Below are 72,089 nucleotides of genomic sequence, written 5' to 3'. Positions count from 1 at the left end.
CTTCTTCTGGTCTCAGCTGTAGGCTGGCATAAGGCTTGTCTCTCTGTCTGGGGCTTGTTTCTTTATGGGCTTGGCGGCTCTGGTGTTGCCACAAGGTCAACAGTAGTCCATCAGGTTCTCTCTCTTTCCAGGCCTCTGCCATGTCTATAGAGCCATCTCTGTTCCTCTGTGTTCTTCTCCTGTGTGTTTACTTCCCTGGGATCCAGCATCAAAACTCCAACTACTTCCTTTGCCATGTCTTTTTCTTAGTGAGTCCCTGCCCACCAAGTGGGTGAAGACTCAATGTCCTACTGACATGGGCCATTTCAACCCCTGACCATAATTTAACAAAGTAAAAGTGAAACCTCTGAAGTTAATACAATCTATTATGCCCATAGGAAGAGACCAGTTTACAAACATAATCCAATATCTATGTTTGGAATTCATAAACAGTATCAAATGGCTATAAAATATAAAAATTAAAGATATTTGAATTAAATAAAAAAAAATCCAACATTTTAAGAAATGTAATACACCGTGGAGAGATCACATTATCATTAACATACATAACATAGGATGTTGATTGGCCGAGAGTCACCTCTTGCTGGCAGTGTTATGTCCTCTTGAAGGAAACTTTGTAGGTAAACCCCCAGATCAGAAGGCCCTTCGGGAACCCAAGGAAGCCCAAGCACCCCACCCACTCTTCTGGGATGATACAAGGTCAATTCTCCAGAGGAGGAACTTGGTCTCCTGTCAGGGAAAGTTCTGGAATCCAGACCCTCCCCTCTGAGGTTCAGAGTTACTGCCCAGCCCACTTGAGGCCATCTGGAAAGAAAAAAAATAACATGGTCCCCATCACTCACATCACCTCCATATGCCTAGTAAATTAAGGACTTAGAAAGAAACTGGGCTCCTGGTCATTCTGTGGGTTAATTCCTTCCTGGCCAGCCCACCAGTGGAACACATGTGTGGCTGGAGAAGAGCCACAGGGTCCAACACATAGACCAGGTCTCCAGACACGTGGTGGAGAGGTGGGAGGCACCTTCCTCTCTCACACCTGAAACCCTGGTGCCAAAGGGGACAGGGCAGCAGGGCAGCCAGCAGGGGCAGCGCTAACAGCAGGGGAACAAGGAAACAGAAGATCCTCATGGAAAAGGCTGGGCTTGTGCTTCCTCTGACCCTTCTGAGCTGAGTTAACCCCTAGCGTTCTTATTCTGAGAGAAAGATCCTAAAGGGGAAGGATGGACTCAAGAACAGAACATGCAATTACCCTACACTGAATGTAAGAGCTAATGGCACTTTATTTTGTTCCCTAAACTGGAAAAAATCAGCATAATAGAGTATGATATGCAACATTATTGAAAAATGCCCATTTCTTTTCCTAATGAGTTCTAAAACTCTCTTTAAAGTAAGAATGATGAGTAAGCAGCAATGCCTGTCCCCAAAGCCCTGGATTAGTTACGAGGAGCCTATCATAGCTCAGAATAACTTCCTTAGCAATGCTGGTGGATGCTATCACAATCTTAGACAGCTCTTCTTTGTGGGGATTTCGCATATTCAGAACTTTTGCAGAACAAAATGAAATTTTCTATCACAGAAAAATAAAGAAAAAAATATTCATCACCAGCCAGCCTCAGTTAGTAACATGACTATCCATTTCCAAAAACTAATCAAACAAAAATCTGCTTTTCCTTGATTTGTTTCACCAAGTTTTCTTCTTTCCTCTTTTTTTCTTTCACTACTTTATGGATTGAAGCAGAATGTCATTAATAAAACCGACCCAGATTTACATGCTACCACAAAACGGAGCTTCTGGGTTTATTGGTATTTCATTATTACCATTTCTCAAGGGATTTCTTGTTTCACACAGGATGTTGCTTTTAAAACACAAAGCAAAAAGAACCCCACTTACTTTTCTCTCTTGATGTCCATTTGGCCCTTTGTGTTTTGAGTGTTATTGAAATTCAGTGTTTCCTGATACTGGTTTGGCCCTTGCTGTCTACCATCAGTTTTCCCTCAGAAAATAGCTGAGGTGTGAACAAAGTGCAGGGTGACACAGAAGGAGGGTTGCTGAGGTTGTTGGTGCTGGGGGTAGGAAACAGACGTGACAGTGGAGGAAACCTTGCTACTGCAGGTAGAGCTGCTGGCTGAGAAAGGGCACTTGGTAGGAGAAGCAAGGGCTTTCCAACAGTGGGAAGTGGAGCCAGAGACACAACCTCAGAGCGTTGTTCAGGATCAGCTGAGTGGTAGATGGCACCAATAGCCAATTCTCCTCCACTCCTGGTCACCCACAGGAGTAACCATCCCTGCTCCTCTGCTAGGTGCTTGCATGTGACCAAGAAGCCATGTGTGACTCTTCAGGCAGAAGCATGTAAGCACCCATGGCCAGGAGCTCCAAAGACTTCACACTGAAAGGACAACAGCCTGACTGCTGACCCGCCCTCCACCTGGGTTCCTGAGACTGGACTGGGCAGAGCCTCCCTGCCACATACACAAACACATACACACACACACACACACACACACACACACACCTTTTGGCATGGGAAGTCTATCTTTACTTTTAGCTGCTGTCTCAGTTTGCCAGGGCTAGTCTGACAATGCCCCAGAACTGCTTATTTAAGCCCCCAGGTTGAAGGTTCTATCATGTGCCTCTCTGACAGTGGTCAGATCAGGAAGGAAAGGCTTGGCCCAGTGGACCCAGTCCTTAGCAAAAGGGCACTGACCATCACTAGCCAAAGCCAATTAGTCTATGGGGTGCAGCAGTGCTCCAAAATGTATTCACCAAATACAATGAATGTGCCACACTAATGAAAGAGGTTGTTGATGTGGGAGGAGTGGAGTGAGGTGGTTGGGGGTATATGGGAACCTCTTATATTTTTTGAATGTAACATTTTTTGTGATCTATGTATCTTCAAAAAATACAACTAAAAAATTGATAGGGGTGAGGGTGGGGAGTGGGGTATATGGGAACCTCTTATGTTTTTTAATGTAACATTTTGTGTGATCTATTAACTTTGAAAAAAGATAATTAAAAAATAAAAAAATCACAACAAAACAGTAATTAGAGCTCCACCGACCCAGGGCTTACTGTGAACCACTGTATGCGCACTAAGCACATTCATTCTCTTAAGTGGTCCATGAGGTCAGTTCTGTTTGATCTGTCCTAGAATGGCAAAGTGAGACAGAGAGGCTTTGACTTGTGAAGGCTCCACAGCTAGTCACCATAGAGCTGATACTTCCACTCGGGACTCCTCAGCCTGGGCTGCTAACCAACACACTGACTACTGTTAACTGTGCTCCAAGGAAATTGATTTAGGAAGAATTTGATCAGCTTTAGTACAGAGTTTGATCAGCTGTAGTACAGAATTCGCCCTCTTTATGACCAATGATCCCAAGGTCAGAGAAACTGCTCCTGGAGCCCTGGAGCTGATCAGATACCAGTGCCCATAATCCCAATACCATGGTGTGAACATTGGTTCAAATAGACTTTGAAATGCCTTTTGCTGTTCTTGTTGCTTTTAAGGCTCTTTTCTTTAGATTTTAATTAATATTTATTTCAGTTGCATAATTTCCTTTTGGCATGCACAAAGCCCCAGGACTTGAATTTGCCTGTAACCTCAGCTAACCAAAACTGCCCTGAAATGCTTTAAACACATAAAATCCCATTTGAATGCATGCATTCTAAAGACAGTTACCAGACATTGTATGTCCTCCCATGGCCCACTGGATGGAACGTGGGAGAGTGTGGGCTATAATGGGGACCATTGACCATGAGGTGCAGCGGTGCTCAGAGATGTATTCACCAAATGCAATGAATGTCTCATGATGATGGAGGAGGTTGTTGCTATGGGGGGAGGAGAGGGGTGAGGGGAGTGGGGGGATATATGGGGACCTCATATTTTTTGAATGTAATATTAAAAAAGTAAAGACAAAAAAATAAATAAATAAAGACATTTCCCATTTTCCAGGAGGCAATAAGGCATTCGAGCAGCAGTCAGCGACTTTCTTTCTGGAGGGCCAGGGGGGAACTCTTCTGGCCCTGTGGGCTCTGTCGTTATCACTCAACCCCAACATCCTGCACAGGAACGTTAGAGAAATGAATGGGTGTGGGTCTGTTCTAATAAAACTTTATCAAAACAGGCAGGCAGCCAGATTTGGCCTGCAGGCCTTAGTTTGCCGACCCTGTCATATAGAAAAGTGTGCTTATGGCTCATTCCTGATGTCCCACCAAGAGATAGAGCCCTGGTCACTTCCTACCTTGGGGTCCCTCTTTGGCCCTTGTTCAGTTAGCCCTGGAAGGCGGGGCCATTTATCAGTCTGCCAAATTCTGGAAGGAGACACTGAGTCTTCAGGCTCACTCTGTCCTTCTCCCTCTTGGGCCTGGCCCACAGGGGGCAGGGGCTCTGCTCTGCATTTCTACCACATTCAAGCTTCAGAAGCCACAAGCCCCACTGTGCAGTCCTCAGCGGTATCTTCCATCAGTGACATCCCATCAAGGAGCAGCCTGCAGTCCATCTTATGGAAAGGGACTCCTCAAAGGTACAAACAAAACGGTGTAGTGTGAACTGTCTTTGTTATTCTGAAAATCCAGATGAAATTTATATTCTCTAGATAAAGAAGATTTGAACAACTTCATACACCAAGAGTCTTGGCCTTTTGACTATTATCTCATAATGGCCATCATAGGTACCGTAGACTCAAAATGTAAACCCCTCTTAGTAGTGAAACTATTTACAGTTGTTCAAAAGCTATTGCTCACAGGAAGAAAACAGATGAGGTGTGTGTTTACAGAAGGTCAGGAACCCTTCCTTTCCACCCCCCTCCTGTTTTAATGGCCAGCAGAGACAGGTACCTTGTCAGACGGCCCCAGAAGTCCCCTTCTTCCATCCAGTTCTTCCAAACGCTAGAAGCCAGGCAGAGGGGTACCTCAGATTCAAGAGACATCCCAGGGGCAGGCTGAGGGCCATGGTTGATTCAACTGGAAACCACGCTTCTGTGTGTGAAGTGAAGCTCATGAGACTCAAGAGGCCTCCTACCAGTACTCCAGCAAGAGTTGACCTGAACTGGGGACTCACCTGGGCACCACTGATTGTGGGTGGCTAGGAGAAGAGGAAGGAGGCATTTTGTGGGATTATTTTATATACCATTAACTTCCTTTCCAAGGCAATCTGTGTTCCACGTTATGGGTTCAGCTGTGTACCCCAAAAAGATACCTTGAAGTCCTAATCCTGGGTACCTGGGAACACGAACTTTTTGCAAAAGCATTATTGCAAGCAGAATCATTTAAATTGAATGAGGCCGACTGCAGGGGGTGGACCCTTATTCCAGGATGGCTGGTGTCTTTAGAAGGGGGGTGTGGGCACAGACAAAAGTGGGGGGTGGGGGCACCATGGGAAAAGAGAGCAGGCCATAGGGTGACTGAGGAGGCACTGAAAACCCAAGGCTTGCTGGCCAAGGGACAGGTGCCCCAGCGGCCAGGACTGACCCACCAGCAGGGCCCACACACTTGTGGCTTCAGCCTGCAGGGCTGAGAGAGCGGTTCCTGGTGTTTTTAGCCACCCAGTTCATGGCACTTGTGACAGCAGCCTGAGAAAAGTGAGGTGTCCCTCGTCTGGCAGTTCCATCCGTCCAGGAGGGCTGAGGGATAGCCCAGGTGCCCAGCTGTCTGCCAGGCTGAGGGTCCCCAACCAAGGCTTTTATCTAATCAGATGCCCTGAGGAACGCCCTGGGGACGGACAGAAACAATGTTGAAAAGAAAGGAATGGGTGACCTGGACAACTCTGAACACTCTTCTCTTCCTTCCTTCCACCCTCTCTTGGGTGCTTCGGCTGCTTAGACCCCCGAGGTCTTCCCACCACGCACACCTTCCCAGAGGGGCCGGGCCAGACGGTGCAGACCTATTCCTGGTTCTCCTTGTCGGGTGGGAAGGCGGCCCGAGTGTTCCCGTGGCCCAGGACCGTCCATCAGCCTGGCTGCTTAATCACGGCCCCGGGAACCACCGCACATACTGCTCAGGGGGCCGCACCCTGCACACTGGATAGCCTCGGGGCTCCCTTTCTAGACTGTCCGCGCACCCCCGGATTGCCACAAGGCCCCTCCAGCCCAGGGGAGGGGTGCTTCTGTGTCTCGCAGTACTAAAAGCTCTGCTCTTTCGGGTCCAGGCGCCCATCTCACCGACCCCGCCCAGCAGCCCCTGCCCCCTCAACCCCCGGGCGCCCCATCGAGTCTTCCTCCCTGGTGAGAACTCCCTCCTTGCCGCCCCCCCCCCACCCACACACACACACACTTGACCTTCCCGGTAGCCCTATCCCACTATGATGTCCTGCTCTCACCCCGACAGAAGCATCCCCCACCCTGCCCGGTCCCCGCCCCCAAGCCCTGCTTGGCCCCCAGACCCCTTCCACGCAGTGCCGCTGGGTGTCCAGTCCCCGCTCCGGGGTTGCACAGCCCCGCCCCAGCCCCTCCCTGGCAGGGGAGTCCTGCGCCCAGCCCCGCCTCACCCCCGCCGCGCAGTGCCGCCGGTCCCGCCTCACCCGGGCCTGGCGGGAGAAGTAGCTGCGCTCCTTGGGGTCCAGGCGCCACGGCGGGACGTAGCTGAAGGCGGACAGCGCCGCGATGGGCGGCGGCGGGGGCTTGCCCGCAGCGTGGGGGCGGTGATCTCCTCCTCGTCCCCCGGCCGCCCGCGTCCAGTTTCTCCGCCCAGGCCAGGTCGGTCCCACCCGGCCGTGGACCCCGCCCGAGTCCGCCTCCCTGGCTGCCCGGCGCCCGCGTTCTGCAGTTGCCGGGGAACCGCGGCCTCGCGTCACAAAGCTGGGCGGCGGGCGCAGGACTGGGGCTCAGGGCCAGGGGCGCAGGGCGGAGGGCGCAGCTGGGCTGGGGATGGGACCGTGCCCTCCCGTCTCCTTGCGGGTCCCTGGAGGGCCCACTTGGGACACAAGGAGCCGCGTCTGCTGGACTGGGGGCCTCCGCCTGCTTGCACTTGCCCTTGCCCTTGCGCTGCCGGAGCGATCCAAGCGGGCTGTCCGGGAGAAGTGCAGGCCACCCGTGCGCGGCATCTGAAACCCTCCAGGAGCCGCGGAACAGTAGTGGAAGACGCAGGTGGAATTCACTGCCATCATATATTAACTCAGTGTGTCCGCAGCAGCATCGTGTCAACGTTCAACGAGTCTGTTTTCAGCGCCTCGGTCACCACAAGCGGGCACCGCTCATGGTACTGGCAGGTGCGGGTGTGCAGCGGCACTACTCGAATCCAGTCAAGTGGTATCTGGCAAAACTGAGCTGTTCCGAAGCGCTCTGCTGTTTCTTGAGTCAAATGCTGGTTCAAGAGGTGTGTTCCTTTTGTCGAAAATTCACTTAACTCTAAAGCCTGGGATATGTGTGTGTATCAGTAAAAAGGAAAAGGAGAACTAAACAGGCCTTGGGAATACTTTAACCAGGGCGGCTCTAGGAAGACTGGCTTGAAACATAAATGATAATGAGGGGCAAGACTTGTGAAATCTGGGGAACATTCGGTCATTCCAGGCAGAGGCAAGAGCATCTGTGGTGGCCCTGAGGCCGAGCCCATTGATGTGATGGTGGCAGAAAGGGAGGACAAGGACAGTGCAGCTTTCAGAAGGGGAAGGCAGTAGGGAGTGCAGGTGGACAGGCAGGCAGGAGAGGGGGCGATCTAAGGCCCGGGCAAACGAGCACCCGTCTCAGGAGGCTTCTTGCCTGTATGTCCTTGATTCAGGCAGAGGTTTTAGAGATTTTTCAGTACCATGTCCTTGATGCTAATTAACAAAAGCAATAACCACACACTTACAGTGGCACCCCTAAAAGTAGAGCACCCTAGAAATATGGCACCCCTAGAAGTACAGCACACCTAGCCATAGGGAACCCTAAAATTATGGCACCCCTAGAAGTATGACCCAGCAAGCCAGTCTGTGCTCCTCCTACACCTCCTTACACATGGGCACAACCGTTCTAAGGTCCACAGGATGGAGGAATAGAGTATGGATTGGAGTGGACTTACTGATATTCTATTCATGAACTATTGTGATTAGTAATTGAAGAAAATGTGGCACTGGTGTGGAGAAAGTGGCCATGGTGGCTGCTGGGGGTGGGAGTGGGAGGAAGAAATGTAAATGTGGGGGCATTTTCGGGATTTAGAGTTGTCCTGGGTGTTGCTGCAGGAACAGTTACTGGATATTGTATGTCCTCCCATGGCGCACTGGGTGGACTGTGGGAGAGTGTGGGCTATGGTGTGGACCATTGACCATGAGGTGCAGCGGTACTCAGAGATGTATTCACCAAATGCAATGAATGTCTCATGATGATGGAGAAGATTGTTGTTATGGGGGTTGGAGTGGGGTGAGGGGGGTGGTGAGTATAGGGTGTGACAGGGAGGGACAAGAGAGCTCACAGAAGGCAGAAGTGACACTGGGCTTGGTCTCGGTAGCAAAGAGGGACTGTGGAAGGGTTTCTGAGGCATAGTATGATCCAGAATGGTGCTCAGGCCCAAAGCCATGAACTGCTCTAAGAACTGTAAGTGAGACCACTTCACAGTTTTCCCAGAGATGTGAGAATCCTTTTGGCCTGGCCCCCAGGTGAGCGGGAATTCACTTGGGTATATGAACACATCTGAATTGATTGCAGCTCTCTCCTGGTCAATCTTTCATTTGCTTCTATTTTTCTCATTCCTTCTCTGCAAAGAAGCATAAAATTTAAAAGTAAACTTGGAGCTCTAGAACTCATAGAGTTTCAATAACCTATGCTAGAGATTAAAAGCCTTAAAAAGTAAAGATAAAGAGATCTAAAATGTTAGAGCATGATGGGGTCATGCGATGGTTAATCACCATCCAGTTGGTGCCGAGTCATTGGATGATGCAAGCCCTGGCCTGCCAGTGGGAGGGCATTCTGTAGGTGGCTTTAGACCATTAGGCAGTTGGTTGAAGCTATGGCTGATGACATCCACAAACAAGGGTGACTGCCTTCAGCAAGGAGGGAAGTCCCATCACCCCGGCAGCTGGAGGTCTTAAAGCAACACCAAGGCCCTCAGCAGTGGCAAATCCTTTCTCTCCTTCTCCAGCTTCTCCCAAGAAAGTCATCCCCTGTGCTATCTCCAATGCATGGCCTGCCCTAGGAACTCTGAACTTGCCTATCCCCAGGGTCACTGAGCCAATTCTACTAACAAATCCCTTCCTATTTACATATGGCCCCATATGCTGTTGGCTGTTTCTTCAGAGAACTCTAATACTGGTAGAAATGCAGATGTTATTAGCTAATATGTCCTGTGATTACTTTGTGGTGGGCCCTTTTCTAAATGTTTTTAGGTGTATTAACTCATTTCATCCTTATTTTCTGATTAGCCATTTGAAAATGAGGCCCAAGGTTATACAATTTGCAAGAGAGGTTGAAATCAACCCCACGTGCCTGACTCCTGAACAGATTCTCAGTCCTCTGCTGCATCGCTGCTCAGACCAGGTTCAAGTCTCATCTTCACCCGTGGTTCTGTATCCAAGGCAGGCATTGACCATCTCTGAGCTTTGGAGAGGAAACACTGCCCAAGTCCAAGGCCCCTGGAAATCATACAAGCCTGTGTTCAAGTGCTTAGCATAGAGCTCAGCACAGAGCAGGTGAAAAGTAAATGGAAGCTCCTTTCCCTGTCCAAGGCTCCGGAACTAGCCAGAGGTAGAAACCCAGTCTCCAAACTCTGCGGCCCTTTCCACATCTGCCTGTCTTGTCTCACTCTCCCCTCAAGCTTTAACCTGACTGTAATTGGAGGGTGAAGCATCTGTACTTCACTAAATACAATGTAATTCACTCATGATTTACATTTTAGAAGATTTTCCCCCAATCAAACCTGCCCCCTTACAACCCGACCTAAATTTACTTTACTTCATTGTATATTTAAAAAGAGAATACTCCTGAATATATATATTCTTAAAGATTTTATTTTAATTTACCCCTCTCCCCGGTTGTTTGCACTTGCTGTCTGCTCATCTTCTTTTTAGGAGGCACTGGGAACTGAACCTGGGGCCTCCCATGTGGAAGGGAGGCACCTAATTACTCAAACCACCTCTGCTCCATTTGATATGTCTCATTGTGTTTCTTCACTGTGTCTCTTACTGCATCATCTTGTTGCATCAGCTCACTGAGTCATCTTGTTGCATCAGCTCACCAAGTCAGCTAGTCCTGTCAGCTTGCTATTTGGCTCATCATCTTTACGAGGCACTGGGAACTGAACCTGGGATCTACCGCAGTGTGGGTACGAGTCCATCTGCTTAAGACACATCCACTTCCCTATATTTTATTAAAGGATTATTTCTGTATAATTCTACAATTATAAATGTTATAGTAATCCAAAGTGCTGTCATCTGTTTTCCCATTGCTCCTCCTCACCATACATTATATCTGCTAACAAAGTACATCAGGAAATGGGAAAAAAAAACATTTCTTATATTTGTAGGAGGAGGAAATGAAGGTCTCTAAAAAGCATACTCTTTTCATTTAGCAGATAACTATTACAAGATGGCAGATTTAAAAATAATCATTCATTGTATTCATTTATTCTACTTGATCGATTCTGTTTGACATATAAAATCAGGTATCTATGATACTAATATTAAATTGAACTTTAATTTTAAATCAATCACTGACACTTGGTATTCACGGTATTGGGAAAATAAACGCTCCTTCCATGTCTCTGTAAGATCTAGACAGACCCTTTTCAGATCACCAAATTGTCCATAATTCTGCAAAATGGCTAATTCACAAATAAGGCTCTTTTTATGCTGAGTCCCATAAAAACACAACTTCTTTCATGATCTGAGTTCTGAAGTCACTATTTCTTCTTGTCAGCACTGAACCCCGGGGTTTTGAGAAAACAATTTTCTTGATAAAGATTTGACAAATTCAAGCCTTGATTTTAGCATCTCAGACTCATGAAAATGAATCTGTTATGGGAAGAATAAAGAAAAGAGGAACTGGCTAGTATAATCCTTAACAACTGAATTTACCATGTTGAACTTGTTTGTCTCTAACAACTTGCCCACAAATGCTTGCACACACATAAGAATGGAAGCTCCTCGAGGGCAAAGTCACAGCTATCTTACTTGTGTACTCCCAGAGCCCAGAACAATGCTTAGTACATAATAAGAGCTCAATAAATATTAGTTGCTTCAATAAGAGGGATATTTAAAGGATCAAACATGATTCCTGTCCTCGAAGACACAATCAATACTAGAGGTATGCAACAAGCCAAAGCAGAGTGTGTGAAGAAAATCAACATTCCAGCCCTCAGAGGAGGTCAGGGTTTTAGGTTGTGGGGAAAGAAGAGACCTGAGTGGGGTGTTGCTGAATGGACAGAATTTAGTCATGGGGAGATGCTGTCTGGAGGGAGAAGGGACACCTGGTCAAAGGAGCAAGGCAAGAGAGAATGGAGTGGGTTAGGTGGGAGAGAAGAGACTGCCAGCTTGAAGACAGGTAACAAGGTGCAGCCTCAGGGGATCCCAAAAGTCAGAGCAGAGGAGGTTCTACTGTATCCCGTGAGTAGGAAAGAAACAAGGTTTCTGATCACAGGCTGGCATGCTGAGGGTTTTCAGAAGATTAGTCTGGGGTGTGCAAGATGAACTGGGCAAGAGTAAGCCAGAGAGGAAATCATGTAGCAGACTAGCACCAATACCTTAGAGAACTTGGGAAATTCATCTACATTCTAGTCACTCATCATCATAATGCCTTATTAAGTAACTTGCAAAGGAAACAATAAGGTCTTAGACATTAGGTAGTGATGAAGATAATGGTTTTAGTGAGTCATCTTGTCCATTCTTACACTTACATCAGGGGGAAATTAAAACAGATATTCCAATAATTTAATAACTCTAAAAGCAGAGTTGAGCATAGCTTATGAAGAATATAGGCATATTCTGCTTTTGGAAAACTGAACATCAGAAAATTGTATATTTCAAGGGAAGCGGACTTGGCCCAGTGGTTAGTGCATCTGTCTACCACATGGGAAGTCCATGGTTCAAACCCCGGGGCCTCCTTGACCTGTGTGGAGCTGGCCCATGCACAGTGCTGATGCACGCAAGGAGTGCTGTGCCATGCAGGGGTGTTCCCTGCATAGGGGAGCCCCATGCGCAAGGAGTGTGCCCCATAAGGAGAGCAACCCAGCATAAAAGAAAGTGCAGCCTGTCCAGGAATGGTGCTGCACACACGGAGAGCTGACACAACAAGATGAGACAACCAAAAGAGACACAGATTCCCGTGACGCTGACAACAACAGAAGTGGACAAAGAAGATGCAGCAAATAGACACAGAGAACAGACAACCGGGGTGGTGGTTGGGAGGGGAGAGAAATAAATAAAATAGGTAAAAAGAAAATTCTGTATTTCAAAACATAAGCCGAAGATTTATAAAAAATATCAAGTACACTGAAAAGCCTAATTAACAAAGTGGGTACTTCAATTAGAGATATAAGATTCTCAGCCCACTGTCCTAGCAGACTACTTAGGACCCTGGAAAAAGCAAGTATGAATGAGGGATTACTTTGGGGGGTGGAGGGAATGGACCCATACCTGGACAACTTGATACCCAAGTAAATGGAGTTGCCGTTGTTTAATAGCCTCTTTTCCTAGTAAATTTTTGCTGTTAAAACAAACTCTTTTGGGGCCATTAATGCATAGTGCTCCTCTGAAAAAAAAAATCAAAGAAAAATAAACTTATTTTTTATAACAATCCAAAACATTATTTTTTTTGGCCAAAATTTACTCAAAATGTGGCTTTTCTTAATGGCCAATACTCTCACATCAATCATGAATGTGTTACTCTTTAGCCTACTGAAAAAGTACTTAGCTTAATTAATGATGCTGTTTATAAAATATTACAAGGAATTTCCAGAAAACATATCCTGAAATGTAGTTTTATTTCTGGAATTGTCTATTTTTCCCACCTTTTTAAGAAAATGATCCTTTCCTATTCACCTCAACAGGCGTTTTAACATAAAAACTAGAACAATTTCTTTATCTTTTGTGTACATCTTCATCAACTGTAAAAGGTAATACAAATCCTTCTTTACCTAATTTAATTTCAATATCTAGTGAGAGAAGGAAAAAATTCTTCATGTGATACCCTCACAAACACTATCTTCCTTTACTTCTTTGTTCTGTTTTGATTTCTTCCAAACTGTATTTACCAATAGGACAGAAGGCTGCAAAGTAATGACCACAACCAAATGAGGATGTTCACTCACTCAGCTTCAAGAACAAGCCTGTCAGCCTGAAATTAAGGAGGCTTCCTGGTCTAAAGCAATGAGTAGGTCCTCAAATTAACAGGGGAGCAGTAGGAACCACACACTTCCTCCTTCTCCCTACAAATGGTGGCACACTTTCAATTCAGACAGTGAAGAAAATGTTCTAAGTTCAGCAAAATTAGACAACTAAGCAGCTCAACACATCCATCTCTTCCATGTCTCCTGACAGCTAATGCAGCCCATGACCGTGGCACCCCACAACTGCAACATGTGGCCAAGGGGAGTGGCTGGTGTTCCCTTCCAAGCCCTCTGGTATATGCCATTCCTTCTGAAGAAAGGGCCATGAGAGCAGGAGAGGTGGAACATGTGACCATTTGAAGCCTATCAGAGATGGTTCGCTTTGAGATGATTTTTTAATTGATGAAAGGAAGGACTTCGACTCAAAGTCAGCATAGTCCAGCAGCTATTTCTGGGAGGATCGGTGTGCTTATATCTGTGCTAATGTGGTAGCCACCAGCTATGGGAGGCTCTGGAGCACTTGAAATGTGATATAAACTTTACTTATGTTTAATGTAAATTTAAGTAGCCATCTGCACTAGTGGCTACTATACTGGACAGTGCAGGCCTAGACTATAAGAGTGGCTAAACAGACATGAGCACTTACTGTGTTATTCCCTCATTTATACCCTCTTACCATAAGTGTTTGAGGTCAATATTCTTCTTACTCACATTTTACAGATGAGGAAGCTAACAGAAAAAGGTTAAAAAGGGTAAGTACACTGTGCAAAGACATTCTGCTAATCTGTGGCAAGCTGGATTCAAATACAGTCTATATACTATATTCTACCATCTACACTCTAGAGCCTCATGTGGGGCAGGGAAGATTCCATTTTGCATTCTGTGGCTACTAAGCTCCACCTGTCTCCCAAAGAGATAACAGCCACTAAGGTTCTGTAAATAAATCCCCTGGTACTCACCTATTGTATACCAATATGTTATTAACAGTTTGGAAGCAAAGTAGGATCTTGCTCCTAAAAGGTCGATCAATTCAATTACCAGAGATTTATGAAAGTGAAAATCCACAGGGGTCTCCAGGGAATGGTATGGAGTAAAAAATGATTTCATTTAATATTTAGGAAGGAGTTTGGGATCCTAAAAATCATATATTCAATCATGAGAGAAAAATAAGATACAAAACCAGAGAATAAAGTGAAGGTAGTGAGTTACCTATGCATAAAAGTTTGATACAAAATTCCTTTAACGAATGATATTTTTCTAGGACTTAGGACTGATATCTTTCTTAACACAGCAATGAAAAATATTCTTGTTATAGTTAAAGTGTAATAGCTCAAAATATTCTTAAAATGTGTCTTAAAAGTAGTCACTGAAAAAAGAACAATAAACATCATGACAATGCTGTCAAATTCAAGAAACATCTCTGAAACTCTCAGAATTGCTTTAAGGACCTGAAGGACACTCAGTTAAAATTTTTAATCCAAGAAGAAATGATAAAACTGACATCTCAATTCAATAACTAAAGGATTGCAATGGAACAACTAGTGCTGGAAAATTAGTTATCTGTCTAGTAAAGAAGAGTTAAACTCCTACCAAACATCAGACTATGAGCATATCTCCTTTTACTGAGTTTTGCTTTATTGTACTTTGCAGATATTGTGATTGTTTTTTTAAATAAACTGAGGGTTTGTGGCAATCCTGTGTCAAGCAAGTCTATCAGTTCCAGTTTTCCAACAATGTTTGCTTTCTTTATCTGTTTCACGTTTTAATTGAGGTATATACATTTAAAAATAAAAATAATGCTTTTGCATACTGAAAAGGCTATAGTACACGTGCAGTGGGAAACCAAAACATGCATGTAACTCACTTTATTATGGTGGCCTGGATCTCAAAGGTGGATTAAAGATCCAATGGGGAAAAATTAGTAAATATTTGCACTAACACATATTTGGTGAAATAATCTTATGCATGATGGAAAAGTCAGGAACCATTAAAAGACAGGTAGATTTTGTCACACAAAACTTAAAAACACAAAGCAATAGAAAGATGAATTAGGGAGCAGGAAGGCAATTCCTAGGAAATACAAATGGCCAATAAACATTTGACAAAATGCTCAACTTCATTATTGCTCACTCAAATGCAATTTAAATACATGACAAGATACCCTTTTCCACTGAACTGAGTGGCAAAAGCTAACAGGACTAAAAAAACACAGCCACGTTCACTCACTGCTGGGGAGGTGTGACGTCTACCATTCAGAGTCACTACCTACTGACGTTACACCAATGGTCCCACTCTTAACATTCTAGTCTGCAGCTTAAAGGAACATGGGTTGCAGTAGAATGACACACAAGGGTGTATACTACAGCACTGCTGATAGAGACCAAAGTTGGAAAGAACCTGAAAGATCATAAGCTGGGAAACTGGTAAGTCCCATAAAATACTGCACCACTTTGAGAAAGAACGTATTTGATCCACACACATTGGCCTTGAGGAAGGTCTATGTATACTGTACATAATGGTAAATTATATGATATACTGGACATAAAGAGAAAAGAAAATTGGTTTATATATTTGTGTATGTTGGGCATAGAAAGCACAGTTACAAATTTGTTATTTCAGGGAAGGGAGGTGTTTGGGGTTAACTAATTTTAGTGTTTATATGCCTTGGCATTGTTAAAAAATTTTAAAAGAAAAGAGTAACGACTTTCCACTTCTTTACCTTTTACCAGAATATGATCCTGAATCACGTTTCAAGGACAAAGCAGAAGGTGAGGAAGTCTGTTGGGACTATTTCCAACCACACAAAAAAGGTGTGCTGTGAAGTTTATGAGAGTGAATCTTTATAGCACAGATACCACCTAAAATAAAGTCTACCAGAGAAGAGTGAAATTTCTGACTTGGTTAAAAAATACACTCAGAAATAATTAGGATTTGTAGAGTTCAGAGATTCAGACTTTTTAATCAAATGGCTATTGTGCGTGCTAAACCCTTTAAAACCCTTGAAGTGAATCAAGGAATATTAAGATTTGTATGCCTTCAACACTTGAAACCATCTAGAAATCTCACACAGCAGGAATTGGTCCTATAGGACAAGACAGAAATGGGGTCAATTTATCAAAGAAAAGGCCAGCTGTTGCACCTAGCTCCAAGTAAATGAAAGTTTTCCCTTTTAATAAAGTTACGGAGACAGGTCAAAAGAGAAAAGACTTAGTTTTCAGAAGGGGCACAAGAAAACTGTTTGCCCTCAGTGAAATAATGCCATACACCTTTTGTTTTTACCTTATAGAAAGGATATTCTATGACTGAGAATAAGTAAAGTTGTGTCTGTTGTGCTAGACTCAGTCTGTCCAGATATGATTCTTCACCTGAAGTGAAAACATCCCAATCAGTTATGCTTGAATTTTGGTACATGTAATGAAAAAAATCATGAACATCCAGCACTAAAACATTCATTCCAGAAGTATGATGGATTTTTAAGTGACACTAGAAAATGAAGTTGTTAGAATTATGCCCTCATGCTTGCTTAACCAGTGACATCTTATTTTGACTTCTACAAACCCAAGCTCCTAACTTCTGCCCCTTGTTGGGATTCAGGCAGTTACAGCAGCAGACCCCTGCTAATGGGAGCATCTCGATGATGCCCCACAGGAGCATGAATGGTCCATTGAGGTGCTGATGTCTTCCACCTATAGGAAGCACATCCACCAGCCCATCCAGCCACTGAATCACCACCATGGCAGCGCCAACCATGTGAGGGCTGACTTCTAAGGAAGAACGACATCCCCAGCATCAAGGCTCCTGGCTTTAGGTACTTTTCTCCAGCCTGAGGGTCACCCCAGGCCCCAAAGGCCCAGGGGCTCCTTTCACAGGGGGTGGGGAACCTAGGGCCTTATATCCTGGTTCTGCTGACATCTAGAATCTGCAGAGATGCCCCCATCTGGCCTTATGGCAGGTACAATGAAAGACAAGCAGCTTCCGTAAGGGGCCTTGGTCAAGAGCCTGGCAGACAACTTTAGGATGTAGGCACATCCAGCAGGTGGACTTTTACATGAGACTATTTCAGATTAAGTGATGCTGGTGACTCATTGACTGCAGGTACCTTCACAACATTAAAAATATCCACCAACCTTAAGTGACTGGGATTTTTGTTCATGGATTCTCTGCATTTGTATTTGGGGAGGGGTGTGCAGTTATTTTCCTAATAGTCACAGAAGCCACTACTACTACCTGATATTATCTCTAGTGTACCTAAAACAATGCTTGCATTTTAGTTTCTTCAAGAGGAAATATCAGGAAAGTTACATTTTAGCACAATTGAACTCTAGATATACTGCAATGCACTTTCTCCCCAATGATCTGAAATGCAAAAAAAGGAATTTTGTTCACTCGAGGACAAAAATCCCTAGGAGGATGGATGGCCCTGGTGGCCAGCATTTTCTGTTGTCACCCTGTAAGTGAGAAGCAGCTGAGGTCATGAGGAAAGCATGGGGCTTGGCATTCACCAGGGTTGGGTAAAATTCTGGCTCTTCCTTTTTCTACCTCTGAGGTCTAGTGTAAGTCATGTCATCTCTTTGAGCCTACATTCCCCCATCTTTACAGTGGGGGATGCTAACCTCATCTGTCTGAGTCTGGCTGGTTGACTGTGACACATACCATAGGCAGCAGGAATTTAGTGTCCCAGGTTTTGGAAGCTAGACATCAAATCAAGGGTTTAGCAGCCACAGGGTCGTGCAGGGGGGCATCCTACTGGTGGCTCAACCTCTGCTCATCACATGGCCATCTGAATCCTGTGGTCTCCACTTCTGCACAGGGGTCCATCTGTCTAGATCCTCTTCTTGTGAGGTCTCCAGTCCTGTAGGATGAAGGCCCTCCTGGCTCAATTTGGTTTTATCTTAAAAGGATCTTTGAGATTCTTCCAAATAGCTCCCACCCACAGCACCAGGGACCAGGATTTGAATATGTCTTCAGGAATATGAGTCAGTCCCCATCACTAAGTCTGTGAGGGGCTTGGTGTGCTCCCAGAGTTGGTCATGAAACAGGTGGCCCTGTGGTACACCACCATGCTCAACAATCGTGGTGATGATCATCAACTTTGGGTGGTTTTTAAGGCAGTCGCTTTTAACCTCATTTGGAAATGTTTACTTTGGATAGAATATGAGAAATTGTGCGAGTGTTAAGATACTATCTATATTTTTAATGAAGTGTTCTCTTGGAAGAGATAATCCCTCATCTTTTGTGATTATATTCTCCAGTTTAGTAGTTGATAGGTAGGTGATTTAGTTGATTTCAACCCTGATTCCTCAATCATTGGTTTTATTGTTCTGAAGACCAGGTCATTCTCAAAGGAAACATGACATTGAATGACTGGTAATTTCAAGGCTGAGTGACTTCTAAATATGTCTTTATTAATTTGAAGCCAGCTTTTTTCACAATATGTGCCTTTTATTTTTTTCAAACAATTAACAATATTTTATTCAGAATGCCTTTGGGTCCATGATATCATATTGGTAATGCCATAAAAGAAAATATATAAAGTTTGGGTTATAGACATTTTTATAATTAACTCTTTCTTCAGTCTAGATTACCAAGAAAAACAATGCATCTGTGGGAGATGCCTTCATCTGAAAGTGACAGCAATAAATTAATTTCAAACTTAAGTTATTTTCATTTAGTTTAAATTAGACCTTTAACCTTTTAGTGCTTACTTTTAATAAGCAGTGTTTGAAATTGGCAAGATTTCAAAAGCTCTCAAGTTTGTTAGACAGCTAGGGAAATTAAATGTATTTCTGTAGATGTGACATTTTCAACTTAAATGTGTTAAGTATGCCCATTAAAGCCATATCAAGCAGAAACATATTCTTAGATTAAAATAATTTGTTTTACTTAATCAGATATCCACCATTAGTCAAAAATGATTTTTCTATTGTTAGACATATCTAGAGCAAGGGGAAGTGGAGTGGTTGCTGACTTTAAGAATTGCACATTAAGTTTGGAAAAAGAATAATATAGAGGATTCAAGACAAAGCCTAGTCATTTCTAAACAGATGCTTTGAAATACTGGAATTTTAAAGGGTGTGGACTTAAAGTGTTTTTGTGTTTTCTAAAGATTTTATTATTTATTTATTTATTCATTTATTTATTTAATTTATCTCTATATTTCTCACCCTCTCATTGTTTGTACTCACTGCCTGCTCTCTATGTCTAGTGTTATTTTTGTTTTTGTTTTTTTTTCGGAGGCATCTGGAACAGAACCCAGGATCTCTCATATGGGTGGGAGGTGTTCAGCCACTTGAGATACATCTGCTCCCTGCTTGTAGCATCTTTTGTAGTGTTTCCTCATTGTGTTGTCTCATTGTGTCATTTTGTTGTATCAGCTTGCTGGACCAACACTTTGCATCAGCTCTCTCTATTGTTAGTTTTGTTTAAAAGACACTGGGAACTGAAGCCAGGCTTCCCAAGTGGTGCCCAACTGCTTGAGCCACATCTGCTTCCCCTAAAGTGCTTTTAATGAAAGAATACTTCCTACAAAGCTTAAGGGTTTAGAAGAACTTTGAGTATGGGCATTTTTACTCACTTATGGATGCCATTGTTCATTGGCTTGACAGAAGTGAACTCCAAGGCTTCTGATTTGCATTTTTAGCTCATAGAGTTGTTTTCAGTTGCCTGAAGCTTTGCGTAGGTTTTACTCTGTCTTAGAATTCAGGGAAGAGGCAAATTTCCATTCCATTCTTGCCTCAGCCATTGGCCAACTGTGAAAATTTGGAGAAGTCCCTTATCCTCTCTGCAACTCAGTTTTGTTTTTGTAAAATACAGGGGCTGGTCTAGTGCCTGGACTCTCCGCCACAGGGTCTCAAGATTGACCTTGAATCAGAGTCTCCTGGACAACTGTTAACTGAAACAGCCTGCCCCATCCCTGGAGTTTCTGATTCAGCAGGTCTGGATCTGGGTCTGAGAATTTGCATTTCTAACAAATTCCCAGGTGATGCTGTGACTGCTGGCAGGTGGGTTGGGGGAACCCCTCTCAGCCAGGCCCTTGTATGCACAGAGTTTCATCAGGTAGACTCTGATCATAATGCTGATTGCTTTTAAGGCCTATTGTTTAGAAAGACTGCTGATAAAACCTCAGGAAAGAAAAATCTTCCTTTTGTGTTCTTTTTGCCATAAACGCCAAATTGAGATAATCTCATGGGGGTAGAAGGGAGGGACCATATTTAAGAGAATTTAGCAATCACTGGCTGTGGACATTTCCATGGGCTAGCAAAGGGGAAGTCTGTGCTACCTCAGGAAGGTCTCTAGGACATGGGCAATGGGTGGGAGGCTCTTTGTCTCTTCAGAGATAACTTAAACTGTCTGACTTGTGGGTGTGAAATGGTAAGAGGCTGCAGTCCTGCCCTTGGTGACAATGGCAACATCTCCAGTCCCAGGAAACAGTTTAACAATGCAAGGTCTATAAACTTTAAGTCTTTAGGAGAAATGCAAACCAAATATGCTAAAAGCTTATCTAGAATGTATGAAGTCCATGCTAAAACCTAACCTAGGATGTGGAAGATATATATGCTAATTCAAGCCTATTGAGAACTGAAACAAAGGGACCATTTAATGTTTCCTCCATATAAAAGGGATTCAAAAATCTTGTTCGGGGCTCAGGATTGAAACAAAAAGTTCCTGAGTCCAACCAGCCGTCAATAAACCATTTTTCCTTCTCAAAATCATTCCTGAGTCCTGGCCTCTCTGTACACAAATAATTGAACCTCTCTCAAATTCTACAACAATATCATACTATTTTCTGTCTTTTTACCATTTATTTCACCCTTTGTAATAATCTTCATTTCAACACTATTCTCCAAGTCTCTCTCTTTTTTTCCCTTTCAGGATGCAGTAGTCCCTTTTGTATCTCTTGTAAGTCTTTTGGTAACATTCTATTAGTGTTCGTTTTTTTTTCCTGTGAAAACTTTGGACTCACCCTCATTTTTGAAGTTCAGCTTTGCCAGATACAAAATTCTTGGTTAATGGATTTTTCTTTTTAAGTACATTAAGGACTTCATACCACTTTCTTCTCTTCTTCATGGTTTCAGATGTGAGGTCAGCACTTAATCTTACTGAGGTTCTATTGCACGTGATGCTTTTCTTTTGCTGCTTTCAGAATTCTTTTTATCTCTTATGTTTGTCATTCTGAATAGCAGGTGTCTCAGAGTAGGTATATTTGGATTTACTCTACTTCTGGTGCATTGTCCTTCTTGGATTTTGATATTTATATCCTTCATAAGGGTTGGGAAGTTTCCATTTGCTATTCACTCAAGTATTCTTTCTACCCCTTTTCCATTCTCTTCTTCAGGGAAACCAATAGTGTAAATTTGTGCACTTTGCATTGTTTTATGATTTCTTGAACACTTGTTTCACTTTTTCCACTGTCTTCTCTTTTACTTTCCTGTCTTTTCCAGTTCAGGTGTTCTGTCTTTGAAATCACTAATTCTGTCATTGAACATTGCAAAGCTGCTTTTATTGCCTCTAATGTATTTTTAAATTCATTGAACTATATCACTCATACATATACATAAACAGTAAGTGTATAATAGTTGTAAACTTACAAAACATATATAACATCAAACAAACATATATAATATCTCACCCTACCACCAATAACTTGTATTATTTTTAAAAATTTTAACCAATAAAAAGTATTGTCAAAATATTACTACTAAACAATTTTCCCCTAACCAATCCAATTATTATCTTTATATCATTCATATATGAGCATACATAAACAATTAAGTGTATAGTATAAGTTGTGAACTTACAAAGCAAACCTGCATAACATCATACAAGTGTCCTATACATTAACCCTCCACCAACACCTTGCACTGTCATGAGACATTTGTTACAAATTATGAAAGAATATTGTCAAAATCTTACTATTAATCATAGTCCTTATGTTACATTTCTTGTGTTTTCCCCCAACCCACCTCATTATTTTTTAAATATTTTCTATGACAGAAGTTGTAACCTTATAAAAAATCATGCACATGTACAGAATTCCCAAACAACACCCCTCCATCAACACACCACAATGTGGTGTGTCATTTGCTACAGATGGAATAATATCAACTGATTGTTACCATGTCCATAGTGTACACTTGGCTCACCTTTTCTGTACTGCCTCAGTACCAACACAGTACATCTTTCATACAGATGCAAGAATATTATATTATTACTACTAACCACAGTCCATAGGTGACTCCAGCTGTGTTTTTCCAATCCTTCTCCACATTCCCAACACCCTGCAGTAGTGATCTACATTTGCTTTACCTAACAAAGGACACTCTTGCATCTGTATCATCAATCACAATTCTCACCCACCTCTTAGTTTACTATGCTACTTAGTTCCTAGATTATTTCCTAGCATTCTGTCAATTGGCATTTATATAACTAGACTACCATTTTCAGCAACATCCCCATTTATAAACCAGCTGTTACTCACTGTGTGTTACCATCTACTCTATAGATTTCCATACCTTTACAGTAAAGCTAATTAAAAATTCTACATACATTAAACATCAGTAGTCCACTCAGTCCTTCTCTTATCTCTTCTAAGAATCCACCACCCACCACCAGGTACTGAAGATATTTTCCTAAAATTTCTTCTATAAGTTTTATGGTTCTTGCTTTTATTTTCAGTTTGCAATATATTTTGAGTTAATTTTTGGATAAGGTGTGAGATAGGAGTCCTCTTTCCTATTGTCAGCTATGGATGTCCAATATTTTCAGTGCCTTTTGTTGAGGGAATTGTTCTGTCCAAGCTGTGTGACTTTGACAGGCTAGTACAAATCACTTGAACATATATGTGAGTCTGTTTCTGAACCATAAATTTGATTCCATTGGTCTATTGTGTCTGTCTTTAGGTTAGAACCATGCTATTTTTACCACTATATGTATGTATTATGATTTAAAGTCTGGAGATGAGGGCTTGCTTTTCCTTTTTATGATGTTCCAGCTATTCAGGACTCCTTACCATTCCAAATAAATTTAATAATTGTGTTTTCAATTTTTTCTTTAATGCTGGTGGAATTTTTATTAGGATTGCATTAAGTCTATATATCAACTTGAGTAGAATTGACATCTTGATGAAATTTTGTCTTCCAATCCATGAGCATGGAATGTTCACCCAGTTATTTAGGCCATTTTTTGAATTGTTTTAACACTGAGTTGCAGTTTTCTGAATACAAGTGCTTTGCAACATTGGTTAGGTTTATTCCTGACTATTGAGTTTTATCTGTTATATTGTATTTTCACTCTTTTGACACTATTAGTTACTTTTATTGATATAATCTTCATTTCTAGACTTTCTTCCAGGCCCCTCTCTCCTGTCTTTTCTTTTCAGGCTGTAGCACACCCTTTAGTATTTCTAAAAAATCTGGTCTCTTGCTTAGAAATTCTATCAGTTTCTGTTCATCTGTGAATATTCTAATCTCACCCTCATTTTTGAATGACAGACTTGCTGGATATAAGATTCTTGGCAGGAAGTTTTTCTCTTGTAGTATCTTAAATATATCAGACTACTGTCTTCTTGCCTCCATGATTTCTGGTGAGAAATCAGCACATACTCTTATTGGATATCCCTTATATGTTATGTATTTCTTTTCTCTTGTTGCTCTCAGAATTCTCTGTCTTTGGCCCTTGACATTTTGATGAGTATGTGTCTCGGAGTTGGTCTATTTGGATATTTTTTGGATGGAATTACATTGTACTTCTTGGACAGGGATCAGTCTTTCAATAAGGTTGGGAAATTATCTACCATTTTTTCTTCAAATATTTCTTCTGCCCCTTTTGCTGTCATTTCTTTCCCCAAGACCTTGTTCAATTTTTTTTTCATTCTTTTCTTCATCTGTTCTTTTGTATGTTCACTTTCAGAGGCCATTTCTTCAGTTTCACCAATCCTTTCTTCTGCCTCCTCAAATCTGCTCTTATATGATTCCAATGTTTTTTATTTTTTTTAAATATTTATTTATTATTATTATTTTTTTAATTATATTAAAAAAAATATATGAGGTCCCATTCAACCCCACCGCCCCCGCCCCCCACTCCCCCCACAGCAACACTCTCTCCCATCATCGTGATACATCCATTGCACCTGGTAAGTTCATCTCTGAGCATCACTGCACCCCATAGTCAATGGTCCACATCATAGCCCAGACTCTCTCACGTTCCATCCAGTGGGCCCTGGGGGGATCTACAGTGTCCTGTAATTGTCCGTGAAGCACTATCCAGGACAACTCCACATCCCAAAAACGCCTCCACATCTCATCTCTTCCTCCCATTCCCCACACCCAGCAGCCCCCATGGCTACCGTTCCCACACCCATTCCACATTTTCTCTGTGGACATTGGATTGGTTGTGTCCATTGCACACCTATGTCAAGTGAGGGCTTAGATTCCACATGGGTACTGGATGCATTCATCCCGCTTCTAGTTGTAGACACTCTAGGCTCCATGTTGTGGTGGTTGACCTTCTTCAACTCCATGTTAGCTGAGTGGAGTAAGTCCAATAAGTCAAAGTGTAGGAGCTGAAGTCTGTTGAGGCTCTGGGCCTGGGTGTCATATTATCAGTCCAGAGATTCAAATTTCCTACATATATCTTAAACTCAGCACCAACTACAATTCCAATAAAGTAGTATGCAAGTCATGTGAAAAGAGATCCCCTCTGAGTCCATTTCCATCACGCAGAAACACCAGCTCCAAAGAAGGGCCATCTGTCATGGCAGTGAACCCCTTCTGCCATGACCATAGAACCCGTGGGTCTCTTTATCCCTCAAAAGAACCAATACCTGGGGTTGTATCTACCTTATCTGTCTCTTAGACTCTGTTCAGTTGTACATAGGGGTATTCCTTCTGACAACCTCCAGACTCTTTTTTAGAGACTCACAGCCTTATAATCTCATTTCTCCTTTCCATTTCCCCCTTATATTAGGTCAAACCGCTTCCCAAAGTCATGTTATTATATGTAGACAGGTATATTCTGCTGTTCCACATTGAATCTTTAATTCAAGGTCATTTTCTAGTTGCTTCTTCAGCTGGTATGTGGTAGTGATCCCTTGGTGCCAGGGAGGCTCATCCCCGGGTGTCGTGTCCCACGCTGGGGGGAATGCATCACATCTACACGCTGCGTTTGGCTGTGAGAGTGGCCACATTTGAGTAACATGAAGGCTGTCAGGAGGAAACCCCCAGGCACAATGCTACTCTAGGCCTTGTTCTTATTGCAGGTGCATAGGCTCAAAAGTGTAGCCATTAGTATCAAGAGCCCACTGTTGGGCCCTCCTTCCTTCCTGGTTCTTGCCATTGCACCTGGAGGATTGCCGCTGCTCTCCCAGGGCCCACAACAGTGACCCCCCGGCCAGGAGCCCAGTACCCCCCCAGCTGTTGTTTTTAATTGTTTCCACTATGAGTATATATAGACATTAACATATACCCTGGGCATATGCCCTGTATAACTCCCTGTCAACCATATATTATATCCTGTCAATAACATCCCATATCAGTATTCCTCCGCTGCCATTGTCGAACCACTCTGTGATCCAAAACTTCCCTTAAAGTGAATCCCAACATAATGTCAACTTCAGAAGAGTCTTAGATCACCAAAATTCATATATACAATATACAGTATTTCCCCAGATCCACCATAAAACCTTTTCCCTTCCACAGCAATAATCTTTTAACTTATTCATATCATATTACCTGAAACTGATGTACAGATTCCGAAACTATAGTTTTCAAACAAGGTAACATTTGTGCTTACTATGTGGTCCATATTTTAGGCTGTAGAGTTTTCTAAATTTTTTAGTTATCCTATGTTTTGTCTTATGGTTTTCATTATTAGTCTGTCGTCCCCTATATGTTTTTGGTGTAATATTAGCTGTTTTATATTCATCCTCGTGTACTCTCACATAACTCCTCTTTTGCCCCCTTATTTACCTTTGTTCTATCCATTGCACGTCCATTTTCCCCTCCCCTTAGGGCCCACAACGCCTGCCAATCTAATGCCCTGGGAGCCGTCCTTTCTCACGAGAGATACAGTTCTCTCTATTTGACGGCATTAGTCTTCCCCAGGATATGGGTCCACCCCACCCAATGGTAGAACCCACCTTGGCAAAATGAGCCTTCAGCTATTCCCTCCATAGTCCGTCCCACATCAGACCATACCCCCTGAACGTCCTAACCAGGTGACCCTCCTACTTATACTTTGATACATTTTACTCAACATTTAGTTCTCAACGAACTTCTGGCACTCTCCCATGTTTGTATGTTGCCCCTCCCTCCCACCTATTTATTGGACCATATTACCCCTCTTCCCATCCCCAGCCCCCCTCAAACCCAGAAAACCCCACCCGAAGGTAACCCCTTGCCCCCATTTTGTCCCTTCTTTGTGCTCATACTTACTCCCAGCTCATCACAGATTCCACCCCTACAGACATTAACTCACATCCTTCCTCCACCCCCCGATTTCCAGTAAGCCACTTTTCCAGACTCTAGCTCTCTGAGGCAGTTAACTTATTTCATATCATTGAGGTCATATAGTATTTGTCCTTCAATGCCTGGGTTGCTTCACTTAACATAAGATTCTCAAGGTTCATCCATGTTATCACGTGCGATTGTAGTGTATTGGTTCTTACAGTTGAGTAGTATTCCATTGTGTGTATATACCACATTTTATTGATCCACTCATCTGTTGATGGACTTTTGGATTGATTCCAACTTTTGGCAATGGTGAACAATGCTGCTATGAACATTGGTGTACATATATCGGTTTGTGTCCTTGTTTTCAGATCTGATGGGTATATACCCAGCAGTGGTATTGCTGGGTCATATGGCAAATCTATGGATAATTTTTTGAGAAACTGCCAAACTGTCCTCCATTATGGTTGGATCCTTCTGCATTCCCACCAGCAATGGATGAGTGTTCCCCTTTCTTCACATCCTCTCCAGCATTTGTATTCTACTGTTTTTTTCATGGCTGCCAATCTTATGGGAATAAGATGGTATCTCATTGAAGTTTTGATTTGCATTTCCCTGATAGCTAAGGATTTGGAGCATTTTTTCATGTGCTTTTTAGCCATTTGTATTTCTTCTTTGGAGAAGTGTCTGTTTAAATCTTTTTCCCATTTTTTAAATGGGTTGTTTATCTTTTTGTTTTTGAGATATATGAGTTCTTTATATATGCAAGTTATAAGCCTCTTATCAGATATATGGTTGCCAAATATTTTCTCCCATTGTGTGGGTTCCCTTTTTACTTTCTTGACAAACTCCTTTGAGGTGCAGAAGGCTTTAATTTTGAGGTAGTCCCATTTATCTATTTGTTCTTTTGCTGCTCGTGCTTTTCGTGTGATATTCATGAAGCCATTTCCTATTACAAGGTCCTGTAGATGTTTCCCTACACTGCTTTCTAAGGTCTTTATAGTCTTGGCTCTTATATTTAGGTCTTTGATCCATCTTGAGTTGATCTTTGTATAAGGTGTGAGATGGTAATCCTCTTTCATTCTTCTACATATGGCTATCCAGTTCTCCAGGCACCATTTGTTGAATAGGCCATTCTCTCCCAGTTGAGAGGGTTTGGTGGCTTTATCGAATATTATATGGCTATATACATGAGGTTCTATATCTGAACTTCCAATTCGATTCCATTGGACTGTGTGTCTCTCCTTATGCCAGTACCATGCTGTTTTCACTACTGTAGCTTTGTAGTATGTTTTGAAGTCAGGAAGTGTGATTCCTCCTATTTCGTTTTTCTTTTTCAATATGTCTTTGGCTATTCGGGGCCTCTTTTTATTCCAAATAAATATCATAGTTAGTTTTTCTAGTTCCTTAAAGAAGGCTGTGTTGATTTTTATTGGGATTGCATTGAATGTGTAGATCAGTTTTGGTAGGATAGACATCTTAATAATATTCAGTCTTCCTATCCATGAACAGGGAATATTCTTCCATTTATTTAGGTCTTCTTTGATTTCCTTGAACAATCTTGTATAGTTCTCGATGTATAAGTTTTTTACCTCTTTAGTTAAATTTATTCCTAAGTATTTGATTTTTTTATTTACTATTGTGAATGGTATTTGTTTCTTGATTTCCTCCTGATCTTGCTCATTATTGGTGTATAGAAATGCTACTGATTTTTGCGCATTGATCTTATAACCTGCGACTTTGCTAAACTCATTTATGAGTTCTAGGAGCTTTGTTGAAGATCTCTCAGGGTTTTCTATATATAGGATCATGTCATCTGCAAATAATGAAATTTTGACTTCTTCCTTTCCAATTTGAAAGCCTTTTATATCTGGTTCTTGTCTCAGTGCTCGAGCCAGTACTTCCAAGACAATGTTAAATAGGAGCAGAGACAATGGGCATCCTTGTCTTGTTCCTGATTTTAGAGGGAAGGATTTCAGGATTTCGCCATTGTAAACAATGTTGGCTTAGGTTTTTCATATATACTCTTTATCATGTTCAAAAAGTTTCCTTGTATTCCAATCTTTTGGAGTGTTTTTATCAGGAAGGGGTGCTGTATTTTGTCAAATGCCTTTTCTGCATCTATAGATATAATCATGTGTTTTTTTTCTCTCAATCAGTTTATATGGTGTATTACATTGATTGATTTTCTTATGTTGAAACTTCCTTGCATACCTGGGATAAATCCCACTTGGTCATGGTGTATAATTCATTTAATGTGTTGTTGAATACGATTAGCAAGTATTTTGTTAAGTATTTTTGCATCTAGTTTCATTAGAGAAATTGGTCTGTAATTTTCCTTTCTTGTGGTGTCTTTGTTTGGCTTTGGTACTAGGGTAATGTTGGCATCATAGAAGGAATTAGGCAGTGTTCCTTCTGTTTCGATTTTTTGGAATAGTTTCAACAGGATTGGTGTTAGTTCTTTCCAGAATGTTTTGTAGAATTCACCTGTGAAGCCGTCTGTCCCTGGGCTCTTCTTAGTTGGGAGATTTTTAATGACTGATTCTATCTCTTTGCTTGTGATTGGTTTGTTAAGATCATCAATTTCTTCTTTCGTCAGTATGGGCTGCTCATGTATTTCTAGGAATTTGTCCATTTCCTCTAAATTGTCATTTTTGTTGGAATATAGTTTTTCAAAGTATCCTCTTATGATAGTCTTTATTTCTGTGGGGTCAGTGGTGATATCACCTTTCTCATTTCTTATTTTGTGTATTTGCATCTTTTCTCTTTTTTTCTTTGTTAGTCTCACTAAAGGTTTGTCAATTTTGATGATCTTCTCAAAAAACCAGCTCTTGGTCTTGTTTATTTTTTCAAGTGCTTTCTTATTTTCTATTTCATTTAGTTCTGCTCTTATCTTTGTTATTTCCTTCCTTCTTCTTCCTGTTGGGTTACTTTGTTGTTGTTTTCCTAATTCCTTCAAATGTGCAGTTAATTCTTCAATTTCTGCTCTTTCTTCTTTTTTGATATATGAATTTATGGCTATAAATTTCCGTCTCAGTACCGCTTTTGCTGCATCCCATAAATTTTGGTATGTTGTGTTATCATTATCATTTGTTTCAAGGTAGTCATTGATTTCTTTTGGGATTTCCTCTTTGACCCACTGTTTTTCTAAGAGTGTGCTGTTTAATTTCCAAATTGTCATGTGGAGTCTGGGTCTCTGTCCCTTGCAAATTTCCAGCTTGCCTCCACTGTGGTCAGAGATATTGTTTTGTATGATTTCGATCTTTCTGAATTCATTAAGCCTTTCTTTGTGGCCTAGCATATGGTCAATTTTGGAGAATGTTCCATGTGCGTTTGAGAAAAATGTATATCCTGCTGTGTTTGGGTGTAATGATCTATATATGTCTATTAGATCCAGCTCTTCTAATATACTGTTCAAATGTTTTGTTTCTTTAGTGATTCTCTTTTGAGATGTTCTGTCCAGAGTTGATAGTGGTGTATTAAAATCCCCCACTATAATTGTAGTTGCATCTATTCTTTCACTTAGTTTTTCCAGCGTTTGCCTCACATATTTAGAGGCGCCCTTGTTAGGAGCATAAATATTTATGATTGTTCGATCTTCTTGACAAATTGTCCCTTTCACTAAAATATAGTATCCTTCTTTGTCTCTCAAAATTGTTTCGCATTTAAAGTCTATTTTGTCTGATATTAATATAGCTACTCCTGCCTTTTTTTGGTTGTTGTTTGCTTGTATGATTGTTTTCCAGCCATTCACTTTCAACCTCCATGAGTCTCTGGGTCTAAGATGTGTCTCTTGTAGGCAGCATATAGATGGGTCGTATTTCCTTATCCAGTGTTCCAGTCTGAATCTTTTGATAGGTGAGTTTAATCCGTTGACATTCAGTGTTATTACGTTTAGAGAGTTATTTATGGTAGCCATATTTTGGTTGGATTTGTGTTTGTTATATTTTCTTTGTATTATTTTATTTTCCTCTTCTATTTTTGTCTTTCTTGTTGCTTTTACACTCTCCTCCATCTCTGACTCTCCTGTTTTTTCCTTTCTTCCTGCAGAATTCCCTTAAGAATTTCTTGAAGGGGAGGTTTCTTGTTGGTATACTCTTTCAGTTTCTGTTTATCTGTGAATATTTTGAACTCTCCATCATTTTTGAATGCTAGTTTAGCTGGATAGAGTATTCTTGGTTGGAGATTTTTTTCCTTTAGTACCTTGACTATATCATACCACTGCCTTCTTGCCTCCATCGTTTCAGATGAGAAATCAGCACTTAATCTTATGGAGTTTCCCTTGTATGTGATGGTTTTCTTTTCTCTTGCTGCTTTTAGAATTTTTTCTTTGTCTTGAGCATTGGATAATTTGACAAGTATATGTCTTGGGGTGGGCCTGTTGGGGTTTATGACCAGTGGAGTGCGCTGTGCTTCTTGGATATGTACATCTGTCTCTTTCAGTAGATTTGGGAAGTTTTCATTCATTATTTCCTGCAACACTCCTTCTGACCCCTTTCCCTTCTCTTCTCCTTCTGGAATGCCTATAATACGTATGTTTGAGCGTTTTGCATTATCATTCAGGTCCCTAAGTCCTATCTGGATTTTTTCTACCTTTTTATTGACCACTTCTACTATCTGTTTGATTTCCAATGCACTGTCTTCCACATCACTAATTCTCTGCTCTGCCTCTTCTAGTCTGCTGATATTTGCTGCAAGTGTATTTTTGATTTCTTGAATTGTGGTGTTCATTTCCATCATATCTGTTATTTTTTTGCGCATGTCTGCAATTTCCCCTCCAAGTGTTGTCTTCACGCTGTTAACCTCTTTCATTACTTCATCAAATTTGTCGGTGATAAATGTTCTGAGATCTTTCATTGCTTGTGCGAAGTCCTGCCCCCCTTCCTGATTTTCAGTTTGTTGATTGGATTCAGCCATGTTTTCCTGATTACTGGTTTGGTTTGTAGATTTTTGTTGCTGTCTTGTCAACATTTTTTCTTGACGGGTTTAATCAGTTCCTTAGCTTCTTTGTCTAGTCTTGGAGATTAATTAGCTGTTGTTTTTGTGTAAGTGTTATATCTTCTCTTTGTCACTTTGTTCTTCTTATTCCAATTTCTTATTGCTAGTTAAGCTCACCAAGGAGGGAGTCCTCCACACGTAGCTGGGATCTCCGTGTATATTTCACAGATGGATCCTCTCTGTTACCTTCCCTCCAAATTGATGTCCAGACACCTCCGGACCAGGAAAAATCCCGAAACAGCCGGTCCCAAAGAGTCTCCGATGCCTCCCAGCCGATTCTCCCCAGGAGCTAGTCAATGTTTTTTAAATTTCATTGATTGCACCTTTCAATCCCATAAGATCTGCTATTTTTCTATGTATGCTTTCAAATTCTTCTTCGTGCTCTTCCAGTGTCTTCTTTTTTTTATTTTTTATTTTTGTCTTTATTTTTATATTTTAATATTATATTCAAAAAATATGAGGTCCCCATATACCCCCCACTCCCTCACTCCCCCTCCCCCCATAGTAACAACCTCCTCCATCATCATGAGACATTCATTGCATTTGTTGAACACATCTCTGAGCACCACCGCACCTCATGGACAATGGTCCACATTATAGCCCACACTCTTACACGTTCAATCCAGAGGGCCATGGGAGGACATACAATGTCCAGTAACTTTCCTTGCAGCATCACCCAGGACAACTCCAAGTCCCAAAAACACCTCCAGTGTCTTCTTAATATCCTTAATCTCTTTGGCCATCTCATTGAATTTATTAAGAAGATCTCTTTGAACACCTATAATTTGTTGTCTCAACTCCTTTATGTCATCTGGAGGCTTATCTTGTTCCTTTAACTGGGTCTTAGCTTCCTATTTCTTGGTGTGGATTGTACTATTTTTGTTGGTGTCTTGGCATCTGGCTTACTAGAGTATTTATTCTGGGTGCAGTTTTTCTCTTTAGTTTAGGGCTTCCTATCATTTCTCCCTTGCTGGTTGAGCAGAAGGAGCCAAGCAGGTAGTTGGTGCTGTAAGCTATGGAGGCTCAAGCTGCCCTCATTGTGCCAGGGGCCAATGAAGCTTCTTCCAATTTTCTCCTTTGCCAGGGGTAGGGACAGAGTCACAGCTATGTAGAATAACCCAAGTGCAGGCCTAGACTGTAGTTGCCCAGAGAGACTGATGAAGCTTCATAACTTTTTCTCCCCTGCCTGGGACAGGGATAGAGCTGCAGGTGTGGGCAGCAATCTATGCAGTGCAGGTCAAAGATGACTGCAGTTGCCCTGGTAGACTTCTGATTTTTCAGTCTTTTACAGCCAAAGTTACCTGCAGTTACCTGTATAGGCTGGTGCAGGCTCCTCAGGCTTCTCCCTGCCAGAGGCAGGGCTGAAAGCCTAGGTGGGCTGAAGGCTGATCTGCATGAAAGAAACTGGTTCCTGCCAACACTGAGAATTTCAGTCAGCCTGGCTTCCCATCAGGCTGGAGATGATGTCAGAACAGTGGCTACTGGCCTCTTTTTGACTTGGGCTGGTTCACACCCCAGCTGTTCCCAGGGTTATATCTTAGCCAGCTGAGTCTACCAATCAGCAGCCCAAATTGGCAGCCAACTGTCTCCACCTTCCCCATTTCTGGGAAATGGAGCTTCCAATTCCAGCCACAGAATAGCCTCTGGGGTGGCTCCTGCAGCCAGAGTAGGATAGTCACCAGCCTCCATGGCTTGGCTGGTAATTTCCCAGAGAGGCTGATGCAGGTCTCTGCAGCTTCCTACCTGCTGGATATGGCACTGGGGCCTAGGCTTGAGCTGTAATATGATCTGGGTGGGAAGAAGCCGGTCCCCACCAGCACTGGGATCCTCGGTCTGCCCCGCTTCCTGCCATGCCAGGCGCAGAGTTAAGTTGGTGGGTACCCACCTCTTTCTGACTTGAACAGGCTCAAACTTTAGCTGTTCTCAGGATTATACCATAGCACACTGAATTTACTCATCAGCAGCTGAAATTCGTGCCCAACTGACTCTTCCTCCCCAATTTTGGGGAAGTGGAGCTTTCAGTTCCAGCCATGGAACAGCTCCCAAGGTGGCTTGTGCCTCCAGTGGATGATAAGCACCGACCTCCGTGGCATGGAATACTCTACTTATGAGTCTTCTCTGAAGATTCATCTTCAGATGAATCTTCTACTCCTTCAAGGACATTGCAGGATGCTCTTCGGGCTTCCTGGAGCACCCAAACAGGTGCTTCAGCTAGCTCCAGAGAGCTCTGTGTGTTTACTAACTGCCCTGTAGCAGGAGCTGATTCTAGGAGCTCCTTACTCTGCCACCAACTTGCTGATGTCTCTAATATATATTTTATATATATATAAATATTTTAAAGATACATGGATTACACAAAATGTTACATTAAAAAATATGGGAGGTTCCCATATGGCCACCCCCACATCCCCCATTTTTCCTTCATCAACAACTTCTTTCATTAGTGTGGTGCATTCATTGTATTTGCTGAATACATTTTAGAACACTGCTACACAGCATGAATTATAGTTTATGGTGTGGATTACACTACCCCAGTCCACCTAGTGGGTTATGGCAGGATATAAAATGTCCTTCATCTGTCCCTGCAATATCATTCAGGACAACTCCATGTCCCCAAAATGCCCCATATCACACCTCTTACTCCCTCTCCCTGCCCTCAGTAGCTTCCATGACCACAATCTCCACATCAGTGACATAATTTTCTTCCATTGCTAGAGTCACAGTAGTTCTATAGTAGAATACCAGCAAGCCCACTAAAATCTGTAATATATTCCTCCATCCTGTGTAACTTGGGATGGAGATGTCCACTCCATCTCTAAATCAAGAGGGGGCTTAGATCCCACATGACTGATGGATGCAATTCTCCTGCTTGCAGTTGTAGACATTCTTGGTTGCCTGGTGTGGTGGTTGACCATTATAATTCCCCATCAGTTGATCTGGGTAAGTCCAATGAACCAGAGAGTAGGTGTTCCAGCTCTGTTGAGGTTCAGGGCCCAGATGACACATGGACCATCCAGAGATTCAAGTCTTCTGAGCATACACAAACTGCAGCATCAGTCACAGGTTCAGTAAAAATGACAGAAGAGGCATGTGTAGAGAGGTCACATCTGAGTCCAACTCCATCACAGTAAGGAGCACAAATTCCAAAGTAAGGCCCACTGCAAAGCAATGAATTCCACAATTATCTGTCATGACTATAGGACCTGTGTGTCTCTGTAGCCCTCAGGAGCACCAGTATCTGGGGTTGTATCTACTTTGGCTGTCTTTCAGATCCTACTGAGATGTGCATAAGTGCGACCCCTCTGATGACTGATGACCTTCCGACTCATTTTGAAATCTCTTAGCCATATAAATTAATTTGTCTTTACCACTTCCCCCTTTGATTTAAGGAATTTTTCTAGTTGCATCACCAGCAGGTGATTGGTAGCAATCCATCAGCACTAGGTAGGCTCATCCCTGGGTGTCATGTCCCACGCTGGGGAGTAGGCAGTGCATTTACATGCTGAGTTTGGCTTAGAGAGTGGCCACATTTGAGCAACATGGAGGCTCTCAGGAGGTAACTCTTAGGCACCCTGCAGCTCAAGGCCTAGTTTAAATATCAAGCACAGAAGCTCATAAGCATAGTCATTAGTACAAAGGGCCCATCATTGGACCATTCTTCTTCATGGGTCTTTTCCCTTGCACCTGGGGGATTATGCTCTTCCACTGGGGGATGCAACAGAGCTGCCCAGGATGGGAACTCAGCACACCCTCAGTTGTCATGTGTAACTCTATTCACTATGACAATATCCAATGAACATCTGAACATATCTATATATCCTATATGCATACCCTGGAGAACTCCCTCCCACGCATGCTTTCCCTTTCAATGACACCACTCACCAGTACTCTTCCCCTGTCATAGTGGATCCCCTCTGTGATCCAAAATTTCTTCAAAAATTAAGTCTAATATATTGCCAAATCCAATTAGAAGGATAATGAAACAGTATTGGCATGCTTATAGATTAGACATAGAATTTATAATAATTTAGAAAAACTAAAATAAAGAAATAAATTGGGGTATTAAAAAATGAAAAAATCATAAAACTTTGTTCCTGATATTCTGTGTTTCATCCTTGTAATAGGTGTTGCCCTGCAAGTACGGTGGCAAGGCAATCTCTTCCATTCCTTCTGCAGTATCTACATCATTTAAAAAATTTTTAATTTTAACTTCTAAAGTTTTAGATCACAGTAAAATCACATATACAATTAGGTGACTCCCATATACCCAATATCAAACCCTTTTCCCCCTTCCTCAGCAATGATCTTTTTACATGTGCATGTTGCACTTGCTACAGCTGATGTACCGATATTAAAATATAACTACTAACTGTGATTCCGTTATGGCTTACATTATGGCTTTTATTTTAGACTGTATACTTTTTGGTTACTGTATAGTTTACATTATGTTTTACATTTTTGACTATTCACTTTTATATATTTTTGGTGAAATTTAACAGGGCTTACATCCATTTTTGTAAGATCTTGTGGAACACTTCCATTGCCCTCCAGTAACCCCCACTTCCATCTATTCTATTCCTCTCTCCCACTCCCCTCAAGGCCCACAGCGACAACCAAGCTTCACTGCTTGGAGAACAAGATTCATAGATACTTACAACAATGCTGAGGGCTTGACACTCTAGTCTATCCTCCCCCTTTGGGAACCACCCATGCTCTTGAGACACCCTCTCCTCTGTTTGAGAATATCAGGCCTCCCCAGGATGGGGGTACAATAACTTCCCACTCATTGTACGTATCTCCACACACTAATAAAACACAATATGAGAAGATGAACCCTCACACACTCCCTAGAAGTCTGTCCCAGGTACATCCTGTGCCAAATGTTCCCCATCAAACACCTTAAACAAGTATCCTTTCCTTAATATATTTTCTAAAGAGTTTTCTCAACATATAGTTTTAATCACATACCTGACAATCTCCCATGTTTTCCCCCTCACCCAACCCTTCTCCTAAACTACATGGGCCAGCTAACCAACCCTCCCAACCCTAACCCCCCAAGACTTCAAAGTCCCACCCAATAGTATACCTATGTCATCATCTTATCCCTTCACTCCACAAAAACTTACCCACATTTTATCATAGATTTCTCTCATGTATACATCAGCTCACACACACAACACACCCCCCCATTTCCTATAAGCATATCATCCAGTCTCTAGCTCTCTGAAACAGTCTGATTTGCTTAATTCATGTCAGAGACGATATATAGTATTTGTCCTTCAATGTCTGGGTTACTTCACTCTACATAAGGTCCTCAAGGTTCATCCATGTTATCCCATGTGTTAGTATTGTATTCTTTCTTACAGATGAGTAGTATTCTGTTGTATGTATATACTACATTTTGTTTATCCATTCATCTTTTGATGGGCATTTGGGTTGATTCCAACTTTTGGCAAAAGTGAATAATGCCACTATGAACGTTGGTGTGCATGTATCAGTTTATGTCCTGGTTTTTAGTTCTTCTGGGGATATACCCAGCAGTAAAATTGCTGGTCATATGGCAAATCTATAGCTAGTTTTTGAGGAAGGGCCAAACTGTCCTCCAGAATGGCTGGATTCTTCCACATTTCCACCAACTGTGGATAAGGGTTCCCATTCATCTGCATCCTCTCCAACACTTGTAGTTCTCTATTTCTTTAATAGCCTCAAGTCTAATTGGTAAGATGGTATCTCATTGTAGCTTTGCTATGTATTTCTCTAATAGGTAGTGATGTTGAGCATTTTTCATGTGTCTTTTATCCATTTGTATTTCTTCTTTGGAGAAGGATCTGCTCAAATCTCTTGCCCACATTTTGAATGGGTTGTTTGTCTTTTTATTTTTGAGAAATAGGATTTTTTATATATGTTGGATATTAGGATCCTATCAGATATATGATTATTAAATATTTTCTTCCATTGGGCAAGCTGTCTTTTTACTTTCTTGATAATCGCCTTTGAGGTGCAAAATACTTTAATTTTGAGGAGGTCCCATTTATCTATTTTTTCTTTGGCTTTTGTGTTTAGGATGTGAAGTTCATGTAGCAATTTCCTATTACAAGTTCCTTTAGATGCTTCCCTACATTGTCTTCCAAGGTCTTTATGGTCTTGGCTCTTATATTTAGATCTCTCATTTATTTGAGTTGATTTTTGTATAAGGCATGAGTTGGTAATCCTCTCCTTCTTTTGCATATGGATATCCAGTTCTCCAGGGACCATTTGTTTAAGAGGCCATTCTTCCCAGTTTAGTGGGCTTTGTACTTTCTTGAATATCACATGACTCTATATATAAGGATGTGTGTCTGAACTCTCAATTCAGTTTCATTGGTCAGTGTGTCTATCCTTCTGCCAATACGATGTTGTTTTGACCACTGTAGCATTATTGTATGATTTAACATCAGGTAATATTTTTCCTCACATTTCATTTTTCATTTTCAAATGTCTTTGACTGTTTGGGGCCACTTCCCCCTCCAAATAAATTTCATAGGTAGTCTTTCCAGTTCATTAAAAAATTCTGTGTTGATTTTTATTGGGTTTGCACATTAACTGTGTAGATGAGTTTGGATAGGAAAGTCATCTTAATGATGTTTATTCTTCCTATTCAAGAACAGGGAGTATTCTTCCATTTATTTAAGTGTTCTTTGATTTCCTTTAACAATGTTGTGTAGTTTTCTCTAATATAAGTCCTTTACATGTTTAAATTTGTTACTACTGATATATGGCTGACAGGGAGCTGTACAGAACATATGTCCAGGGTGCATGGTAATGTTTGGATATACTCATAGTGGCAACAATTAAAAAACACAGAAGGGGGGGGTACTGGGTTCCTGGCCAGTGGTGCTCTGTCGTGGTCCATAGGGGAACAGCGACAGTCTCTGAGGTGGAGCGGCGGGGACCGGGAGGGAGTGAGGTTTCAATAGTGAGCCCCTGATGCTAATGACTATGCTTGTGAGCTGATAAGCCTAAAATAAGAACAAGGCCTAGAGCAGCATTGTGCCTGGGAATTTCCTCCTGTCAGCCTTCATGTTACTCAAATGTGGCCAGTCTCGAAGCCGAACTCAGCATGTAAATGCAATGCCTTCCCCCCAGCGTGGGACATGACACCCGGGGATGAGCCTCCCAGGCACCAAGGGATCACTATCAACTACCAACTGATGATGCAACTGGAAAATGACCTTGTACAGAAGGTTCAATGCGGATCAGCAGAATATCCCTGTCTACATAAAATAACATGACTTTAAAATGCTGTTTGACCTAATGTAAGGGGTAAATGGAAAGGAGAAATGAGTTTATATGGCTACGAGTCTCTAAAAAAGAGTCTGGAGGCTGTCAGAAGGATTGCCCTTATGCACAACTGAGCAGAGTCTAAGAGACAGATAAAGCAGATACAACCCCCAGGTATTGGTTCCTTTGAGGACTAAAGAGACCCATGGGAGTTATGGTCATGGCAGATGGGTTTAACTACCAGGTCAGATGGCCCCTCTTTGGAACTGGTGTTTATATGTGATGAATCTGGACTCAGATGGGAGCTCTCTTCATAAGACTTTCATGCTAATGTGCTGGAGTTGCATTTAGTGTTGGGGTTTAAGATATATTTAGGGTATTTGAATCTCTGGACTGACAATGTGATAGCCGGGTCCTGAGCCTCAACAGACTCCAGCACTTACAATCTGATTTTTTGGACTCAGCACACTCAGCTAAGATGGAGTTGAGGAAGGACAACCACCACACCATGGAGCCTAGAGTACCTACAACTGAAAGCAGGAGGATTGCATCCAGTATCTATGTGGAACCTGAGCCTCCTCTTGACATAGAGATGCCACGGACATAACCAATCCAAGGTCCACAAAGAAAAGTTGGCATTGGAGTGGAGTGAGAAAAGTGGACAGGGTGGATGATATGGGTATGGGGAATGGCAGGAAGAGATGAGATGTAGAGGCGCCTTTGGGACTTAGAGTTGCCCTGGATGGTGCTGCAGGGGCAATCACTGGACATTGTAAATCCTGCCAGGGCCCACTGGATGGAATGTGGGAGAGTATGGACCATGATGTGGACCATTGACCATGAGGTGCAGAGGTGCCCAAAGATGTACTTACCAAATGCAATGGATGTGTCATGATGATGGGAATGAGTGTTGCTGGGGGGGGGGAGAGGTAGTGTGTGGGTGGTGGGGTTGAATGGGACCTCATATATATATTTTTTTAATGTAATATTATTACAAAGTCAATGAAAAAATAAATTTATTCCTAGGTATTTGATTTTATAATTGGTATTGAAAATGGTATTTTTTCTTGATTTCCTCCTCAGATTGTTTAATATTGGTGTAGAGAAATCCTACTGATTTTTACACATTGGTATTATACACTGTGACTTTACTGAACACATTTATAAATGCTAGACGCTTTGTTTTAGATTTCTCATGGCTTTCTATGTAGAGAATCATGTCATCTGCAAAGAGTGAAATTTTACCTCTTCCTTTCCAATTTGGATGCCTTTTATATCTGTTTCCTGCCTCATGCCTGACAAGGTACTTCTAACACAATTTTTAATGGGAGAGGTGATAATGGGTATTCTTGTCTTGTTCTTAATCTTAGAGGGAAAGATTTTACAATTTCAGTATGTATATGATGTTAGATGTGTGTTTTTCATATATATCTTTTATCCTGTTCAGCAAGTTTCCTTCTATTCTTATCTTTTGCAGTATTTTTATTAGGAAAGGGTGGGTATTTTGTCAAATGCTTTTTTCTACATCTATAGATATGATCATGTGATTTTTATTTGACCTGATTATATGGTGTATTACTCTGATTAAGTTTCTTATGTTTAGATTTCATTGCATACCAGGGATGAAATCCACTTTGCCATGGATTATTCATTTGATGTGTTGCTGAATACAATTAACAAGTATTTTGTTAAGGATTTTAGTATATAGGTTCATTTGAGAGTTTGGTCTGTTAATTTTCTTTCTCGTGGTGTCTTTATTTGCCTTTGGTATTATGGTAATGTTGACATCCTAGAATGAGTTACACAATGTTTCTTTTATTTCAATTTTTTGAAGAGTTTAAGCAGAATTGGAGGTAGTTCCTTCCAGATGTTTGGTGGAAGTCACCTGCGAGGCTGTCTGACCCAGGGCTCTCCATATTTGGGAGGATTTAATGACAGGTTTTTTCTCTTTACTTGTGATTGGTTTGTTGAGATCATCAGTTTCTTCCTTTGTGAATGTCAACTGCTTATGTGTTATTGTTGGTATATAGTTTTTCAAAATATCCTCCTATGATTCTTTTTATTTCTGTGGGTTCAGTGGTGATATCCCCTTTCTCATTTCTTATTTTGTCTATTCACATCTTTGCTTTTTTTTCTGTGTTAAATAAACACAGGAAAAAGCTAAGGGTTTGTCAATTTTATTGGTTTTTTCAAAGAACTAACTCTTTGTTCTGTTTATTTTTTCTAGTGCTTTCTTATTTTCTTTTTCATTTAGTTCTGCTCTGAAATTTGTTCTTTCTTTCTTTCTTCATCCTTTGGTGTTATTTATTCTTTCAATAATTCCTCTAAATGTGCAGTTATTTGTTTGTTTTTAGCTATTTTTCTCTTTTGATATATGAATTTATGGCTAAGAATTTCCCTCTCAGTACAGCTTTTGCTGCATCCCATAAGTTTTAATATGTTGTGTTATCATTTTCACTTATTTCAAAGAAGTGGCTGATTTCTTTTGAGATTTCCTCCTGGGCCCACTGTTTGTCTAAGAGTGTGTTGCTTAACTTCTATATCCTTGTGCCTAATCTGGTTCTCCAGCCCTTGCAGACTTTCAGTTTCATCCCACTGTGGTCAGAGAAATTATTTTGTATGATTCCAATCTTTCTGAATTCATTGAGACTTTCTCTGTGGCCTAGCCTGTGGTCTATCTGGGAAAATGATCCATATGCACTTGAGAAGAATGTATTTATGCTGTATTTTGTTGTAGTGTTCTGCATATGTCTATTAGGTTCAGATTCTCTAATAAATTATTCAAATCTTTGTTTATTGATTCTCTGTCAAGATGTTCTGTCTAGTGATGATAATGGTATATTAAAGTCTCCCACAATGATTGTGGAGTCATCTATTCCTCCATTTAGTTTATCCAGTGTTGCCTCATGTATTTTGAGGCACTCTGATTAGGTGCATAAATATTTATGATTGTTCTTTCTTGATAGATTACCACATTTACTAATATGTAGTGCCCATTTTTGTCTCTCACAATAGTTTTGTTTTTAAAGTCTGTTTTGTCTGATATTAGTATAGTTACTTTTGCCTTTTTTGGTTATTAGTTGCTTGTAATATGATTTTTCAGCTATTCACTTTCAACCTTCTTGAATCACTGGGTCTATGGTGAATTTCATATAGACAGCATATAGATGGGTCACATTTTCTTATCCATTCTGCCAATCTATGTCTCTTGACAGGTGAGTTTAATCCATTAACATTCAGTGCTATTACTCACAAGAAATTACTTACATTAGCCATATTTTCTTTGAATTTGTGTGTCATATGTTGTTTTTATTTCTTTTTTGTCTTTTTTGTTCATCTTAAACTGTCCTCCAACTCTGACTTCAGTTTTTTTCTTTCAAGCTACAGAATTCCCCTTAGTATTTCTTGAAGAGCACATTCATTATTGGCATAATCTGTTAGTTTCTGTTTATCTGTGAATATTTTGAGCTCTCCATCAATTTTGAATGCCAGTTCTACTCAATAGAGTATTCTTGGCTGGAAAATTTTTTCTTTTAGTATCTTGACTATGTCATACCACTGTCTTCTTGCATCCATGGTTTCAGATGAGAAATCAGCATTTAATCTTATTGAGCCTCCCTTGTGTTCGATGGTTCTTTTTCTCTTGCTGCTTTCAATATTTTCTCTTTGTCTTGAGCATCAGATAATTTCACAGATATGTTTTGGACTAGGCCTTTTGGGATTTATACTGTTTGGGTTGTGCTGTGATTCCTGGGCATGTACCATCCATCTCCCTCAGTAAGTTTGGGAATTTTTCAGCCATTATTTCCTCCAAAAAACCTTCTGTCCCCTTTCCCTTATCTTCTCCTTCTGAGATATTTGTGCATTTTGTGTTGTCATTCAGATCCCTAAGTCTCTATTGGATTTCTTCTAACTTCTTATCTAATAATTCTACTCTTTCTTTGATTTCAGATTTAATGCTTCCCACTTCAATAATTCTTTCCTCTGCCTATTCAATTCTGCTGTTATTTGCTTAGAGTGTTTTTTTAAATTTTTTTTTATTTCTTGGATTTTGCCATTCATTACCAACAATTCTGTTATCTTTTTCCATATGTTTACAATTTCTTCAGTACACTCTGCAAGTGTTTTCTTAATATCCTTAATCTCTTCTTTCACTTCATTATAATAATCCATGATATTAGTTTGGACATCTTTGTTTAGTTGTTCAATGTTCTGCTTCTCTTCCTGGTTTTAAGTTTTTTCATTGGTGTGGGCCATGTCTTCCTGATTATTGGTATGTTTTGTAATTTTTTGTGGCTCTCTGCTCATCATTTTATCTTGATGGGTTTCTTCAGTTGGTTATGTCCTCCATGTAGTCTCAGGTTTTATTTAGTTGCTGTTTTTGTAGGTGTATTAAGTTTTCTATTTTATACTTTTTTCTTCCTATTTTATTTCCTTGTTGTTGTCTAAGTTCCCTTGAATGAAAAAGTTTACATCCAGGGGAAGCAAAAGAAGTGAAAAAAAAAAAAGATTTAATAATAATATTGATAGTAAATGTTAGCAGAAGAATCATATAAGACCTAAGGGATTGGATATTAAACTCATGTAACTGTGTAGAAATACAGGAATAAAAATGTGGTGCACCTCCAAGGAAATGGGGAACTGAATATCAAAGAGAATATAGTGTGAATTAACAGGTCAGTATGATGAAGAGAGAGGGAAAGAGAAAAGAAAGGATAAAAATAGAAAGTTAATAAAGGATAGAAAACAAAACGGTTAGAATTAAAAAGTCAGAAAAATTGGGGACTAAACAAAGGTAATTGGAATGTAAGGACAACAACAGAAGGTGGAAGTTAGAAAGATGCAGGAGGGAAATGAGACAGCATTGATTGCCAAAATAAGTACACACAGAAATGAGAAAATCAAGAAAGTGGAATCACAGCAATCAAGAAACAAGCTGGCAGCATCGAAATGACTCTCAGTCTCTTTGAAAGAGAGCACCCACACCTTCCTGGGAACCCTAAATATGCTCTTGGAATCTTATTAAGCACTTCCTACTGTCCCCCTCCCTTAGAGGAGTTGTACAGGACTAGTTAATTGCCTGGCTCCACCTTCTCCCAGACTAATTTTCCCTATCCCAGGGAGGTTAGGTAAATCAGACTGCCTCAGCAGATTTACCTCTCCCTTCTTCCTGGTTTCTCCAGAGGCCAGCTGGTATACTTCTGAAAGCTAAAAAAAGGGGGGTCCAGATCATAGAACCCACACTCAGGGGACCCCTCTCCACTTTTCACCAGAACCCTCCCTCTCTCAGAATTTGTCTCTTCTAGCTGACTGACTGGCAAGAGTCAGGGAATGCTGTGGCTTCCTGCCCTGAGCGAGGGGCTCAGCTGTCCAATAGCTCCTGCATGAAGCATCAGAAACTCATGGTTTCACCTTGCACAATCATTCTTTTTGTAATGCTCTCTGCAGATGGATGCCCTTAAGCCTCCTGCTTTTTGGGTTCCCAAAACACCTCAGTCAGGAAGGGTTTTGCTGCACTCAGTTGTTTTATTTAGGCGAGATGATGTAGGTGTACTTAATCTGTCACCATCTTGCCTCTCTCCGTTTTTTTTCTCTTGATTGAATTCTTTATGCTGCGGCGGCTTGCTCGTTCGGTAGAGGTGGCGTCTGGCTGCGGAAGAGGGGTCGGTCCAGCTCTGGACGAGGGGTCGGTCCCACTTGGGATGAGGGGTCGGTCCGGCAGCAGACGAGGGGTCGGTCTCACAAGGGGTTGTGCGGTTCTGCTGACGGGGTCGCCCGGCGAAGCCGGCAATGAAGGGGTCGCCCGGAGAAGCAGGCGACGAACTGGGGACAAGGGAGGCCAGGCCCTTTTCGGGGGCTCTCAGGACTGGAGGGCGCATGGCAGAAGAACTACCGCAGAGACAAGGTAAACACACAAGTCCACTTTATTGAGGGAGAGGCAACAGTTTTATAGGGGCTGGGGAAGGCTGATTGGTCGAAGCCATGCCCTGTTCTGATTGGTTGCCAGCAAAAGGTCAGTGGGCGGTACTGGATGGGGGAGGGGTGGTGTTTAGGGATTGGCTGTTGCTGTTGCTGGGGTAAGTGGCAGGGTTTAGTGATTGGTGGCTGCTGTTCCTGGGGTAGAGGGCAGACTGGAGTTTCCTGCCCACGCCTGGCTGTTGCTGCTGTCGGGGGAGGGGAAAAGGGCAGACTGGATTTTTCCGCCATGCGCCTGCGCAGGGAGAAGGAAGAAGAAGGGTGCCGCCCCACAGGCATCCTGTGGTGCCATCCGGGAGGAGGGGTGGCCGCGGAAGCATGGCTGCCGAGAAGGGGAGACCCGAGGGCACTCTGCGCCCATGCCGAGCTCCCTTCAGGGGTGGCAGTGAGTCCGACCAGCCACCCTATTATGGGGGCAGCGGCTTGGCCTGCCGTGGCTGCTCCCCCGCCAGGCCAGCAAACCACACTTCAGCCCGAGGGGTGACCGCATTATGCAAAGTCTTTGTTAATTTCAGAAGAAAATAAGTTAATATAGGAAGGAAGAGAAGTTGGGAAGAGTGCTGGTGAAGGAAGGGATGGGTCAGTGTGAAAGGACCTTTTTGCAGGAATGCCAAACCCAGCAACTAGACAGGGTGAAGGTCATGTCACTGCTATTTGATAGGATTTGTCACCTTGTTGGTGAATGAATTGCAATTGCTTAAAGAATTTTATCATATCACAGTTTACATAATGATTTCAAGTACTTTTCACAAGTGAATCAATTTTCTCAGTTTATTCAACTATTTTAAAAGCAGAAACCTGGGAATGATATCTACCCTTTCCCCCCACATACCATCTAACTCTGTAGGGCACAGCTTTCTACTGGGATTCCCTCATTTTTGTCTGGAGCCAGAACCCTCAGCCCAGAAGAGAAGTGGCTCTTCTCATTCAAGACCCCCAGCACTTGCCCTCTGAATTTGAGTCATTTTCTAGTTGCATAGCAAACAAGAAATCTGCTTCTCCTCCGTTGGGTCTGACCAAGGCCTCCAGACATTGAGCAGTGGGGCCAGGACTGATGAGACCACAGTAAGCAGTAGCCATGTTTAAGGGTAAAGAAAACATGTTGAGGTCTGGACCTCAGAAATTCAGGGTCACCCCATTCCTCTCTGCACCCCACCTTGGTCTGTAGGCAACATCTTCAGACTATTACACATAGCTTCAGAGAGAGGGAACCTGCCCCATTCCCCACAGACAAAACACCAAAGGTCAGTCCTGAATGTGAAAGAGAGCCCAGTGCTGACCCTGGTTCTCCCTTGCCTCTTCAGGTTTATGGGTCTTGGTCTGTCCCTTTCCTTCACATGGCCGCAGTGTCCCCATCCCTAAGTGAGGGCCTAGGACACATATGTCAATTGTAGAATTGAAATAGAGCCTGAGGGAGCTTTTGTTGATTCACTATCTTTTACCATATTTATCCTTGAATAAGCCAACATAAGCAAATTATGTCTAGAATTAAATTCATGATCATCTTTGGAAATGGTTATTATGAAAAAGAAACTAATATTTTAATCACAGATTTTTTTTGTTTAAAAATTATTTCAAAGCTGTTTTGACTCTTGACCCCTAACTGAAATCCTAAAATGAATGGGCATAAATAAGACATTAACAGAGTAAGGGATTTATTGTTCTGTTTTTATTCTCCCAATTACTGTGAACAATTAAAAGAATCAGGGAGTTATTGTTAAGTAAAAACAGTTCAGGAGAGTGACTGTGGCTTACGTATTGAGTGCCTGTCTCCGACATGGGAGATTCTGGGTTTGGTTCCTGGTGCCTTCTGAAAAACACAACAAAAAAGAAACACCAAGGAAACAAATGAAAAAAAAAAGCCTCAGGGGATAAGTGATGATTTCTCACTTAAAACGTCCCAGGTTCAATCTGTGGCCCTGGGACCTCAAAAAAACCCACCACATCACAAAAATTCAAAGCCCCTTACCTGGCAGATCCAGTCACAGAAATTCCTCTATTGTTTTATTTTTCCATAAATAATATAACACCAGTTTGTTATTTCATTTATGTACCAAACTCTCCTAACTGGCTCTCCTGTTCATAGAAATCCTTTAAATAAAATACATACCAAGAGCTAAAAGCATCTGTAAGTAGTTAAGATTTCTACTTTGAAATCATCATCAGAGCTAACAGGGATGCCTAGGTTTGCCATGACCCTGGACCACCACGTGGCATTAATCTGCATCTTCTGCCCACAGGATCAGAGCTGTGAAAGGGGGGCTGTGTATCTGTGGGTCTGGGGCCCAGGAGGAACAGGACTCAGAGAAGGTGACCACTCAGGGGATGGCTGGTGGGGAAAGACAGAGAATGAGCAGGATTCTGCTGACCAAAAACAGCATTGTTCCTGAGCTTATGGAGGAATGGGAGGGTTAGGGACTACATAAAAAGGACAGGGAGGGGGAAAGGAGTTGTCTTAAATTGTCATGTTTCCATGCAAAAAAAATCATGTACAATTCTGTCAAAGCACCTGTAAACAGAGTGATAGAGAGGGTTTATTGTGTACTTTTAAGTTAATATGCATAGACATATCTAAATAGGTAGACATTAATATTGGTGTGAATGTGTCTGTAGGTAAATATAGCCACAGTTAGTTTGGCCTTACTGGCCCCAGGGCCTATAGTCAGTCTTATTTAGGCAACTGCCTGAAGTAGGAAACAGGGTTGTGGTCTGTATACCAGGACAGAAAGTGGTCATAAGAGACCCAGGTGGGACTTTGCCTTGATTTAGGCATCCCCATGGGAGTTTACTTTAAGAAAGTCAGTTGACATTAAAAAAAGAATCAGGAAGCCATTATATATGGCATTACTTGGCCTAGAATTGTCTCTTAATAAACAAACATCTATCTACTGTTATAGATTAGTGATATTGACCAGACTCAGACTTTGAGTAAAGTTCCAATTGAGAGCTTCATTAGCTGCGCAGTGACTGTCTCATTCTATGCGGAGGAGACAGCAGCCCTGAGTTAAGGGAAGAAGTGTTTTTATAGCCTTTGAGGATGGGGGAGGGGAGTTACTAGCAAGCAAGCAGGCACGGAAGCAGAACACTGTGGTTAGCTGAAGATGGTGTATCTATTTTTTCTTTTTTAAAAGCCCTTTCTTGTGAGTAGTCCCATGTTATTTTTTGGCCCTTTTCTTGGGGACAGCGCTAAGTTATTTATTGGCACTCTCCTTGGAAACAGCCTACGTTATTTATTTATCTGAAGGCACTTGCAATTCCCATTTCCTAATGTAGTTCTATTCCTATTTTCCCAATGTGGCCTTACCTTTACACTACCAAGAAATGAAAGACCTTCCAAATGGTGTGTTTAACTCTCATGATGATTGTCATCCTGTGCAGCAGCCCTTGGGGATGCATCCCTAGGAGGAGGCTTCCCTAGGAATCCCTCCACATTGAAAGCCCTCAGCACAGGGTCAGGGACAAATCATTTATGAGAGGCGCTTAGCAGTGTTGGGAATGCTGATGAGTCATTTCAGATATAATAGCTTTAAAACTTTCATGGCTGGCTTGCCTAGCTGTCACTTTTGCAGAAAACCCTCTTGAGAAAATACCTGTGAAGAAATAAATTTATTTTGAGATCTTTGGTGTGCAGCTAAACTCAAATAATTACACGTGCAATTGTCTTAAAATTAGCCCAATAAACATTTTTTAGCCATTTAGCATTAACTGGCTTTGCATACCCCAGGAAATTAGCCCAACATAGGCTCTCAATTTGTAGGTAGGCAGGGATGTTTATATGGTCCCAAGCTGCCTTGGCACTCCTTGCCCTGCTTCCCCTTCGGGAACTCCTTCCCACCTGTTGCCTTTGGAAGCTTTTCTGTAGGGGTTCATCCTACAAAACAGTCAACACCATGCCCGATGAATAGATTGTCACTGCCATCTGGTGGTTATGTCTTCTGGGTCAGTGACAAAATCCCCCATTTAAATTCCCCACAGTTGCACATCTTGCTAATGGGCTTCCTGTGTTCCCTGAGCATGTGAATTGTGGAATTTCCTTTCTGACCCAAAAAGGGCTTCACCTGGTGTTCCACTGCTTTTTCTGTAGCTGCCCCAAGGGCAGAGAGGGAAGCTGTGGAAGGGGAGCAGATACCTGGATCCTGGCCCCAGATTTGGACAGGAGTATGTCGCAACTGGGAAACATGTCATGGGGAGTCAAGAAGGAGGAACAGGTGCCAGAGAGCATCCTCCCTTCACCCAGACTCTTCTCTCCATATTTTATCCCAGCTCCAGCTCTCACGCCCAGGCTCCGATTGTAGCACCGGGGATATCTTGATCAGATATATGTGATGTTACCCTTGGCCACCATTTCACATCACCCTCCTCCCCCCAGGTGCTTGGCTTCCTCCATGGAGTCCCCACCCTCTCAGAGCCCTCCCTCTCTTATGCCCATCAACTCTCTGCTATGTCCTTTTAGGAAATGTCCACAGAGATCTAGAAAGTTCATCTGGGTAGAAGCTAAATGTCTGCCTCCATGCCAGTGATTCTCTAATAGGGCTAGGAAAAGTGAGGAATGGGATTTGCCCCAGACTGGGGAGTGTCCCAGAGGCCCCCCAATTTTTACCCTGCCACCTGGGCAGGAGTAGTTGAAAGAAGCCTGTGGCTATATCCCATACTGCATTTACACTGATGCTTCTAGCTTTCAGAATGTCTGCATTTGAAAGAAGTGATTGAAATCTGCTATGGGTTTGGGAGCAAAGGTAAGGGATTGTATCTTTTTTTTCTATCTGATTGCACCATCCTCATTTTGATGCTTCATTTTGCATGTGGGGGTGGGGGCTGCACCTCACTGCACAGGTCTGGGATGCCTTTATTTTTTAACAGGAGGTTCCAGGAATTGAACCTGAGTCCTACATATGGTATATGGGAGCTCAATTGCTTGAGACACAGCTGCTTCCTTAGAGATGCATCTTAAATGATCAACCAAGCCTGAAGCCATCTATAGGAAATTATTCTCATATAATTAACAGAACTTCATTAATGCCACATTTGGGAACCTGCACTAAATTCCTGTGACAGGTGATACCTTCCATCTAAGCTCAGAAGCTTCCTGTGGACTAACAGTGTGACGACTGGTCTCTAAAGGTAAGTTAATTCTTAAGCGGAAATTCAATGGGTGTTTTAGGCAAAGTCCCCAAGGTGGTGACCCATTTGGGGATGAGACCTTATCCTGGGACTGCCCTTCATATATCTCTGCCTTGGGATCTGGCTTTGGCTGAGAAAATCCTGGGGAGGCCTGTGGAAGGAGGTTGGTAGGGGAAGACCATAGGATGGCCAGCCAGTGGCCACTATATGGGGCTGATGCCACCCTTGACCTGAGAACACAGAGACCGCTGATCCCCAGATCTTGGGGAAGGGCAAATGGGAGTCATCTGTGATCTTATGTATGCAATATCAGGGTTTCTGTTTATTCCAGGCAAGGTGTTAAAACATCAATAACAATACTATGGGAAGTAAGAGCAATATAAGTGACTACTAGTCACTGCTCTCGGATAAGAATTGTTCCAATAATCACAATTCCTCAAGAGGCAGGGGACTGGGCTTTTTATACAGGAGGAGGAGGCAGGGACCCTTCTGTAAAGGGGTGTGTGGACCCATGTAGAGTGGGTGCCTGGGTTTGATCTGTGACTGATGTGTGACCCTCCCTCCTGCTGATAGCTCACCTGGCCCAAGGCTTGCTGGCAGTAGGAGCCTTGGTTGATCCAGACTGCCTGGTAACATGGGCAGAGGGATTTCCTCACAAAAAATGTTCCATGACTGTATCAAAGGGGCCTCCCCAAGGCTGGAGATATACTCAGGGTATCTTCTATCACAAGGCTCAAAGAAATTTCTGTCCATAGCATCATCTCCATCTTTTTATGTAAAAACCTGGCCTTATGAATTGTTGTTGGGTATCTGCCTTGTCTATCAGCCAGCTCTGCAGAGATCTGTCTCCCTCCTTTTGCATATAAATAGAGGAGGGCCTCAGAGTCTTTAGTGTTAGGAGTCAATTACCTCTGTCTCTTTTTTTTCTGGGATGAGAGGGGCCACTCACACCCCCAATTACACTTTCCAGCTGCCCTTTCTCCTCATTCCCCTCTTTTTCCACCTGTTGATGATCATTTTTATTTTTTTTAGTTCTTGTGACCAAGAAAACAGCTACTTAAATATTTGTGTACAAGATTGTATGTGGAAATATTTCCCATTCTCTTGAGTAAATATGTACAAGTGGGGCTAAAGGACTATTTGTTAAGTGTATGATTTACTTTAGAAGAAACTGATATTATATTCCAAAGTGGCAGTTTTGTTTTGTTTGGTATTCATATGAGTAAAACATATGAGTTCCTGTTATTCTGCATTCATGCCACTATTTGATATTCTCATTTTTTTCAAACTAGTGGTAGTGGTATCTCATGATGTTCTAATTTGCATTTCTCTCATGGCTATTATGTAGAGCTTTTTTTCATATATTATTTCCCACCTATGTATTTTTTTAAAAAGGTACTATTAGGATCACTTAGCTATTTCTAAAATTAGAATGTTTGTATTCTTATGGTTGAGGTTTTTTTTAGTGGTCAAAAAGAAGCTTCCTTCCTTCATTTTTCTCCCCATTGAAAGTAACTGTGACATTCAGAACATAGCCTGCTGCAAACACACAATGAGACATTTAATCATGAGCTGTACTAGGTTAGACATGCTTATGATTAACCAGGAAAATAGATTCATGAGTTATGTTTCATTGTTAATTCTCCATCAATGCTAGAAACAGGAGAATATATATGGTTTAGTTTTAAATATTCTTTGTATATGTCTTTAAGGAAGAAATACCAATGGCCAAAAAGCACATGAAAACATCCACAGTTCTGTGGTAACCGCTCTGGTCAAGGGCAGTCTGGGGCACCTCCCTGAAAAAAGACCCTCTTGTGAGTCCTGGGCTTATACTGACCTACTTAGGCTAAGAGGCACCGTGTGTTCCCACGAGGGACAGAGCTGGAGATGGATGAAACAAAAGGCTGAGTGAGTGTTGTGCAGTGTCAACCCACAGAGGAAACATTAGAAGCACACAGAATAGGACGCCATTAAGTTGTATGTGGAAAAACTTCCCCGAGCTTTCCACGAAGATGTATGTGGCATAAAGTTCCAGCCAGGAAATCTTAAAATGCTTTGTGAATTAAAATGGATGACTTTTGGCATGGGCTGGCCCCAGGAGGGCACCTTTGACCCCGGATCATCAGTAAAGTACATGAGATGTTAACCACAAAACCAGGGTGCCCTGGCCAGTTCCCCTACATTGATGCCTGGCAGGAAACTGTGAGTCAAAGTCTGCCCTGGTTAAGGAAATGTATGACTAAGGAAGTCAGGATTTGCCTGATAACAAAAGCCCACAGGTGCTGTCTCAGGAACCAGGCCAAACATGTACCTTGCAAAGGGTCCAGAGAAAGTGAGCCCCAAATCTAGTGCCAACTCATCCATTCTAGAAGGGCCAGATGAAGATGATCTCCCACCACCTTATGTGATTGTTCCTACAGTGCCAGTGCTGAGGAGTGGGGATGAGCCAAGTATCCCAAGCAATGCGTCCTCGCTGCCCCCACAGCCATCTCCACTACCATCCTCCCTGAGCAGCATGACCTCGCAACCCTGAAAGCTGTCTCCACTGCCATCCTTTCTGAACAGCGTGACCTCACTGCCCCCACACCCACCGTCCTCCCTGAGCAGCACTACCTCGCAGCCATTCCTGCAGCTACTTTCTTCAAGCAACAAGAGCCAGCTGCTCCCATAGGTGCTCCTGCAGCTGTTTCCACAGCAGGTTTCTCATCTTCTTTCTCCAAGCAACACAGCACAGCGACTGCTGCAGTCGCTCCCACAGCCGGTTTCACAGCCAGTTTCTCCAAGCAACATGGCCCAGCCACACCCGCAGCCGCTGCCACAGCTGCTTTCTCCAAACAACACAGCCTCTGTATATCTGCACCTCTGCAATGGCTGTCTCCACCAATCTTGACCCCTGGCAGCATAGTGCCAGTCATCGCTCATGAAGGAGTCCTTGAAAGATGACAACTCAGACCACGGGGAGTCCCAGGGACAGGTGGAGCAGGGAGAAGGGCCACCCTACAGCTCCCTCTCTCTGAAGCCTGGGCTCCAATTTATTATGATGCTGATGGCCATACACAAGGAGAAAACTAAATGTTCATTTACAAACCCTTCACTACCACTGACCTCTTTATCTGGAAAAGTCACACCCCACCATACTTGGAGAAGCCTCAGGTCATGATGGACCTCTTCCAGTCCATCATTCAGACCCACAAACCCACCTGGGCTGACTGTGAACAGCTCCTCTTGACCTTACTCAATTTCAAGGAGAGAACATGAGTCACAAAAGGAGCTTTCACCTGGCTCAAGGAGCACCCATCTGGGGGAAGGCTGGACAGTGATCAATATGCCCACACTCAGTTCCTAGACCAGGACCCCCAATGGGATCCCAATGACATGACCAGGCTCAACTGATTAGAAACTTTCCATAGGGCCTTAGTTGAAGGGTTCAGAGCTGGGAGCCAAAAGGCAGTAAACATGGCAATGACCATCCACCCAAGTCCTACAGACTCTTGAGGGAAGTTGCCTCAGTTCTAACAGGATTGAGTCCTGACATTTATTTCAAACTTTGGGGTGTGATATGATACTACTTTTGTTTATTTTCAATGTGTTCTACTTTTCAGCCATGGTAGCTCTTTCCAGTGCACCCTATTGCTCTTTACTATAACCCCATCATTGAGGGGTTTATTTTACACCTATTTAGTTTTTGGTACTACAAAATATTCCAGGTCCTTCTTGTATATTTTGTTCCTAGAAAGAGCAATTTCTCTAAGAAGACATTTATTGGAGAATGGTTTTAAAACCTAGAGCTTGGGCATTATCTCTGCTCATTGTTACTGCAGCCTCAAGGGCCTCTCTGCAGAGAGTGTAATGAAATATATGTGTATATACTAAGATGTGCACATGCCCATATCTAGAAATATGTGTATATACAATCTTCTGTATATTATTCACTTACACATGAGTTCATACTGATCTGTCTAACTCTAAACCATTATCACATAGAACTTCCTAGCCTCCTCCCTTTGCTTATCTGTAAGCTCTTACTTCATAGTGAGAAAAATATTACTTTAACTGCCATCTATCTATGGATTTCTTGATTCTAGTGGACAATTTCAGGATTGTTAATCCATACATGGTGAAATGGTATTTTATCAAATAGAGTACAGTACTTATACCCAATTTCTTTTGACTTAATTTTATGGGCTCTATATTCATATCCAGTACTACTCTCCAGCACCTTTGCCTTCAGCCCCTCCTGTCAGGACAAATTCTACATTTTTTATAAAGTTAGATTTGCAACATGTTTTTCTATCTGAGATTCCCTTGACCTTGTAATTGATTTTTAATTAGCATAATTAAGATACATTCTTTGTGTTGACAAGTTAATTGTGTTTTAACAAATGTACAATAACATGTATCTATAATTACAGTAATACAGGGTAAACTCAGTTTTCTAAAAAAGAGAGCTGATGCAGTAAGATGACACAACAAAAAGAGACAGATCTCCAGTGCCATCTGATGAGAATACTAGCGAACATAGAACACACAGTGACTGGACACAGAGAACAGACAATGGGGGAGGGAGGAGAAATAAATAAATAAATCTTTTTAAAAAAGATGACTATTATTATTTAAAATTTTAAAAAATATAATGGACTTTATATTAAGAGAGGATTTATTTCTAATTATTTTTAATTTTGTTGCTTTAGATTACAGAAAAGTTATATCAAAAGTATCAGGTGTTAAAAACTGCTTTTTGACCTTGAATAAAAGGGAGAAATGGAATGGACAAATGATTTTCTATGGCTATGAGTCTCCACAAGAGTGTCGGGAGGTCATTAGAAGAGTCGTGCTTATGCATGCCTTGGCAGGGTCCCAGAAACAGCCAAAATAGATACAACCCCAGGTACTGGTTCTCATGAGGGCTACAGAGACCAACAGGTTCTATGGTCATGGCAGATGGCTCTGGAGTTCAGAGCCATGTCAACTGGCCCTACTTTGGAGTTTGTCTTCCTGAGTGTGATGCAGTTGGACTCAGATGTGACCTTTCTACACAAGCTTCTTCTGTCACTTTTTCTGAACCTGTGGTTGGCACTGGAGTTGTTGTATACTCAGGAGACCTAAATCTCTGGTCTGTCCATGTGACAGCCATGCCCTGAGCCTCAGCAGACTTGCAACTCCTACCCTCTGGTTTATTGGACTTACCCTGGCCAGGTAATAGGGAGGTGAAGTTCAAACACCACACCAGGGAGCCAGGAGTGCCTACAACTGCAAGCAGGAGAATTGCATCTATCATCCATGTGGAATCAAAGTCCCCTCTTGACACAGATTTGGAGTGGCCATAACCATCCCAGGGTCCACAGGATGGAGGAATAGGGTATGGTTTATAATGGACTTAGTGATAATCTACTATGGAACTATTGTGATTAGTAATGGAAGTAATTGTAGCACTGATGTTGTGAAAGTGGTCATGGTAACTACTGAGGGTAAGGAGAGGGAAGAGAAGATATGATGTGGGGGCATTTTCAGGACTTGGAGTTGTCCTGGGTGGTACTGCAAGGACAGATGCTGGACATTGTATGATATGCCATTGCCCACTGGGTGGACTGGGGGAGAGTTTAAACTACCATGTAAACCATTACCCATGTGGTGCAGCAGTGCTCCAAAATGTATTCACCAAATGCAATGAATGTGCAATGATGAAAGAGGTTGTTGATGTGGGAGGAGTGGGGTGAGGGGGTCGGGGATATATTGGGTCCTCTTATTTTTTTTTAATGTAACATTTAAAAAAATAAAGAAAGAAAATTTTTTTTGAGGGATTCTAATGTAAGCTCTCCATCCCCTATACCACCGCCCTTTTTCAAGGTAGCGGTAACATTTATAATGTTGTATTTGTAAAAGCCATTCATTAAAAAAAATGCACGTTTGAAAAAAATGACTCTCTTTTGGTAAAGACTAACCTACTTATAGCAATAATCTAAAAAATAAAAGCATCATTGTGACATTTATCACCACTTCACACATCTAACAAATACCGAAAGAGGCAACTGCCATTGTTATAACCATTTTAAAACCAAAAACTTAAGCGCAAATCAGAATTAAGGGAAAATACAGAATTTTCACATTTGCATGTATTTTTAGCTGATCTTTCAAAAATTCCACATATAATAAAGCCACAACATTGAATCTAAACATTTAAGACTTGTGACAAAATTCCTCTATAGAAGCAAGGAAAAGAGAGTGGAAATTTAACAGCAGTATATTTCTAGGATAAAATTCAATCAATTATTTCCTTTATCATAGAACAAAAGTCAGTGAGTCAACATTATAATGACACTAATCAAGTTATTTACTATTCAAGAATTTGCATTTCAATTTGTACCTTTAATAGGTATCCACCCATATACTTAGATTAAATTAAATTTGGCCATCAAAAACACTTCCCTCAGAATTCTAATCTTAAGTATAAACTATAACTTTTCAAAGCATAGTCAAAAACTCTACAGTAATGCTGCCATTTAGATTTATATGCTTTATCTTTAAGTCTTATCTTACAAACAACAGTTTTGCCCTGTTTCTCTAGAATAAATATCCCTATATCTAAACCTTTAAATGATAATAAAAAAGACAGATTCAAATAATTCATGCTATGCATTTTCCTTCATCAGGGTTTAATAAAAACAGAACCATCTGATGGTGGAGCACCACCTTCCTTCCCAGTTAGTCTCTACCATCCCAGAAGCAGATGAGAGTTCCTTATTATTTTTTGGAAAAAATAAAATATATTTTATAAATATATAAAACCCCACACATTTTTATTATGTGTGATTTCACATTAATTTAGCTCATTGTTACCATCTGCCTTTGTTTATAAGAATAGCATTTCATTGTGTTTATACTTGTGAATTTTATTTGCATCAGGCAGCATGGTTTATCAATCTTTGCTATTTCTTTGGCATAAACCTGCGATGCTCAGGACAGCTTTGGTCACCTTTTCTTAGGACTTCTTATTAATGTGTTGTTCTGTTGTCAGTCTTTCTGACAATCTATTCTTCTGAATACAAGATTTAGCACCCCATGTAATAGTCTTTCAGATGAATAGCTGCATTTCCACTTGTTTTTGGAGTTCTTGTGATTTCTTGGTTTCAGCAAGTTCACAATTTAGGCAGAGCATATTCTGATTTCCCTTTCTGAGATTCCTAAATCTTGTAGAATTCAGGGCAGAGCGGTGAATGTGATTTCTCAGCCATAGAAATTCCCAATTTAAATGGACAAGTACTGGCTTAGCTCTGCTAAACTACCCAGTGACCAGTTTTTTCCATGAAAGAACTAGCGTTGGTGCCAGATTGAATGTGTTTGGATGCCAGTGCCTTTCCTTTGAACCACCAGGATGTTTTTTTGTTTCTATTTCTAAAGCAGATCTAGCTACAACTAAAAATTACCAGTCCTGGGAAAACAGTAATTTTATGTCTAAAATGTAACTTTTGCCAATATATTCTGAGGTCTCATTGAGGTAAACAAAACAAGCTTAACTGGAGGGTGACTTCTATTTGTAAAAGTCAAATTCGATATGACTGAGAATAACATATTGCACTGCTAAAGCAATATTCGTTATACTTAAAATATAGCATTTGCCATAGACACTGACACCTAGGGAAATAGAATTGGTAAAACAAAATGGGATTTTATTGTGAAAGTGCAACTTCACATGATTCAAAATATGCAGGCACCTTTAAACCAGAAGTGCCAATGCCTAAAATATCACATTCTAACTATATGTCGAGCTTGCTATATCCCAGCACTGCTCAGATAAATGAACAAAGTCTAGGCAAATCAGGATTTGTGCTTATTATCCCAAACTACTTAAGAAATACTGAGCTTGGATAACCCAACATTTTTTAGCATTTATTTTTTATTGTATTATTTGAAGATTCATAGATCACAAAAAAAGTTACGTTAAAAATTATGAGGTTCCCATGTAACCCACCCCCCACCCCTCCACTCCTCCCACAGAATGTTTACTTGGAAGGGTATATATTCTTAGCTTAGGATTCTGTTCAGATCTTTTGACCGTTTTTTAATTCAGCATTTGCTTTCTTATATTGGGGTGTTAAAGCTTCTTTGTAAATTTGGATGTCAATCATTTAACAGGTGTGTTTTGTTAATTTTTTTTCCAAATCTGTAGATTTTCTCTTCAATCCTTTATCAATGTCCTGCATAGAGCAGAAATTTACATTTGAATAAAATTGTTGGAAGCATAAATATTTATGATTGTTCAATCTTGACAGATTGTCCCTTTCACTAAAATGTAGAATCCTTCTTGGTCTCTCACAATTGTTTCGCATTTAAAGTCTATTTTGTGTGATATTAATATAGCTACTCCTGCCTTTTTTTGGTTATTGTTTGCTTGTATGATTGTTTTCCAGACATTAACTTTCAACCTCCATGAGTTTTTGGGTCTAAGATGTGTCTCTTATAGACAGCATATAGATGGGTCATATTTCCTTATCCAATGTCTCAGTCTGAATCTTTTGATAGGTGAGTTTAATCCATTGACATTCAGTGTTATTACTTTCAAGGAATTATTTGTGTTAGCCATATTTTGATTGCAGTTGTGTTTGTCATATTTTGTTTGCTTTTTTTTCTTATCTTTTTGTCTTTTTTTGTTGCTCCTACACTCTCCTCCAACTCTTGCTGTCCTTTTTTCCCTTTCTTCCTGCAGAACTCCCTTTAGAATTTCTTGAAGGGGAGGTTTCTTGTTGGCATACTCTTTCAGTTTCTGTTTATCTGTGAATGTTTTGGGCTCTCCATCATTTTTGAATGCTAGTCTAGCTGGATAGAGTATTCTTGGTTGGAGATTTTTTTCCTTTAGTACCTTGACTATATGATACCACTGCCTTCTTGCCTCCATCGTTTCAGATGAGAAATCAGCACTTAATCATATGGAGCTTCCCTTGTATGTGATGTTTTTCTTTTCTCTTGCTGCTTTTAGTATTTTCTCTTTGTCTTGGGCATTGGATAATTTGACAAGTATAAGTCTTGGGGTGGACCTGTTGGGTTTATGATGAGTGGGGTGTGCTGTGCTTCTTGGATATGTACATCTGTCTTTTTCAGTATATTTGGGAAGTTTTCAGCCATTATTTCCTGCAACACTCCTTCTGACCCCTTTCCTTTCTCGTCTCCTTCTGGAATCCCTATAATATGTATGTTTGAGCGTTTTGCATTATCATTCAGGTCCCTAAGTCCTAGCTGGATTTTTTCTATCTTTTTATCGACCAATTCTACTATCTGTTTCATTTCCGATGTACTGTCTTCCACATCACTAATTCTCTGCTCTGCCTCTTCTAGTCTGCTGATATTTGCTGCAAGTGTATTTTTGATTTCTTGAACTGTGGTGTTCATTCCCATCATATCTGTTATCTTTTTGCATATGTCTGCAATTTCCCCTCCAAGTGTTGTCTTCATGTTGTTAACCTCTTCCTTTACTTCATTAAATTTGTTGGTGATAAATGTTCTGAGATCTTTCATTACTTGTGTGAAGTTCTGCTCCCCTTCCTGATTTTTAGTTTTTTCATTGGATTCAGCCATGGTTTCCTGATTACTGGTTTGGTTTGTACATTTTTGTTGCTGTCTGCTCATCATTTTATCTTGACAGGTTTAATCAGTTCCTTAGCTTCTTTGTCTAGTCTTGGAGATTAATTAGCTGTTGTTTTTGTGTAAATGTTATATCTTCTCTTTGTCACTTTATTCCTCCTATTCTAATTTCTTATTGCTAGTTGCATTCACTTTAAAGGAAAGTATTAGGGTGAGGGAAAGGCAATTGTGTAAGCAAGAAAAAAGTGTAAAGTAATATTTCTGATATATGTTAACAGAGCAACAATATGAGATATGGGAGGATCGGATGTTAGATTCATGTAAGTTGTGTAGAGTTATAGCAGTAGGTAGAGTACCTATAATGAGGTAGTCGACTGAATATGGAAGGAATATGGTATGAATTAAAAAGCTATTGTTTTTGTGAGAGAGGGAAGAGAAAAGAAAGGCAATAGTTTCAAGAGTGGATAACAGACAGAAAACAAAACAAAGGTATTAGAATTTAAGAGTTAGACACTTTGTGGATCAAAGAAAGGGAAGTGGAATATAGGAGAGACAGTAGATGATGGAGGATATCAAGATGTAGTGGAAAGGGGATAGTGTAGGTAGCCAAAATCTATTCACACAGAAATGAGGCAATGGAGGTTGAGGAAACCCAGCAAATGTGAGGTGTTCCCTGCAGCACTTTCCCACCAAATTGATGTCCAGACACCTCCTGTCCTGCAAAAATCCTGAAACAGCCTGGTCCCAAAGAACATCCAATGCCACCTAGCCGCTTCTTTGCAGGAGATATTATCTGGTAAGCTCACTCAGCCACCATCTTGCCCACCTTCACCATCCCATGATTTCTGATGAGAAATTGAATGAATCTAATTTTCTTCATGCTTTGGGGATTCTCTCTTTGTCTTTTACCTTTGACATTCTGAGTAGTATATGTTTCATTGTAGGCTTATTAGGATTTATTCTGTTTGGATAGACATATTTATGTCTTTCATAAAATTTGTTACATTTTAGTTATTACCTCAAATAGTTCTTCCCCTTTAACCTCCTTTTTTCCTTCTTGAACACTCAGGATATGTACGTTTGTGCACTTCATGCTTTCATTAAAATCCCTGAGATCCTCCTTAATTTTTCCCTTTATCAGTTCTTCTGTATGTAAGATTTCAATTTTCCTGTCTTCAAGTTTGCTGATTCTTTTATCTGGCTGTTCAAATTGGCTGTTGTTTATTTCTAATGTATTTTCATTCACTTCTGTTGTACATTTCAATGCATGATTTCTGTTATGTTTCCTTTTATACTTTTACATTCTTCTTTATGCTTATCCAGTGCCTTTTTTAATACCCTTTAACTCTTCAGCTATATATTTCTTTGTTTCCTTGAATTGACTAGGAGATTTTTTTGAAAATCCCTGAACAGTTATTTAAAGTTTTCATTTGTTCTTTTGACTAGGCTATATCTTACTGTTTCATAGCATGCCTTATCATATTTTGCTGATTTCTAGGCATCAGACTATCTTGTTGAGTTTAATCGGATAGTTTCTCTTTCTTACCTAGGGATTTATTTTGGCTTGAGTGAAACCAAAAATCTTTAAGGGGCAGAGATCAGAATAGGCACAAAGATAGGGATGTTAAACAGTACATTCTTAGAAAATCTGTAGGTCAAGGAGGAAGTTTCAAAAGCAATCAGTAACCACCTTGAAATGTGTGAAAAAAAGAACACAAAGTATCAAAATTGTTGAAATACAAGATAAACAGTGCTTAGAGAAAAATGTATAGCCATAAGTGCGTACATTAAAAGAGAAGAAAGAGCTAAAATCAAACTCCTATTGGCACACCTGGATGGACTAGAAAAAGAAAAATAAGCTCATATCAAATCAAGCAGAAAGCAGGAAAAGACAAAGATTAGAGTAGAGTTAAATGAACTGGAGAAAAAAAAACACGGGAAAATTTAACAAAACCAAAGCTAGTTCTTTGAGAAGAATAATAAAATTGACAAAACTGTAGCTAGACTAACAAAGAAATAAAGAGAGAAGTAAATCCATAAGATAAAAAATGATGAAGGTATCACTACGGATCCTACAGAAATGAGAGGATAATTTGAAAAACTGTGTGCCACCAAGATGGATAATTAGATAAAATGGAAATATTTCTAGAAACCCACAAACATAGGAAATTGATGAATTCAGCAGACTTCACAACTGATGAGATGGAATTAGTCATTAAAACCCTCACAAGAAGAACCCAGTAACAGATGGCTTCACAGGTGAATTCTACCAATCATTCCAGAGAGAACTAAAACCACTCCCACTTAAAATTTCCAAAAAATAGAAATGCAAAGAATACTAAGAATACTGTGTAACTCTTTTTATGATGCCGACATCACCCTTACACCAAAGGTATATATAGATGTCACCAAAAAAGGAAAACTAAAGACTAATCTCTTTAATGAACCTGGATATAAAGTACTCAACAAAATACTTGCTCATCATATAAAACAACACTTAATAAAGTATACACCATGACCAAGTGTTTTTCATCACTGGTATGCAAGGATAGTTCAACAGTAGAAAATCACTCAATGTAATAAAACACATTACAATTTAAAAGAAAAGAAACATGATCATTTTCATTGTAGAAAATGCATCTTGATAAGGACACTTTAAAAGATAGTAATAGAAGGAAATGTCCTCTACATGATAAAAGATATATATGAAAAACCCACCGCTAGCATCTCATTCAATTGTGAAATGCTAAATTCTTTCCCTGTAAGATCTGGATCATGACAAGGATGCCATTGTGACCACTCCTATTCAACAGTGTGTTAGAATGACTTGCTCAAGCACTTTGGCAAGAAAAAGATATAAATGACATTCTAAATGGAAAGGAAGAAGAAAAATTTCACTATTTGCAGAGGACATGATCCTACACATAGGAAGCCCTGAGGAACCTACAACAAAGTTCTTAGAAGTGATAAATGAGTTAATTAATGGGGCAGGATATAAGAGTAACACATGAAAATCAATAGCACATCTGTACACCAATAATGAGAAATCTGAGAGGAAGTCAATAAAAAATCCCTTTTACAATAGCAACTAAAAGAATCAAATATGAGGGAAGAAACTTAACTGAAGATGTGGGGACTTTTACTCAGAAAGCTACACAATATTGTTAAAGAAAATCACAGAAGATCTAAATAAATAGAAGAATGTTCCATGTACATGGATTGGAAGACTAAACATCATTATGATGTCTGTCCTACCCAAATTGATTTACATATTTAATGTTATCCCAATAAAAAATTGCAAAAACACTTTTTACTAAATAGGAAAAGGTAATTATAAAATTTATTTCAAAGTCGAGGGGCTGCAAATATCAAACACACACTGAAAAATAAACAAAATTGGAGGAATCAGAACCAGCAAGATGGTGGTGGAGTAAGGTGCTCCTAGAGTGAGCTCCTGCTACAGGGCAGTTAGCAAACACCCAGAGCTCTCTGGAGCTAGCTGAAGCACCTGTCTGGAGGCTCCAGGAGGCCAGAAGATCATCCTGCAACACACTTGAAGGAGTGGAAGGAGGAGATGCTCATCTGCAGAGAAGACATGTAAGTAGAATGCTCCATGCAAACGAGGCTGGTGCCCTTTCTCCACTAGAGGCACAAGCCGCCTCGGGAGCTATTCCACAGCTGCAATTGAAATCTCTACTTCCCCAAAATGGGGAAGGAAGGGATGGTTGGGTACCAATTTCAACTATGATGAGGAAATTCAGTGGGCTACAGTATGATCCTGAGAACAGCTAAGGTTTGAGGCTGTCTAGGTTAGAAAGAGGTTAGGATCTGCCATCTTAACTTTGCACCTTGCACTAAGGGAAGTGGGGTGGACTGATAATCGCAGTGCTGGTGGGGACCAGCTTCTTCCTATCCAAATCAGATTGCAGGTCTAGCCTAGGCCCCAGTGCCACCTCCAGGAGGGAGGATGCTGTGGGGACCTACACCAGCCTCTCTGGGAAATTACCTGCCAAGTTGCAGAGGTCAGTGATTATCTTGCTCTGGCAGCATGAGCCTATATCCTGGAAATAAAAGGACAAAAAAGAAAAAGCAAAACAAACATTAAAAATGTGCAGGAGATATGAATAGACAATTTTTCAAGAAGAAATGCAAATGGCTAAAATACACATGAAAAGATGATCAACAACACTAGCTATTAGGGAAATATAAATCAAAACTTCAATGAGATATCTTTTGGACCTGTAAAACTGGTGGCTATTAATGAAACAGAGGCCTAAAAATCTGGGGGAGGATGTGAAGGAATGGGAACCCTCAATCACTGCTGGTGGGAATATAGAATGGAGGTTAGTGTGGCAAGTCCTCAAGAAGCTAACTATAGAACTTCCATAAAAACAGCAATCCCACTTTTGGGTATAATACACAGAAAATACACAGAAAAATTAAAAACAAGGATTGAAAACGTATATGCACAACAATTTCATAGTGGCATAATTTACTATTGCCAAAAGTTGGAGGCAGCCCATGTGTCCATCAACAGATGAATGATAACCAAATTATGGTATTTAAATACAATGGAATTTTACTTGCTCTAAGAAGGAATGGACTATTCACACAGGAGACAACATGGTAGAACCCAGAAGACCTCATACTGAGTGAAGTAAGTCAGTCACAGATGCACAAATATTACATGACCTCAATTATATGACTTAAGCAAATTAAGCAGATGAGCTAGAGTTTGGAAGGTAAGTTTACAGGAGACAGAAAGGTAGTAGAAGTTGGTAAGCAAATGGTCAGTATAGGCAAAACCTGTGATTAGGTGGGAAAGTGTAGTTGGGCAGTAGATTGGGGTGATAGTGGTACAGTGATATGATTGAGTTTAAGAATGCAAGAATGTGAGGGGTAAAAGATGGGGACTTGGAATTGACTCTCCATGGAACTGGGGGTACCGTTGTAGGAAAGAGCAGGCAAGCTCTGGCGTTTTGTATGTCTGTTGTCAAAACTGCAATTGTGGGAATATTCTATTGGGAAATAAGGCAGGGGAAGGTTAGTGGCAAGAAGTTGGGGGGCATATGTGGGATAGGGCACCTGGGGCAATCCTCTGTGGAATATGTAAGTGCTCCCGTTGTCATAAGGTGTTATCTCATTGGTTGGAGACCCATGCAATAAGCAAGAAAACATACTCCTACCCTGTGTAGTCCTTCTATGTTTCAAAGAAAAGGGGCAAGAGCCTCTTGAGAAAATTGGCAGTGCCTAATAAAAAAAACCATACCAATATTTCAAGACTCAATATTATTGCATGTAACTATAAACCTTATTCTTCAAAAATTGAAACTTAGTGGACATCATTGGTTTCAAGGGGAATGGGAGGGAACAATAGAAGAGATGGAACGTAGGGCATTTTAAGGGCATTGAAATTGTTCTGAACAATCTTGCAATGATGGATACAGGCCATTTTAAGTTTTTTCAAAAACCTCTAAAAGTGTACTGGTTAAATGTAAACCATAATATAAACCACTGACCATTGTTAGTAGCAATGCTTCAATATTTGTAAATCACTTGCAACAAATGCGTCATAAGCATGTAAAATTTTATTAATAGGGGTATGTGGGAAGGATTTGGATATAAGAGAATCCTGTATATTTTCTATGTGACTTTTCTGTAACCTGAGATTCTTTGAATATAAAGCTCAAAAAAAAAAAAAGACTCTTGGGGAATATATAGAAGAAATTGTCAACATACATAAAAGATACCAGGCCTTACAGTAATGAATGATGCAATATTTCTAAATTTATTATTTTTCTTTTTAATTTTTGATATTTTAATTATTTTATTTCTTATGATTCCTTATTGTTTATTTTTTGGCTTTGCTTTGGGGGATGTTTTGATAACAGAAGCATCACAACCATGGCAGAGGAGAAACACTGGTGGGGGCTGTCAGTGATGGGGGAATGTCTGGGGACTGATGTACCTAGGGCATGCCTCTAGGGCCTATGAATATGTTCAACTGGTCATGGGACATTGTCTTGGTGGGTGGAGGACACACACAATAACCAAAAGCATATTTAATTCTCATACTGGGAATTCCTGCTACATTATCTAATAGAAGATCAAGAATCTTCCAAATGCATGGGCAGTGCCTAGTGAAGGAGGACAACCAGCCCTTGATATTGATGGTTGTACTTAAGAAACTTTTCATGTGAAATTGAGACACAGTCTAGTATTATATATTGCCTAAGTGTTACCTCCTGAAAGCCTCCTTGTTGCTCAAGTGATGCCTCTCTCTAAACCAAACTCAGCAAATAAACTCACTACATTCTTCCTATCATAGTTCATGTCTCCAGTGAGTAAGCCTCCCTAGAACAAAGGGATTATTACCAAGTATCAACTAGTGATGCATTGGGAAAAAGACCTGAATCAAAGAGGGAAATGTTAAATACAAATTATTTTTATGGCTAAGAGATTTTTAACTGATTCAGGAGGTCATTCCAGAGGTTAGCCTTATGCATATCTCAAGAGCATCTCATTGACTGCCACAGTAAACAGTGTCCAAAGCAAGGGAGATCCTGAGAGCTTTAGAGACTTCTAGATACTATAGGCAGAGCAGACAATTTTAGGAATTTGACACCCTCTCAATGGTATTACTTTGGAATATATGCTCCCCAGGTTATCAGAATTAGACTCATTATAATTTCCCTACACAGGGCTCTCCTGGCCCTTTTATCTGGACCTATAATTAATGATATACTTGCTAAATATATGTTCCAGAGACCTAAATTTTTAGTCTGTTCTTATGCCAACTGAGCCTTGAATCTCAGCAGAGTTGCAATACCTACTCTTCAATTCCCTGGGCTCACCCAGGATAACTAAAAAGAAAGGATGATGATGGACAATACCCTCCCTGGAAGTGGAGAATGTCTTCAACTGTAAGCAATACAGTTCAATCTATCTGCCCCATGGAATGTAAGCTCACTCTCACTTGGAGGATTGAGGAATGAACAAACATAAGTGGGGAAAGTAACTATGGACTAAAATAGACTTACTATTATTCTAGCAATGGAAGAACATTTATCATTGATACAAAGGAAGTGGTCACCAGAATTTCTGAGAGGAGGGAGAGGGAAGAATAGGAGCAACATGGGTGCATTTTTGGGACATTGGAATTGTCATGCATGAAGTTGCAATGGCAGATACAGGGCATTATACATTTTGTCAGAACCTATAAAATTGAGCAGGTAAATATAAACTATTATGTAAAGTATAGTCCTTCATCAGTACAATCCTTCAACATGTTTCATCAGTTGTAAGAAATGTACCACATTAATGAAAGATGTCACTTATCTCAAAAAGTTTGGGATGGGGATTGTTGAGGTGCATGGGAATTCTCTTTATTTTTATGTAACTTTTATATAATCTAAAGCACTTTGTTCTTTTTAAATTTTAAAAAGTATTAAAATACAAGTAAATTGGAAAAAACCATTTAGGTTAGAAAACCTTTAGCTTCTTGCTTGATATACCTTCCCTCATGAAGGGAATATTAATTAAAAATTATGCTTGGAAATTTACATCTTCAGTAATCCAAAAACCATAAAAATATATTATTGCCAAAAAATTTGAATGAAAGGAGAATTAACAAAGCTAGGGTGATTTTATCATTACTCTGAGAATTAAATATCAGTGGATCTACATCATCAAATATCTATACCTTGGACAATATGCCTGCATATAAATATAAATTTAAGTAAAACCCAAGATTTTGAGCAAAATAAAGGCTTAGTGTCTCAGGTAAACATTCAGAATTGTTTCCTTAACTTAGAAAGACTCTTTCTTGAATATAGAATTGGACTATTACATCTTTCGAAGAAAACATCTGTGCAAATGACTGAGGGAATAGCAAATTAATATATTTTTTAAGGATTTATTTTATTTCTCCCTCCTTCATTGTTTATGCTTGCTGTCTGATCTCAGTATCTATTCATAGTATGCTTGTCTTCTTATTTTTTTAGGAGGCACCAAGAACCAAAACTCTGACATCCCATGTGGGAGGGTGGTGCCCCATGGCTTGAGCTTCCTCCACTTCCCACTTGCAAAGTCTCTGATTGTGTTTGCTCATTGTGTCTCTTCAATTTGTCATCTTGTTTCATCAACACTCTGTGCCAGCCCATATGTCAGCTTGCTTGTCTTCTTTAAGAGACACTAGGAACCAAACCTGGCATCTCCCATGTGGTAGGCAGGTGCTGAACAGCTTGAACGCATCTACTTACCTAAAGTTTTTTTTAAAGGTTCATAACAATTTTATTGATAACCTTACTTTAATGAAAATAAAGTCAATATACAAATAAATTCATCTGTCCTTATTTAGTTAACATTAGCAAAACAAATACCGGGTAACTTTCTTTTTCAAAAAAATAAAATGCTTTGACTTTAATTGATGTTTTCTTTTGTGTTTTTTAAAAAAATCAATTTTACTAATACATATTAATAAAGTACAAATCTATCCAAAGTTTACAATCAAATGTATCTACTTTAACCACATAGTTGTGCATCCATCACTTTAATCATTATTAGAGTATTTTCATTAAAACAATGATAATATTAATTTTAAAAAAACAAAGAAAAAATTCATCACCTTTTAAACTCTATTCTTCCTTGCCATACATAGGCATTATTCTGGTTGTCCCTCTAGTTTATTTTTATTTGTATTTTGTAAAATGTCTTACATGCAGCTTTACCCCTAATCACATTTCACATGAGGTTTTAATATGTTATGCAGCCCCATGCTACATTTTTTATTTTACCACCTAATAATATGCCTTAGACTACCCTTTTCAGCCAGTCATACCCATATAATAGCTCCACTGGTTACAAACGCTATGAAGGCATTTCAACATTTCTATTAATTTCCAAAGGTTTATGACCATTTTACCAATTCTGCACAAATTAAACCTCAGCTTACCATTTTCTATCCTCCTATTTTCTGGTGGCCTGTATCTAATTATTATCTCCATGAGTTTACACAATATATTCAGTCTATAATAATGCAGTCATACAGTATTTGTCTTTTGTGTCTGGCTTACTTCATTCAACATAATGTCCTCTATGTTCACTCAAGAAATCATATGCCTCAGGATTTAATATCTTCTTACAGCTGCATACTATTCCACTGTGTGTATACACTACAATTTTTAAAATCCATTCATCATTTGATGGACATCAAAGTTGTTTCCATCTCTTGGAATTATGAATAATGCCAATATTCTGTTTATGTCACTGCTCTCAATTCTTCTGGGTATATACCTAGTAGTGGTATTGCTGTGTAACATGGAAAATCTATATTCAACTTCCTTAGGAAATGCCAAACAATCCATCACTACGGTTGTGGTATTTTACTCCCACCAACAGTAAATCCTCTCCAACACTTTTATTTTTCTGATTTTTAAATAATGAATCCTTTCCAAAACTTGTAGTTTTTAATTGTGGCCAATCTAATAGGTGTGAAATAATATCTCATTATAGTTTTGATTTGCATTTCCCTAATCACTAGTGAAGTTGAACATTTTTTCATATGTTTGCCATTTGTATTTCTTTTGGGACAATTACTTATTCAAGTTTTTCTATATTCGAATTGGGTAGTTTGTCTTTAATTGTTGAATTGTGTGGTCTCTTTAAATATCATGGATGTTAAATCTTTATTGGATATGCAATTTCCAAATATTTTCTCCCATTGATTCAGCTGCCTTTTCTCCCTTTGATAAAGTCCTTTGACATGCAAAAGCTTCCGATTTTGAGGCGATCCCATTTATCTTTCTTTTTCTTCCTTTTTTTGTTCATGCTTTGGGTGTAAGGTTTAATAAACTACCACTTACCACAAGAACTCAAAGCTATTTTCCTACATTTTCTTCTAGGAGATTTATGGTTGTTACTTTTTATATTTAGGTCCTTGATCCATTTTAAGTTAATTTTTGTATAAGACGTGAGATAAGGATTTTCTTTCTTTTGGGTAGGAATATCAAGTTCTCTCAGCACCATTTGTTGAAAACAGACTGTTCTGGTCCAGCTGGAAAGGCGTCACCACCTTGTCAAAAATAACTTGACTGCAGAAGTGAGTGTCTATTTTTGAGTTCTTCATAGTTATCCCTTGGTCAATCTAACACCCATATGTAAAATGATCATTCCTGGGGAAGGGAAAAAAAGGTTTCATATTGAGTATATGGGAGTTCCCTATATGCTATATGTGACTTTACTGTGACCTAAACTTTTTGAAGACATAATTTAAAAAAAAAATGTAGCCACTGAGAGAGGAATGGAACAGATTGCCTTGCTATTGTACACACAGGGCAACACCAATTTCAGTGATGAAAGGCAAAACATCAAAAAAATGTTTCTTATGACATTTTTCATTTTTTAATGCCCCAATTTATTTTTTTACTTTATCTTAGTTTTTCTAAATTATTATGTATTCTATTTCTAATCTTTAAACCTATCATTACCATTTCATTTTCCTATTAATTGAATTTGGCAACATATTAGACTTCAAATTTGAAGAAGTTTTGAGTCACAGAGGGGTTCAACTAAGGCAGGAGAGGAGCACTGATGTGTGTTGTCATTGAAGGGGAATTCATGGGTGGGAGGTATTTCTCCAGGACATGCATATAGGGTGTATAGATATATTCAGATGTTCATTGGGTATTGACATAGGTGGTAGAGTTTCACATGACAAATAAGGGAGTGCTGAGTTCCCGTTCCAGAAAACTCAATTGTACTCCCCAATGGACCAGCAAAAATCCCTCAAGTACAAGGACAAAGACCAATGAAGAAGGAAGATCCAATGACGGGCCCTTGATAATGATGACTGCTTATGAACCTGTGTACTTGAAATTATAACGAAGCCTAGAGCTGCACAATGATTAAGAGTTACCTCCTGAGAGCCTCTATGTTGTTCAAATGTGGACACTAAGACAAACTCATCCTGTAGAAACATTACCTTCTCCCAATGTGGGACATGCCTCCCAGAGATGAGACTCCATGGCACAAAGGGATCACTACCAAGCACCAGCTAGTGATGCAGTTAGAAAAAAAACGTTGAATAAAAGGGAGAGATGGTAAATTAAAATGAGTTTGTATGGCTAAGAGACTTCAAAATGAGACAGGAACTCATCAGAGGGATCACTCTTATGCACACATCAGCAGGGTCTCAGAGACTGTCAAAGTAGATACAACTCCAGGTAGTGGTGCTCCTGAGGGCTAAGGAGACACCCAGGCCCTACATTCAGGACAGATTGCTCTGGCATCCAGTGCCTTGCCAGTGGGCTCTACTTTGGAATTAGTACTCTTGATTGTGATGAAGTGGGACTAAGTGACCTCTCTATGCATACCTCTTCTGGAACTTTTACTGAACCTGTGTTTGGCAGTGTGGTTGGTGTATGCTCAGGAAACTTTGGACTATCTATGTGCCAACAGGGCTCTAAGCCTCAGGAGAGTTGCAACACCTACTCTCCAGATCATTGGAATTACTCAGGTCAGATAACAGGGAGGTGAGGTTGGTCAACCACCTCACCAGGGAACTGAGAGAGTCTACAGCTGCAAGCAGGAGAATTCCATCTATCAGCCATCTGACATCTAAACCCCTTCTTGATTTAGAGGTGGAGTGGACATCACCATCCCAGTTTCTTCAGGATGGAGGAATAAAATATGGATTAGAGTGGACTTACTATTATTCTACAATAGAAATATTGTGATTTTTGCAATGTCAGAAATTATATCATTGATGTGGAGACAGTAGCCATGGGAGTTGCTGAAGGCAGGGAGAGGGAAAGAGAGGTGTGATGTTAGGGTATTTTCTGGAATACAAGTTGTCCTCAATGGTATTGCAGATACAGATGGAGGACACTATATATCCTACTATAACACACTTAATGGACTGGGAGAGAGGGTAAACTACAACATAAGCTATTATCCATGCTGTGTAGCAATGCTCCAAAAGTAACTCATCAAATGCCATGAATGTATCACACTAATGAAAGAAGTTGTTGATGTGGAAGGAGTGGGGGTAGTGGGGAGTTGAGTATATGGGAACCTCATATTTTTTAATGTATCATTTTGTGCCATCCATGTATCTTTAAAAAAAGATAATAAAAATTTTCAAATTAAAAAAAATGTTGTATTTATTCAAATGCCTTTCTGCATCAATTTAGAGGATCATATCATTTTTTTCGTCAATTTATTAATGTGGTTTAGCATACTGATTTTTCTTGTGTTGCATACTTGGTTTAAAACTCACCTGTCTGTGGTGTATCATTTTCATATTGCTTTTGGATTCTGTTTGCAAATATTTTATTGAGGATTTTTGCATCTATATTCATTAGAGTTATTTGTCTGGAAATTCTTTTTTTTGTAGTATCTTTATCTGGTTTTAGTATTAGGGTGACTTTGGCTTCATAAAATGAGGGTTTGTTTTTGTTATTTCCCCTTGAATTTTTTAAAAT

The sequence above is a fragment of the Dasypus novemcinctus genome, unplaced genomic scaffold (assembly GCF_030445035.2).
Source record: "Dasypus novemcinctus isolate mDasNov1 unplaced genomic scaffold, mDasNov1.1.hap2 scaffold_98, whole genome shotgun sequence".
NCBI classification, from domain to species: Eukaryota; Metazoa; Chordata; class Mammalia; order Cingulata; family Dasypodidae; genus Dasypus; species Dasypus novemcinctus.
Note: the sequence above shows the minus strand (reverse complement) of the source record.